This window comes from Pipistrellus hanaki (assembly GCF_964339955.1).
Source record: "Pipistrellus hanaki genome assembly, chromosome: 2".
NCBI lineage: Eukaryota > Metazoa > Chordata > Mammalia > Chiroptera > Vespertilionidae > Pipistrellus > Pipistrellus hanaki.
In genome coordinates, this window is record NC_140504.1 from 63,232,883 (window position 1) to 63,304,971 (window position 72,089).

The window sequence follows — 72,089 nt, forward strand, 5'->3', positions numbered from 1 at the left end:
AGAGAAGTGATTTTCCCAGAGTCCCATGGGGGTGAAACAAGCAAAGATAGGGCACTGTGTCTTTCTACTTCAATCACTCTACCCTGCGTGGGTAACCGCTGCTGAAGTAAAGAGCAAAGGAGTTAAGGCAACACCTGAAGTCCAGTAGCTGCAAGATACTGAGGTCATGAGAGGGAGATTGGATGTGGGTGCAGGGAGCACTTAGCAAGGTCTATAATATGTAGGTTCCTTCCAATTATGTTCTTCAAACCGCTTGGGGCTGTTCTAGATGGAACTGAAGTCTCCAGGGTCCAGCCGGCTGCAGGAGTCTGCTTCTCAGATTGCCGGAGACGTGAGCAGACAGCATCCTCGACTTGTTTCTGTTGTATTGTTCATTAACATCTCCACATACTACTGACAGAGCACTTAGAATGTGCCAGGCACTATGTTAAGTGCATTACATAAATTATCTCAGATCAGTTCCAAATACTATACCCACAGGTGTGTACTAATGTTCTCTTTTTACAGATTTTTTTTTAAACCTCATGCTCAGAAAAGTTACCTTGTACAAAGTCACAGAGCAATTAAGGAGTGGAGACAAACCTCACACAAATTTCTGACTATGCTCTGACCTGTTTCTCGCTTGGCACTAAGTTGCCAACATTGCTGTGAACTGTTTAATTAGTTGAAAATAATCTAAAGAACATTAACATTCCCCATGCTCTCACCTTCCAAACATTTCAAAAGACTATTCATTTTTATCTTGTTTTTCAAAAGAACTCAAAATTAGTGGGTACAAAAAGATGAAATAAAATTTCTCTCAGGCACTTTATAAAGTCAATACACAGTTTTGAAAACTGAAGTAATTAAATGATGGAAAAAAAGTGATATGTTATGGGTTCCTGAGACCACTGCCAAATCCAATAATCTGCTAAGACTCAGCATACAGTTGTATTTGCAGCTATGATTTATTGTAGGAAAAGGATCAAAACAACAATTAGGAAAGAGAAAAGGTACATAGGGTGAAGCTAAAAAAACAAAAAAAACAAAAACAAACACAAACAAACAAACAAAACAAAACAAGTGCAAGCTTCTAAGAATTCTCTCCTGCTATAGTGTTATGCATTCCCCAACAACAGATTCTGACAACACATCTGAAATGCTGCCTATCAGGGAAGTTCATTAGAGACTCAGTGCCAAGGTTTTTTTTATCAGAAGCTGGTCACATAGGCACCCTGTACTGAGCATGTAGCAAAATGCCAGACTCCCAAAAGGCACATGGGCATTCAGTATAAACCACATCATTTCCCAGTTTAGCCATGATAAAGTTATCTTATAAAAAATTATAAAAATCTTCCAAAATCTAAGTTCCCAGGTCTATCTGAAGGCCAACCTGGTCAGCAAGCCTTTTATGGGACAGCAGTGGTCAGGCCTGCTATGCTAACGCTATTCTGCACAGGTTAGAATGGTTGTGCCTTCTCATTTTATTTCCTCTCCATCCTTCTCTCCTTCCTTCTTTCCCTCCTTTTTTTTTTTTTTTAAATATATTTTATTGATTTTTTTTTTTTTTTTTTTTTTTTTACAGAGAAGAGAAGAGGGATAGAGAGCTAGAAACGTTGATGAGAGAGAAACATCGACCAGCTGCCTCTTGCACACCCCCTACCAGGGATGTGCCTACAACCAATGTACATGCCCTTGACTGGAATCAAACCTGGGACCTTTCAGTCTGCAGACCGATGTCTACCACTGAGCTAAACCGGTTCCAGCCCTCCTTCTTTTCATAGAACTGGAAATCAAGACTCCTGTGATGCATTTTAGCTAAAGCCGTAAGGGTGGTCAGTACTGTAAGTCCATTTTCATCTCCTGGTTAACTCATTGGCTTTCTTACAACTGCCCTGTCATTCTTCATTCTAAGAATCAAGCTCTGTGGGGTCTTAACCTCGTGCTTTCTTTCCTAATGGCCGCCTCCAGGCTGTGAGCAATCCTGTTGCAGAGCTTCTCACTCAGGTATGCCTTGTGCAGGAAGAACTAATTTGTCTCTGCCTGTGATGGTTCATCGGACTCACTGTGCACTCCACAAAGAGCTCTGAGGACTGAAGCTCTGCTCACGGAGGGAGTCCAGGTGCACATTTTCTCTTGCAGAGCCACGAGGCCTTACACAGGATCTCCAGGTGGCCGCTCTGAATTAGCCGTTTAAAACACATTCAAAGAAGGCAAGAAACATTGCCTCCAGTGTGCAGAGCATATGATATGAAGGGAACATGCAGACTAGAGTGCAAGGAAGAACCAGAAAGCAGTTTACAGAAAAAGAAAAAAAAGAGAGAGAGAGAGAGAGAGCCCAAAGGCAGTCTCAGTTTAGTGATCTCAGGTCACAGAACAGTCAGAGCTGAAATGGTGATAAAACCAAAAATCATGAGAGATGCAGGAGTGAGGGGAGATACCTTATGGCAAAAGATACTTTGAGGAGGCAATAAAAACATCCCAACATTTCCCAGTTCACAGATTTGTGCACAGGTGCAGTCCCTCAGCCTGGCCTGTGCTCTCTCCCAATCCGGGACTCCTCGTGGGGGCGAGGGGAGATTTAGCAGTTCCTCAGTGGCAGGCAGCCAGGGAGGAGCCCCAGCTGGAACCAGACCCAGCTCTGCTGCTGCATATCCCAGCCCCGCTGCACCTACCACTACTGCTGCGCTGCTGAGGAGGCAAAAGAAGCTCCCTCCGCAGCATCTGCACTTGCCAGCCATGAGCCCTGCTTCTGGCTGAGCGCACTCCTGCTGTGGCAGTACAATGACCACCAGAGGGCAGCTCCTGCATTGAGCATCTGCCCCCTGGTGGTCAGTGCACATAATAGTGACTGGTTGACCAGTTGTTCCAGATGTTCAGTTGTAATGGTCACTTAGGCTTTTATGTATATAGACTACAGGCCTGGTGCATGGATTTGTGCACATTCAAAGTAAATTAATTAGAAGGTGGCTGACAGGGCAGGACTGGGTGAGATGGGTTGGATACACCCTGGAGCCAACCTCCCAGAGTCCCCATCTGGGGTGGTGCTGGGACTCGAAGGGTGTCTGTGGAGTGAGCAGGGTCCCTACAACAGGTGGGGTCCCTAAGCCTGGCCTGTGGGGATCAGGCCAAAACCGTCAGTCCGATATCCCCTGAGAGGTTCTGGAGTGCAAAAGAGCACTCTGCAAAGTTGTGGTTGCTCAGTAGCTCCTGCATTGAGTGTCTGCCCCCTGGTGGTCATTGCGCATCATAGCTACCATACAGTTGGCCGGTTGCTTAGGCTTTTATATGTATAGACATATTTCACATGGTTGACCAGTCTGATTATTGTGTAGGAGGAATGAATGATAATTGAAGGTGGTATCTACATATAAACATGTTATCACTACCACCATCCCACACAGATACTAACCAATTATTAACCAGTTGTTTGAATTGAACATTTTTATAATTAGTCCATTTGCTTTGTGTGTTCCTACTCTATGGGTATTGAGAAAGAAGTCACAAGTGGCTTTTGTTTTTCATGAGAAATATTTGCTACTTAATCCATGAAAATCAAATCATTACCTTCAACACTGTCCCCTCACTCTCTCTTCTTTACCCCTCAGAATCTATTTCTACCCCTCTGATTCCTTTCTATCCTTCTCTTGAGTCCAAATCTCCTGCAGAACAGGTGACTTCTACTTCCTCCTCCTCTTCAATGCATTCTATTTCCTTAACTATTTGGAATAAATGACATATCTTCATTCACTTCTATAGCTCATGTCCTTGTTTGAACCATTCTGTTAGAAACATGGCTTGGAACCTACATGAAATCAGGCAAATGCCCACTGGATGGTATCATCCATCTAGGATGACTCTTTGGACATGTCATGATATGAAAACATAAGGGGTTCTTTTGTAATTTAAAATTGGTGGTGTCATAAGAAAGCAACTATGCAAAACCATGTTTAAAGATTTTCCTGTTGTATCACATGCTGGAATAGCATCCAGAGATAAAATGCTAGCAGCCAAGAGGGGGTATGAAAGGCGCTGAAGGTGGCTGAACTAGTTCCAAGGAAGGAGTCTGCAGAAATGAGGTGCCATATAACCACTATCCAATAGGAAGCATAAAAGGGGGACTCTAGCTGGTTGTTCCATAAAGCAGGCAGGCTTTCTCCTGTTCTTTGGTAGTGAGCTTACTGGGTTACAATGCTTCCTTTTTAGTACAGTTTTGAAGAAGAGAGACAGTAAAGAAGGGAAGAGCCAGTGTTTTGATGTATATACACAAAGGGAACTAGAGCTGTCTCATTCTGATAAGGAAGCTGCTAACTGAAGATAGCTACAGGGTCTTTTTAAACTCAGAGACAGAGTTAGCCCAAAAAGGACTAAAGCACTAAAGCACGCAGTTCATTGGAAAAGGCTTTGCCAATTGGGGCCAGGCATTCTGCACCTTCCCCAGAGTTTCTGAGGCTAAGGAAATAGGAGTCACTTTGCAATGCAGGATCAGATAACAAGTGACAAAAATTATTAATTATATCAACTTTGCATATAAGTACCAGGGCCTCCTCATAGAATATCTGATTACCAAATTTTGAAGATTTACATAATTTATAAATACTATGAAATAGCAAAATTTAAGCTGGCAGTGTGTTTATTTATATTCCCAATTGGAACTGACAAAATTCTAAGCCTAGCTGATTATCAGAGTCATTGGAAGATTTTAACATACAGATCCCTGGGCTAGAGATTGTTATCTAGTAGGTCTTATATCTTTGTTTTTAAAAATCCACACTATTGACTTTGGTGTTAAATTAGGTTTGAAATTCCCAGGCTTGAATATCACTACTAGTAATCTAAATTATCAGAATTTCAGGTATCCTATATAATAAAAAGGTAATATGCAAACTACCTGGAATGACCAGTCGCTATGACATGCACTGACCACCAGGGAGCAGACGCTCAACACAGGAGCTGCCCCTTGGTAGTCAGTGTGCTTCCACGGGGGAGCTCCGTTCAGCCAGAAACTGGCTCATGGCTCGCCAGCGCAGTGACAGTGGCAGGAGCCTCTCCCACTTCCACAGCTAAGGATGTCTGACTAACATCTGAGCCAACAGGTGGACATCCCTCGAGGGCTCCCAGACTGCAAGAGGGTGCATGCCGGGCTGAGGACCCCCCAAGTGCATGAATTTTCATGCACCAGGCCTCTAGTAGTTTATAACAGCATTTCTAATATATATATTAGAGATATTAAAATATAGATTCTAGTTAGTTCTACTGGGTTAGAAAGAGATTATACATTTCTAACAAGCTTTCAGGGGAAGCTGGCACTGCTGATCTGTAAATAGAATTTGAGGCAACTGCAATAGACTAACCCCCATAATCTCAGAGGATAAATGTTTACTTTTCACTCATAGAAAGCCCAACAAGAATTGGATGGCCCTCCTCTACCTCATAGCCATGTCATTTAGAAATGTTGGCTCCAATGTTACCAGAATAGCAGATGAATAAGATGGAAGTGGCACTATAGCTTTTAAAAGTCTCAATTTGGAAGCAACATATGACATTTGCCCAGCATATAGGCCCAATTTAACTGCAAAGGAGGCTGGGAAATGCAGAGGAGCACATGAAATTGGTGAGATTAGTGGCCTTTGCCTAAGGATTTAATATTGGACTGTAATAAACTAACAAATTTCAGTGTTTACTGGATAGATGCTTGATTTTATCTTTGTTAATTTTATTTGAATCTACACCAGAATAGAATCACACCTCTTTGATTTAGTTGGCTCCATAGAGTGATTATCTTATTAAAGATCCAAAGCTCGGGAAATGCCATGATAATATGTTCCATTATTGCATTGTGCATAAAATTATATTCTGTTTAATTATAGCATCTATATTCAGGAACATAGTTTTGCACAAAATAAAAAATAATAAAAGCAGCAAATTTCCAGTAAGTGACTCATGGGATAATTGTGGACTCATTAAAAGGTCTGTAAATACAGAGAGCAGGTAAGTGGCATCATCAAACGCAGCACGATTCTCCTCAACTGCTCTGTCCAGCCTGCATCCCTCCACTTCCTTGCATATGTACCTGCTTCCATCTTCTTTTGACAACCAGTACCCAAGATATCCTTTCTAGCTCTCTAGTCATTGGTAAGTAACTTAATTTTGAGTCTCAGTATCAGCATGTGTAATGTGGGAATTTAATAAACTGTGTCTCATAGGGTTGTTGTAATAATGAAACAGTCACTCAATAAATATTATCCACTTAGAAACAGAATATGAAGAAAATTAAAAAGAATTACAAGTAGAAAAAAAGTAAAATTGAGTGTATTTTTTTTTTTGTCGGGGGGAGGCATGCTCTGAATTTTATTAAGCCTTGGTTTCACAGGTTGATGTTTATAAGTATCCCATATAATAAAGAGCTAATATGCTAATTAGACTGAATAGCAGAACGACCATCCAGATAACCTTTTGGATGAAGCCGGGGCTGCAAGGGCTAGCCAAGGCAGTCAGGTCTGCTAGGGACAGGACCCCTTGCAAGAATTTCCTGCATTGGGCCTCTAGTGAATATTATAAATATAGGAAATGTGTAGACTGTTGTGAAATCTTTGTTTTTAATGATGAGTCAATAAGTTATTTTCTAAAAGTATAAAAACATATACAAAAAGGACTAACTTCTGGCTAGAATTAAGAGATTTCACTAATATGTAGACTCTAATGAACAAATAAGCAAAATAGAAATAGGCTCATAGAGAACAGACAGACAGCAACCAGAAGTGAGGGAGGTTGCAGGGCTGGGTGAAAAAGGTAAAAGAATAAGCAAAAAAACAAAAACAAAAACCCACACACACAACAACCCCAAAACAAGTGTAGACACAGACAACAATATGGTGATTACCACAGGGAAAAGGAGATAGTAGAGAGTAAAGAGGGGATAAATGTGGTAAACGGAGGCTTGACTTGGGGTGGTGAACACACAATACAACATACAGTTGATGTACTATAGAATTGTACATCTGAAACCTATATAATTTATTAACCAATGTCACCCCAATAAATTTAATTTAAAAAAGAGAAAATATCATTGCAACAAACCTCTCTTATGAAATCTTCAACCTGGAGATTAATGGATCCAGGAGAGCCTCACTGGTGAGTGAAAGATTAGTTCTAATGAAACAGACAGTCTCGCAGTGCCCCTTCTGTAGTATGATTCTATATTGAATACAACATTTTGATCATGGGTTCTCATTATTTTCTCCAAAGTTTAAGATTCTTTTTATACAAGCATAGTGCCTCTTCCTGTTTTATTTTCAAAAGCTTGTAATAACAGCTCTGCAGGAAGTTGATTATCAATATATACTTACTAGAGCCCTGGTGCAGGAATTCATGCCTCAGTGGTGTCCCTCAGACTGGTCTGTGCCCTCACAATCCAGGATCCTCGGGGGATGTCAGACTGCTGGTTTTGGCCCGAGGGATCCTACTGGTGCATGAATCCGTGCACCAGACCTCTAGTATGTATATAAGATCTTTGATTAATCACTGTCCCCACTCACCCCTTCCCTCTGAGATTCATCAGTCTGTTCCATGTTTCCATGCCTGTGGGTTGAGTATCTGCCTCCTGGTGGTCAGTGCACATCAGAGCTACTGGTCTAATGGTCTAACGGTTGAAAGGTCACTTAGGCTTTTATTAGTATATATAAAGATTAGTTATAATAAGCTATGTTACTTTGGATGAACATTCTATCTGATCTGTCTGTGATGGAGTTTTTAACTTTTGGGAGGTCATAGAACACTTTGAGAACCTTTCTTTCTTTCTTTCTTTCTTTATTTTTTTCTTTCTTTTCTTTTTCTTATTTATTTATTTATTTATTTATTTATTTATTTTTGGTATTTCATGTAATTCCATAGTCCATCAGAAGCAGAATAAGCAGAACATCCTAAATCACCACCTCATCAGGCCCTTTCCTTTCAGAGCATGCCTGACTCAGCAAGGAAAAAATATTAATATTAATTAAATTAAATTAAATTTTATTTAATATGCTTGTCACAGTTCCTCTATTAATAAGGTATTCTGAAACAAAAAAATGAACTATTTGAACTTGTATTAAAAGTGGAGTTAGCAGAAAGAAGAAGGAAGCCTTATACAGAGAGGCAAACGCAATTATGCCCAATCAAACCCAATTAAAGTCCCAGGCTGAGGTTTCCATTTCTAGCAGAAGCTTGGAATAAAATTGTGTTTGGCATGGTAGTGTTACTCTTAGTCTCGGGAGGAGAAAAGTTGGGAATCAGAAAGGAAAACATTGTTGGATTTGGAGTCAAATGATCAGAAAAAAATTCAAAACACCCAATTAAATTTGCATTTCAGATTAACAACAAATACATTTTTAGTAGAAGTATGTCCCAAATATTGTCTGAACATATTTATACAAAAACACCTGAAGTTAAATTTAACAGGGCATCCTCTATTTTTTATTTACATAATCTTGCAACCCCAATTTGGTGGCAAATATCTCGCAGAAAAGAAGAAAGAAATCCATGCAGCATCACCATCTCCAGTCATTTGTTATAAGAAACATTTTTAACAACTTCATTTTGCATTTTTATTTACCATGTCCCAAAGACATTACTTTTACTTCTAAATAATTGGGTCTTTCTGGTGGCAACCAGCAACTCCTCAGATTTTTTATATTTGTGGTAATGTCATTTGTAGGAAACGTAATATTCTCATCAGTTCTGTTTATCTCTTTTTTATCCTAATGAGTTGTTTATGAGGAGGAGTGGCTGTTGCTTCAGAGTTTTCCTCCTTGCTGGCATGTGCTGTGAGGGGAGACCAGCTGTCATCCTGTGGTGTCAGGTTGTGGGAAGAGTAGACAGTCCCCTCCCTGAAAAGAGAAAGGCCCCCAGAGGTCAGCAAAGGCTGACACCTGTTGAGTTTTGATAGTGTTCCAAAGTGAAGTCAAAAGGCCTTTCCTTGCTATTTATATAAGGAAAGGACAAAAGGGCCTTCAAATCTTGAGACAGCTGATCAAGCCTGAGCACAGTCACATCTTGGTTAAAGGGAACAGATGTAGCTTCTGAGGAGCTATGTATAGGATCATCCTGGGAGTTCTCCTCAAAATGATGGATGCGGAGCTTTGGCACATGTGTCAACTCTCCACGGGTCTTTGCATGGATGTCTCTCTGATGTTTGGTTTCCATATGAACCAAATAGTCTGGGTTTACTTTGCCCTAGTGTATTGGGCAACATGACCTTTTAGTGGTATTTCATTCTAAATTTGAATCGTATTGCTGAACTATTAATCCCTTTCCCTGACAGTGATGGTGGTCTTAGTAAAATGTTTTGAGAAAACAAACAAAGGTCAAAAAGCTCATGAGGGTCCAGTGGCCAAAATACTTTAGTAAAGTATTTGTGACATTGTTTAGTCTAATTTGGTCAATATCTGCTTGGTTGTCCCAGATATACCCTTAAGGCCAATATACCCTGAGTGGCCAGATTATTATGATCTCTGAATGCATAATAATCTGTCCACTCAGTGGATATCCTATATAATACCCTGTTTCCCCAAAAATAAGACAGGGTCTTATATTAATTTTTTCTCCCAAAGTTGCTCTAGGTCTTATTTTCAGGGGATGTCTTATCTTTCCACGCGCTAGGTCTTATTTTCGGAGCATGTCTTATTTTTGGGGAAACACGGTAAAAGACTAATATGCAAATTGTCCCCTTGACCAGGAGTTCAACCAGCAGGCAGGCCTGCCAACCGCCCATATCCCCTCCTCCTGGCCAGGCTGGCCAGACCCCACCCATGCATGAATTCATGCACTGGGTCCCTAATCTTACCTAATAAAAGAGTAATATGCAAATTGACCATACCTCTGCTACACCCACCAGCCACGCCCACCAGCCACTCAGAGCAAGTATGCAAATTAACCCCAACCAAGATGGCTATGGCCACAGAGAGCAGGAGGGAGGCTTGGGTTGCTCTGGCAATGGAAGAAGCCAAGCTTCCCACCTGCCCTAGCTGGCCTAAGCCTCCACTCAAGGATACAAAGTTTCAATTATAGAAGGTAAACAATCCAAACAGAAATGGTGGCAGCCAAAGAGTAAACAGAAGGCTTGGCTCTGCTCCAGGGTACAAAGTTTCAATTGTAGAAGTTAAATAAATTCCAGATACCAGGGCCTCTGCTTGGGTTGCCAGGGGGTGTGGCCAGCCTGCAAATCAGGCTCCTCGCCCAGGCTGCCCCATGCTTCAAAGGAATCCCCTCCCTGATCTGGGACACCCTTCAGGGCAAACCAGCTGGCCCCTATCCATGTACCAGGCCTCTATCCTAACTAATAAAAGAGTAATATATAGATTGATCATCACTCCAACACACAAGATGGTTGCCCCCATGTGGTCAAAGATCCTGCCCCTTATGTGGACACAAGATGGACACCACAAGATGGTCATCAGGGAAGGGCAGTTGGGAGGGACCAGGCCTGAAAGGGAGGACACTTGGGAGGCACCAGGCCTGCAAGGGAGGGCAGTTGGGGGTGATCAACCCTGCAGGGGAGGGCAATTAAGGGGGCCAGGCCAGCAGAGGAGGGAAGTTGGAGGCAAACAGGCTGGCAGGAGAGCAGTTAGACATCAATCAGGCTGGCATGGGAGTGGTTAGGGGGTGATCAGGCTGGCAGGAAGAAGTGGTTAGGGGCAATCAGGAAGGCAGGCAGGTGAGCAGTTGGGAGCCAGCAGTCCTGGGTTGTGAGAGGGATGTCCAACTGCATGTTTAGGCCTGATCCCATTGATGGGATCGGGCCTAAGCGGGCAGTCAGACATCCCTCCAGGGGTCCTAGATTGAAAAGGGTGCAGGCTGGGCTGAGGGACACCACCATCCCTCCCCCTGCCAATGCACGAATTTCGTGTACCAGGCCTCTAGTATGTATGTTTGTATGTATATTCCTAGTGGCCAGATTATTATGAGTTCAGAGATCATAATAATCTGGCCACTCAGTGTATATTGAAAGAAACATTTTTAGGCTTGAAAATGACTAGGACCTTCCCATTATTGAGACTCCTCAGGACATGAAGTTAGGGTCTCATCTGCTTCAAAGCAGAATCTGGTGGCAATATGATCAAGGTTTCCTCCTGCATTGAGCCTCACTGAAAGCTGAATTATACTCAATGTCTTCAATACATGTGGAAGAGCAATTGCATCATTCCGCTGCAGGAGGATCACATCATGGCCCTTCGTGAATGGCTTTTTAACCTTATTTCCCATTGTTCCCTGGCATATATTTGACATTACTACATGCCTTTGCACCATATTCTTCATCATTGTCACTGCATAGAAATTATACCTACTAGCACCATAAACATTTTCCCTGACCTTTTTATTAGAAAAATTCATTTTCTCTAGGCTCAGATTAAATATCACTTCTTTTTAGTGTATCCATGGGCCTTGGGTCCAGGCTGTAGTAACTCTGGCCATAAGATGGGCTGGTCTTAGGGACATATATTGTATGAGGCAGTATAGGTGGGTAGAAAACCAAAAGGGTTAAAAGGAACCCAAAATAATTTAAAGTTGGCATTGGAGAGATAGATAACACCACCATGTCAAATAACAAAAGAAGAACCGATTAACTTGTAAGATTGATAGCTAAGAGCAGATGGAATGAGTTTTGAGGGTTGACTGATTGTATGTGGTATATGGTTTAGAGCCAACAGGAGATGGCAAAGTCCTCCTCAACCAATCAAAATTTTTTGTTTCACATGTTGAGTCTGTCTTTCCTCTGATGTTGTCATCGTCTGGCTCAAGACTCTCCCCCCCCCCCAATATTGTCACGATATCTACCATAATTCAAGATATGTAGTAGATTTTCAGTGTTTGTTGATTTACTGCCAATGGATCTGCAATTTTTTTCAATGGGCAGTGTAGGTTTCTGACTTGTCCTTTAGGGATAGGTTTACTTTTTACCTGTGTCATCAGGCAGTAGCGATGACTAATGGCCAAGGATCATATGGCAATGGAAATGTTGGGAATACCATTTCACAGACTGTCATTAGGCCTTCTGCTCCAAGGGATAGCAATATGCTTTATCGTAAAAAATGTGGAATCAAATGTACCTCTTTTCCTGCCTTAGATAAGACTGATGTACTGGTACATAAAAAGCCAATTCCAAGGAAGTATGGGACACACACTAAATAGAACTGTGATTCCTGCTTCAACATAGGCAATAGGATGAAACCAAGTTCACTTAAAGACTAAAGGGATTATTGCTAGGATAAATATGTATAAAATTAATAGTAATGCTAAGTAAGGCGTGGTAAGTTGAAAATAAAGAGAACAAATTCTATAGCTTTGTTCTGGTGGGAGAAAGGAGGATGAGTTATGAGCTATGAGAAACACGATGTTTTATTGCCTCCATGAGCCATCCTCAACTCCTCTCAGGGATTTTTTCTAGTTTGTGAGAAGTGGCTCATCTGTCTGAATTTCAAATGAGGTACTAGGAAACAGAAGCATGGGGAAAATGATACTTCTAATAACACTCTTGAGAGCAGGCATCAATTGTTCAGGGACACATGTGGGGCAGGAAACAGCCTTTTTTTTAGTCCTTCCTTCGATTTCTTTTTGGCTGAGTCCTATGATAGCACCTGTTTCTTAATATGTCTCCTAGGTCTTGCTGTCTCCCATTGGGCCATTTAAAATATTCAGCTGAGACCTTTCTAATGTCTCCACCTCCCCTTGTTTAGGGGAATCTTCCTGGAAAACATACTATCAGCCATGTGCACATCTCTCATACCTAATCCCCACCCCCCGACATCTGGCTTGCTCTGGGGAAATTCAGTAACCAACTAGCCACATGCTATTTCTTTTCTATGAAGTTGAATCAGCAACATGTTTCTTACATAATTTACCACCTGTTTTCTAAAGGCCAAAGACAGCAAAATTCCAATTTAGTGAAATCAGGATTGCTCTTGATTTTTTGTACCTTAGGACTTGAAGTGTGTTCCTAAGGCTAGCAGCATTGGCGTCACCTGGGAGCTTGATGCAAAATCTCAGGTCCCACCCCAGGCATATTAAATAAGCATCTGTATTTTAACAAGATCCTCGGGCATGGTGTATGCAATTATTAAATTTTGAGAAGCTCTGATATAGGGTGAGCAACACATGGAGTATTAGCTTTGAAGGCAATGCACATTAATTTACAACAGCCAAGATATGGAAACAACCCAACAGATAGATAGATGGGTAAAAAAAAAAAAGTGATATATAAAATACAGTAAAATATTCAACTAAAAAAAAAAATCTTGCCATTTGTGATAAGATGGATGAACCAGTGGACTTTATTAAGTGAAATAAGTTAGTCACAAAAGGACAAATACTACATGATTTCATTTATATGAGATATTTCAAATAACCAAACTCACATAAGCAGAGAATATAATAGTGGTTACCAGGGACTGAGAAATGGGAAATGATTGTTCAATGGATATAAAGTTTCAGTTATGCTAGGTGAATAAGTTCTAGAAATCTGCTGTGTAACATAGTGCTTATAGTTAACAATATGGTATGATACACCTCAAATTTTGTTAAGAAGGTAGATCTCATGTTATGTTCCTAACACCCTCACACACAACAACAAAAAAGTGACATAAGGAAACTTTTGGAGGCATTAGATATGTCAATTACCTTTATTTTGGTGATGGCATCATGGGTGTTTGCATGTGTCCGACTCATCTCAGTATACACATTAAATATGTGCAGTTTTTGTATATCAATTATACTACCTAATAAAAGGGTAATATGCAAATTAACCATCACTCCATCACAAATATGGTGGCACCCAGTCTTCTTAGCCTCGCTGGAGTTCCCCAGTCCCAGGAGATCAGCCTATGAGAGGGGGCAGTGTGAGCAGCCTGGTGAGATGCTTGCTTTGTCACCACAGCAATGAGGCAAGCGTTCTACCCCGGAGAGCCTCTGGGCAGTGGGAGCAGAGCGGCCAGGCCCCACAGCGAGCTACTGGTGCAGGGATTTGTGTGCAAGGCTACTAGTACTTCAATAAAGCTGTTTAAAGAGAGAAAGAATCTACACTCAGATATTTTAAAATTATTCAGGTGAATAATGTCCCCATTCATTGGTGTTCCCATATGAGTTTTGGCTTGAACCCTCTTTCATCACATTATCATTATCATTAGCAAGTTAATATTAATAAAAGAAAAGAAAGCAAAGGGAAGTCAGGGGTTATAAGCATGGTTACCTGGGAAGCTTACCCAGGAAACTACAGCTTCACACCCAGGGAATTGCAGCATTTTCCCTCCCATGGGGATCAGCATCCTTCCCTTCCCCCATCTGGTATGGGATTGTTGAGGGGAGAAGGGGAAGATAGGCACATGTGCATGTGGAGGTTGGAGTGGTACAGGGGTGGGGCTTGCCTGTCAATCTAGCCTGAGGAACAATGGATTGGCTAGGGAGTGGACCCTACTGTAAGCATGTGAAATCTTGGAAGAGTGATTATTTAGTTTGAAGCTCCTGGTTAAAATTCCCTAGAAAAAGAGTTCCCTGGAGCTTTTTACTCTCTTGCTCCCTGACCCACATTCACCCTTGCATTTGCCCATTTTACTCCACGGCCATGTGACTACATGTAATGGACTGAAGCTGGGAACACAAGCTAAGCTACAGATGCTGGACTGGACTGGACTTTAATATGGAGCAAAAATTATGGGCAGTGGCCTTTATTCGGGCCTTGCTGATGACAAGATTGGGCTTCTTCCATGGTGGGAAAGACAGCGATGGGACCTTGCAAGGGAACCCCCTTAACTTTACATCATCAATGAAGCTTTCCATGAAACCCCATCTACCATTGGGAATCTCTGGAAATTCTTTTCCTCACAGCACCCTAAGAACTCTACTTCCACTGATAACAATTATGCTCATACCAGTAAAGATTCCCCTTCCCCTCCACAGCCTTTACACAATCCTGGAATCCAGCAATGATTGGTTGATTGCCTATTTACTTTCTCATTGCAGGGTCTCAATACATACGCTCTAAAGACAAACTTGGTCAGCAATCTTACTCACTGCTCATTAACTTAGCATTACAAATTGCCTTAGATGCTTTCTCTTTCTGTGGCAGTCATTCCGTGTTCTTGGGTTGCAGGCAGAGGGGAATATTTGAATTCTTCGTCAAGATAATTGGCACTTTCCCCATATACTTTCATTTGGAGGAAAAAGAATGAAGAGAATACCTTTTGGCCTATCCTGTCCTGGCTAGTACATGAACAAAAATTATCCTTTGAAGGGGAGATCTCCAGCTTTACGCACTCCCCACTGTGCCCCCAGGAGGCTGACTTCTAGGGATTATATTAGCTAGGCTTCCTTGCCTTCTACTTTCTAGGTGGATTTGGCCAATAAATGGCACACGAAGGACCCCAAAAGGATGAGAAGAAAAAGAGATCTGGGTGTTTATGTTCTCTATTCCCTACAGCACCTCCCTTTGCCCCCTTACGCCCTGAGGATAGAAATAGCTTTGTACTATTGCTATTCTCTAAATGTTTCACCATGCACTACAGGTTAACTTGATTCCTTCCGCACATGCCTTTGCAAATGGTGTCTTTATTAAAGTTTCTTCAGTTCTTCTTTGGGTAGTCCCGTCTGTGTCCTGCTGAGACCCTGACTAATTTTGTCATGGTGTTTTCTCTGATTTCTCAGCTTAGTTCAAAGAAGTACAATTTAGCACACTTATAGTTTCCTGTTACTTTCATTAGAACATCCCTCACATATCAACCTCTCTGGCCTCTTCTGCAAATGACTCAGTGCTCTGAGTCAGTGTTTCTCTAATGAGAATGACTACAAACTAACCACCTGAGAGATTTTGTTACAATGCAGATTCTGACTCAGAAGTCGCAGGTTGGGCCTGAAATCCTTAATTTCTAGAAAGCTCTCAGGTATTGCCAGTGCTCTGGTCCACAGACCACACTTTGGGGCTCTAATTTAAACCCTGAAGACCAAGAATTATAGAGGAGAGAAATGATTCTTAAAATGTAGTTAGTCCTAGACTAGCAGCATCAGCAACACCTGAGAACAAAGGTGTTAAAATGCAAATTCTGGGTTCCCATTTAAGACCTACTGAATCAGAAGATCTGGAGTTAGAACTTAGCAATATCTGTGTTAGCAAGCTCCCCTAAATTTGAGAACTATTGAAGTAGTTCTCAATAACTATTTTTGAGGCATCATTATGCAAATAACGCTCAGAATAAATCTACTCAATAGAGCAGCTATATTATTTTGGAAATTGACGTTAGCACATTGACAGAATTTTGAGTTTCTGCTAATGTCATACATAACATCATGAAAGAAAAAGAACATTACCAACCAGTTTTTTTTATTTATTTTTATTTATTACACAGAGAAGAGGAAGAGAGAGAGAGAGAGAGAGAAACATCAATGATGAGTGAGAATCATTAATTGGCTGCCTCCTGCATGGCCCCCTCAGGGGATCGAGTTTTCAACCTAGGTATGTGCCCTGACTGGTAATCAAACTGTTTTCTCCTGGTTCATAGGTCGTCACTCAACCACTGAGCCATGCTGACTGAAAACCAATCAATGTGTTTTGAAGATAATAAATTATCTAAAGTTATAGCTTATTTCAATTATACTTATACTAACAAACTTATATTTAACTGTGCTAAATGCTTTAAGAGAGACAAAAATAAGTCAGTTTTTGGAAGTTATAGTTTCACTAAGAGTTGGCTGGGTTTACTGCAGAGCTACTATCTAGGATTTAAACTATAAAATCAACACAAAACAATCAGAAGGCTCTAAAAAGGCAACTGAGAGATGAAATGTTTCCTAGACTTAAAGAAAGGTGGACAAGAATCACTTGATTCTTGATAAAGGAGAGCCATAGAGATAAACACTATTCAATTCTGTTGTCTGATTTATTTCTGCTGTGAAGCTGCTTTTGACACAAGTGCCTTTTGTATCAAGTGTTTGAATAACAGCATTGCTATGATTACACGCCCACCAAGCCAATTTCTGGCTTTTGCTATCCCCGTTGGTATATACTTAGAGGAAGAATATGCACTGATATGACCCGTTCACTGGACAGTTGATCTCAATCAAAATCAATATAATGGCATTCTGGAGTATAATTTATACTCTTGTGAGTTTAGACACTGAGTGGGCTTGATTGACTCTGGAACACTGATAAGATAGAATTTCTAGTAAATGAGGCTGCAATCACTGACTGGACCACAGCAAATTTTCTACTACAATGCTACCCATACAGTGACTGGGTGGATAACCAACCAGCCTCTGTAGGTGATATCCATTTCAATAATACCCCCTTTAATCATTTGAAAATTATAGGGATTCCTATAAAAGAGATATGTCTAAAAAGGTTCAAAGGAAAAATTGAACACATCACATACTATGAAACTGAATAAGATCAATAAAGCTTAAAGAATAGGTAGAAATTTCTATTAAAATATAATTCACATACCATAAAGTCCACCTTTTTATAGTACACAATTTAGCAACACTTTAAGCTGTACAACCATTTTTTAATTCCATTATTCAATTCCAGAACATTTTGATGACTCCTATAAAGAAACCCCATGCCCATTAAGAGTCACTCTTCAACTCTCCTCTCACCTGACAACCATTATCTACTTTCTGTCTCTCTTTATATGACTAATCAGGATATTTCATATATTGTAAATAGATCATGCAATATGTGATCTTGGATGTCTGGTTTATTTCATTTAGCATAATGCCTTTAAAATGTACCCACTCATAGCATATGATAGTACTTTATTGCTTTTTATGACTTAATCATATTCTATTAGATTGATATACCAGTTTATCTATTTATCAGTTGGTAGACATTAGAATTGTTTTTACTTTTGACTATTATGAATAATATACTCATGGCTAATATCATGCCTAATGGAGAAAGTACCCTCTGAGATCAAGAACAAAAGGAGGAGGTACACTCTTGCCACTTCTGTTCAACATTATACTAAGGAGTTAAAAACAAGTCATTTGACAGGAAAGCAAATAGAAAAAGATAGGAAGAAAAATCCAAATTAAAAAATAAATAAAACTATTACTTACCTTGATGACATGTTCCTCTATTTAGAAAACCTTAAAAATATATACAAAAAGAAAGAAAACAAACACACAACTAAGCCTGATCCAAGATGGCAGCAGAGTAAGTGGAAGTTACACTCACCTGCTCTCAGGATCAAACATGAATTACAACTAAAACCTAGGACAATCAATCTGAATACCTAACTGAAGACTAGGTGAACAGAAGTCTTATTACCAAGAATTTACAGAAGAAACCACATTGAGACTGACAGAAGGGACAGAGATACAAAAAGGTCTGGCCCACACCAATGGGCAGCAGTTGAGATTCCAGAGGGATATCTGAGGTGCAAAGGTTCACCCTGAGGAATGTGGGACTTCAAGTCTATTCCAGACTCCCCAGACCACAGCACTGGAGCCAGGAAGAGATGTCCATATAACATCTGGTTGTGATAACTAGTGGAAATTCTGTCCTCCAAGAAAATATGGGAGTCAGTTACAGATTAAGGGCCATCTTAAAGGATCAACATAAAACATCTCATTTGAAGCCACTAATAATTGGCTGGGCAGAGAGAGGATGGGGCACAGATAAGAGTTGTGTGAGTACAGACAGGGACTTATGGCCCTGGGGAGAAGGTTGAAGGGACAGCCACCAGTGTTTCTGCATTTAATCCCTCTCTGACATCATAGGCATCATCTATTTTTGGTGGAGTACTCCCCTCTTTATGGCATCAGCCTTGGGGAATGCAATAGTCCCACCCTCCAGACTTCTTATCACTCATCCTGTGGAGCTTATGGCCTTCAAAGAAGTCAGCTGCATGAGCCCTGAATTTAGCAGTCTTGGCAGATTCAGGAGGTACCAGTGATTAAGTTGTATGGTTCTGGGGTAGGGGTCTCTCCCCCAACTTTCTCATGAGCCTTATCAGGGAGTCCTCCTCACAAGAGATCCACTAGCACCACCCTCCAGATTCCTGGTGGCTCTGCCCGGTTGATCTCTGGCTATCCAAAAGGTCCAACAGATTTTGGGACAGACTGATTGTGTGGCTCTAGAATAAGGACCATTTTTCCCTCGCACATTCCAGTGGTGAAGATCCTTCCCTTCTTGGTCTGTTTGGGCCTGATAAATTATGCTGACCTTACCTTAACCATTCTTTGAGATATCACTCCATCACAAAAGTTAGTGGGTACCCAGTGGGTGGCAACTAGCCTTGAAATTTTTGCTGGGTGCCTCACACCAAGCACTGGCATCAAGTTTGAACCTGTATCAATCTGGTGAACACTTACCCCTGCCAGGTGACTCACTATGAACCTATATTTCATATAACTCAAGTGCCAGCAGAGTCTCTTTCAGTCATTGAGCTTATCAGGCAGCCAGCAGGTAGAGGCACAATAAGTCAGATCTCTGGGCCAGAGCTTTTTGCTGACCTTCCCCAGGCCTCAGTGCTGGTGGAAGTCAGTCTTGGTGACCACAAAGGTCCTTTCCACATACATTTTGGGTAAAATTATTTGAAGAGGCCCAGAAGAGGAAGCCACAAACTACCACTTAGCAGCTCCAAACAGGTTGCTCAGGGTCAGTAACATGCAGCACCTGACACTGAAATGCACCAGAGTCCTTCTCAAAGGACCCATAACAAATACTTCTAGTGGAGAGCTTCAGACAATATCATCAGAGTTTCAGACAACATACAGAAAAGCAGAACTTACAACCAAGACTTATCCAGTAAGGTTTATCATTTATTGAAGAAGAAATAGAGTTTCTGAGAGAAGAAAATGCTGAGTTCATTACCACAGAACCAGTATTATAAGAAATGTTAAATAGTCTTCTATAAGAAGAAAAAGAAAAGGAAAAGAAACATAGTTATAAAGAATAAAATAACAATAAATGCATGCCTATCAACAATCACTTCAAATGCAGATAGCTTAAATACTACAATCAAAAGACATAAGGTAGCTGAATGGATTAGAAAATAAGACCCATATATATGCTATTTACAAGAGACCCACTCAAAAAGAAAGACATACATAGATATTTTATGTAAAAGGAAATGGGGTAACAATACTTATTTGTGATAAAATATACATTAAAACAAGAGGCAAAAAGAATAATACATAATCATAAATACATCAATCCAAAAAGAAGATATAACTATTGAAATATTTATGTACCCAACATAGGAGCACCTAAATATATAAAGTAAATCTTGATGGGCATAAAGAAAGGGATCAATAGTAACACAGTCATCATTAGGGATTTTAACATCACATTGACATCAATGGATAGATCTTTCAGACATAAAATCAACAAGGAAACAGAGACCTTAAGCAACACACTAGATCAGATGGATTTAATTTATATCCTCAAAGCATTTTTACCCAAAGCAGAAAAGTTCTTTTTAGGTGCACATGGAACATTTTCTAAGATAGACAATATGTTAGAACACAATACATGTCACTATAAATTGAAGAAGATTGAAATCATATCAAGCATCTACTTTGACCATAATATCAATAGTATGAAATTAGTAATAAATCACTAGGGAAAAAACCTGAAAAACACACAAACACAGGAAGCTAAATAACATGTTACTAAACAATTAATGGATTAACAATGAGATCAAGCAAAAATATCAAATGATACCTTGACACAAATGACAATGCAAACAACAACCCTAAATATTTGTGATACAAGGAAAACATTCCTAAGAGGGAAATTCATAGCATTACAGGCCTATCTCAAGAAAAATAGCAAACAATCTAACCGGACACTTACAGGAACTAAACAAGAACAACAAGCAAAGCCCAAAGTGAACAGAAAAAAAGAAATAATGAAGTTCAGATCAGAAATAGACTGAGTCAAAAAAAAAAAAAATACAAAAGATCAGTGAAACCAGGAGTTGGCTCTTTGAAAAGATAAACAAGATTGCTTAATCTTTATCCAGACTCATCAAGAAAAAAAGCAAGAGGACCTAAATAAATTAAATCAGAAATGAAAGAGGAGAAGGAACAAATGACACCACAGGAATAGAGAAGATTATACAAAAATATTATGAACAACTATATACTAACAAATTGAATAATCTGGAAGAAATTGATAAATTCCTAGAAATATAAAATTTCTCAAAACTCAAGAAGAAACCTAAAATCTGAACAGATCAATTACAACTAATGAAACTGAACCAATAACCAAAAACACTTCCAAGAAACAAAAGTCCTGAACCGAGGCTTCACAAGTGACTTTTACCAAACTTTCAAAGAAAAACTAACAACTATCCTTTTCAATCTATTCTAAAATATTTAAGAGGAGGGAAACCTCCTAAATTCATTTTATAATGCCAGCGTTATGTTAACTCCAAAACCAGATGAAGACACTACAAATAGAGAAAATTATGGGCCATATTCCTGATAAACATAGATGTAAAAAATCATCAACCAAGTATTAGTAAAACTGAATTTAGAAATACATTTTTTTAAAAATCGTCCACCATGATCAGGTGGGATTTATTCTAGAGATGCAAGGTTGGTACAATATCTACAAATCAGTTAGCATACTACAATATAATACATCACATAAACCATATGATCATATCAATAGATGCAGAAAAAGTTGTTGACAAAATTCTGCAATCATTTATGATAAAAACAAACAAACAAACACTCAGCAAAGTGGGAATACAGGCATCATACCTCAACATAATAAAGACCATGTATGACCAACCCACAGCCAACATCATACTCAATGGGCAAATGCTAAAGTGTTTCTCTTCAAATCAGGAACAAGACAGGATGTCCACTTTCACAAATCTTATTCCACATAATATTGGAAGTCCTAGCCCCAGCAATCAGAGAAGAAGAAATAAAAGGCATCCAAATTGGAAAGGAAGAAATAAAACTGTCATTATTTGCAGATGAAATGATGATGATAATGTATATATAGAATCCTAGTTATTCCACCAAAAATAAAACTACTGGAGCTGATAAAAAAAAATTTAGTAAAGTAGCAGAATTCAAAATAAATATCTAGGAATTGGCTGCATTTTTATATACCAACTAGTGGCCTGGAGCATGAAATTCGTGCATGGAGGAAGGGGTGTCCCTCAGCCTGGCCTGCACCAGAGGGGAAGTGTCCCTCTCCAATCGGGCTCCTCGAAGGATGTCCTACTGCTAGTTTACAGGGAACAGGCCTAAACCGGCAGTCGGACATCCCTCTCACTATCTGGGACTGCTAGCTCCTAACCGCTCACTTGCCTGCCTGCTTGATTGCCTCTAACCACTCTGCTTCTCTGCCTGCTTGATCACCCCCAAATGCCTCCCCGTGCCAGTGTGCTCACTCCCAACTGCCCCGCCCCTGCTGGCCGGCTCACCCCCATCTTCCCCCACACTGGCCTGCTCACCTTCAACTGCCTCCTTGCTGGCCTGCTCACTCCAAACTGCCCCCCTACTATCCTGATCACCTGTAACTGATCCCCACTGATGGCCTGCTCGCCCCCAACTGGCCCTCCTGCTGGTCTGCTAAACCCCAACTGCCCCCACACCCCCCGCCAGCCTGATCACCCACAACTGCCATTCCATCCAGGCCTGATCACCCACAATGCCCTCTCCTCTTGGCCTCTAACCACCTCTAATTCAGCCCTGCCACCATGGCTTTGTTCAGAAGAACATCCGGAAGGTCTCCTTGAAGGTCTCCCAGTCTAATTAGCATATTACCCTTTTATTAGTATACATAGAGGCCTGGTGCATGGGTGGGGGCTGACTGGTTTTCCCTGAAGGGTGTTCTGGATCAGGGTAGAGTTTCCCTTGGGGAATGGGGCAGACTGGCTGAGGGGCCTGTGGTGGTTTGCAGGCCGGCCATTCCCCCACGGGGTGAGGGTCCTTACTGGGGGGCATGGCTAAGCTGGGTAAGGGACTGATGGCTGTTTACAAGCATGCCATGCCTCACTGCAGGGACCCTCACCCCATGAGGATGTGGCCAGCCTGGATGAGGGGCTGAGGTGCATTTTCAGGTTGGCCATGCCCCCCAGTTACCCAGGCTCCCAGCCCCTCCTTTTCTTTTTTTTCCCTCTAGCCCCTCCTTGAGTGGAGACCAGGACCAGCTGGAAGCTTGGTTTCCTCTGTAGCTGGGAGGAAATCCAAGCCTCCTACTTGCTCCAGCTCTTGGGCCGTTGCCATTTTTGTTGGGTTAATTTGCATATTCACTCCTGATTGGCTGGTGGGTGTAGAGGAGGGATGGTCAATTTGCATGTTTTTCTTTTATTAGTATAGATAAATGAACTATCAAAAAGAGAAACTAAGAAAACAGCTCGTTTATAATTGTATCAAAATATTAGCCCAGCCAGGTTGGCTCAGTGGTGAGCATCAGCCTATGAACTAGGAGGTCACAGATCTATTCCCACTCAGTGCACATGCCTGGGTTGTGGGCTTGACCCCAGTGTGGGGCATGCAGGAAGTGGCCAACCAATGATTCTCTCTCATTGTTAATGTTTCTCTCTCTCTCTCCCTTCCTTCCTCTCTGAAATCAATAAAAATATAATTTAAAAAAATTAAATACCCAGGAATAAATTTAACTAAGCAGGTAAAAGACCTATACTTAAAAAACTATAAAACACTGAAGAAAGAAATTAAAGAAGATACACATAAATGAAAGCATATACCATGCTAATGGAGAGGAAGAATTAATATTGTTAAAATGTCCATACTACCCAGAGCAATCTATAGACTCAATGCAATTTCTATCAAAATACCAATGACATATTCACAGAACTAGAAAAATAATCCAAAAATTTATATGGAATCACAAAAGAACCACCCAAAACCGCAGCAATATTGAGAAAGAAGGACAAAGTTGGAAGAGCCATGCTATCTGATATCAAACTATTCTACAAGGCCATAGTAATCAAAACAGCATGGTACTGACATATAAAGAGACATATTGATCAATGGAACAAAATAGAGAGCCCAGAAATAAATCTACTACTGTATAGTCAATTAATGTTTGAAAAAAAAAAGGCAAGAATATACAATGGGCTAAAGACATTCTATTCAATAAATTATGTTGGAAAAATTGGACAGATGCATGCAAAAAAATGAAACAACCACCTTTTTACACTATATATAAGCATAAACTCAAAATGAATTAAAATTTAAAGGTAAACTCTATACCATAAAAATCTTAGAAGAAAGCATAGGCAGTAAAATCTTGGACATTTATTTTATTAATTTTTATTTTCTGATATACCTTCTCAGGCAAGAGGAACAAAAGAAAAAAAAATAAGAAATTGGTATTACGTCAAACAAATGTTTTGCACAGCAAAGGAAACCATCAAGAAAATAAAAAGGCAACCCACTAAATGGGAGAAAATATTTACTCATGTACATCTAATAAGAGTTTAATTTCCAACTTTTATAAAGAACTAATACAACTCAACACTAAAAAAAAATCCAATAAAAAAATGGGCAGACGACTTGAATAGGCATTTCCCAAAGAAGACTTAGAGATAGACAATAGACATATGAGAAGATGCTTAAAGTCACTAATTATCAGAGAAATGCAAATTAAAACCACAATGAGATATCACTTCACACCTATCAGAATGTCTATCCTCAATAAGTCAACAAACTACAAGAGCTGGTGAGGATGTGGACCAAAGAGAACCCTCATACACTGTTGATGGGAATGCTGAGAGGTGCAGCCACTGTGCAAAGCAGTATGGAGTTTCCTCAAAAAATTAAAAATGGCACTGCCTTATGACCCTGGAAGTTTATGTGAAGAAACCAGAATACTGATTCAAAAGAATATCTGAACTGTTGCAGCACTATTTACAATAGGCAATATTTGGAAAGAGTTTCGAATGTCCATCAGCAGCTGATTGGGGAAAAAAAAAAAAAAAAAAAAAAAGCTGTTGTATGTTTACACAGTGTAATACTACTTGGACATAAAAAAAGAAAGAATTCTTACCTTTTGTAAAGTTTGGATGGACCTGAAGAGCATTATGCTAAGTGAAGAAAGCCAAAGAAATACAAATATCATATGATATCACTTACATGAGGAATCTATTGAACAAAATAAACTAACAAACAAAATTGAAATAGACTCATAGATAAAGAGAGACTGACAGATGTCAGATGCGAGGTGGGTTGGAAGACTGGGTGAATAGGTGAAGGACTAAGAAAAAAATACCTCATAGACACAGACAATAGTATGGTGATTACCAGAGGTAAAGGTGGGGCGGGGGACAAGTAGAGAGTATAAAGGGATGATAAATAGTGACAGAAGGAGACTAGACTTTGGGTGATAAACACATCAAAAAGCTACATAAATGATGTATTGTAAAATTGTACACTTGAAATCTATATAACCCTAATGAATTTAAGCCCAATAAATTCATTTAAAAAATAATAAAACTAATCAATGGGTTTAGCAGCACTGCAGATACAAGATCAATATACAAAAATCAATTTTATTCCTATTTTTGGGGAATAAATAATCAGAAATTAAAGTTAAGGAAACAGTTCCATTTGTAATAGCATAAAAAATAGTACAAGATTTGTACACTGAAAATTATAAAACATAAATGAAATATTGGGTCGGCAACTAAGTAATTGCGGATTTTTTAAAGAAAATCAAAGACAATTTTTTCATGGAACTAAATAACTTTATTCTGTAATGTATTGCCCATTTTGATCAATGACCTTTTGCCATCTTTCAGGCAGCATCATAATCCCACGTTCAAAAAACTTCTGGTTTTTATTAGCAAAAAACTGAATCAGGTACGATTTGACATCATCATCATTATTGAAATTTTTACCATTCAAGGAGTTTTGTAAAGATCGAAACAAAAAGTAATCAGATGTTGCAAGGTCAGGACTATATGGTGGATGTGGCAAAACATCCCAACCAAGCTCCATTAATTTTTGCCGAGTGACCAAAGATGTGTGTGGCCTTGCATTGTCATGATGGAATACAACACCTTTTCGATTTGTCAATTCGGGCCGCTTTTCTTCAACTGCATTGTTTAATTTCATTAGTTGTTCAATGTAGACATCAGAATTGATCGTTCGGTTGGGTGGTAAGAGTTCAAAGTAGACAATTTCTTTGTAATCCCACCAAACTGATAACAAAACCTTCTTTTGATGAATATCAGCTTTTGATGTTGTTTGAGTTGGTTCACCTGGCCTGCTCCACGATCTTTTCCGCTTGATATTGTTGTAAACAACCCATTTTTCATCGCCAGTTATCAGTCGTTTTAAAAATGGATCATTTTCATTACGTTTCTTTAGCAAATCGCAGCTGCTAATGCGTTGCGTTAACTGTGATTCTTTCAGTTCGTGAGGAACCCATGTATCGAGTTTTTGAACATAGCCAAGTTGTTTTAAGTGATTTTCAATGCATGTATGTGATACATGAAGCTTCTCTGCAATCTCACGTGTTGTACTGTGACAGTCTGAATTGATTATTGCTTTGATTAGGGCGTCATCAATTTCAACTGGACGACCAGAGCGTTTTTCATCTTTGAGTGAAAAATCACCAGAACGAAATTTGGCAAACCAATTTTGACACTGCCGTTCTTTTAAGGCTTCGTCACCATAAACAGCACATAACTTTTTATGAGCTTGCGATGCGTTTTCCCTTTGCGGAAATAAAAAAGCAAAATATGACGAAAATGTTCCTTTTGATTTTCCATTTTTCAACTAACGCCAAACGAAAACTACAAAACAGATCAAAAAACTTTTTTTTACTGATTAACAGCTGAATAGCCAACTATCAAATAACAAAATGTGTTTTACATTTGTACTACGTCTGCAAACTAAAAATTCAACTGAAGCCATATATGTGTGAAACCCGCAATTACTTAGCTGCCGACCCAATAAATCTTAAATAGCCTGAGTAAATAGAAACATCCTATGTTAATGGAAGGAAAGAATTACTGTTATAAAATCTCAAATTGATCCATAGTTTCAATGCAATTCCAAAATCATTGAATGGGGAAATAATAGTTTTTTCAACAAATCATGTTGGGAAAACTGATAGCCACATGCAGAAAAACAAAGTCACACTTCCATTCACACAATATACAAAAAATAACTCAAATAGGTCAAAAATGTAAATGTAAGTGTTGAAACTATAAAACTCTTAGAAGGAAACAAAGGTAAATCTTTGTGACCTTAGATTTGGCAACAGATTCATAAATATGATACCCAATACACAAGTGACAAAAAAATAAATCGGACTTCAACAAAATTAAAAACCTTTTTTGCTTTAAAGATACTATCACAAAAATTAAAAGGCAGTCCACATAATGGGAGAATTGTAATTCATATGTCTGGTAGGGAACTTGTATCTAAAATATATGAAGAACTCCTATGACTCAAAAATAAAATAAAAACTCAATTTAGAAAGGTGCAAATTACCTAAATAAATCTCCAAAGAAGATATACCAATGGCCAACAAGCTATGAAGAATGCTCACATCATTAGCCATTAGGGAAATTTAAAACAAAACCCCCGTGAAAATATAACTTCACACCCATTAATATAGCTATAGTAAAAAAGACAGAGAGTCCTGCCTAGTGTGGTTCAGTTGATTGAGTATTGTCCCATCATGCACTGAAAAGTCAGGGGTTCAATTCCCAGTCAGGACACATTCCTGGGTTGCAGGCTAGATCCCTGGCAGGAGGTTGACAAATAATGTTTCTCTCTCTCTCTCTTTCTTTCTCTCTCTCTCTCTCTCTCTCTCTCTCTCTCTCTCTCTCTCTCTCTCTCTCTCTCTTGTCTTTCTCTTTCTTCCCCTCTCCCTTTCTCTCTAAAATGAATTAAAAAAATATTTTAAAAACAGACAATAATTGTTGGTGAAGATGTGGAGAAATTGAAACCCTTATAATCTACTGGTCAGAATGTAAAATGGGTAGCTACTTTGGAAACAATCTGGCATTTCCTAAAGAAGTTAAACATATTGTTACCATATGACTCAGTATATCTTAGGTATATACCCAAGAAATTTGAAAACATATGTCCATACAATAACCTATACATAAATGTTTATAGCAGCATTATATAATATATAAAAGATGAAACAACCCAAATGCCTGTCAACTAATGAAGAGATAAAATATGGTGTATCCACATATTGGAATATTATTCAGTTGTAAAAACAAAGGACTGATATATGTAATGACATAAATGAACCCTATAAATCTAAATGAAAGAAGCCAGTTATAAGAGATGATATATTTTTGTTTCTATTTATATTAAATGCCTAAAATTGATCAATGTACAGATACTGAAAGTAATTGGTGGTTGCTTAGGAATGGGAGGGAGGCAGTGGAGATACTTGGGGGTAACAGCTAAAGAGTAAAAAATTGGTCTTGTGTGTTGTTGTTTTTTAATAAGGTGATGAAAAATATTTCAAGATTGATTGTAGGGATGGCTGCTCAACCCTGTGACTATACTAAAAATCATTTAATCATATACTTTCAACAGGTGATTTTTTTGTTAGTTTGGTTAGAAATTATATTTTTTTCTTTATTGATTAAGGTACTACGCATGTGTCCTTATTCCCTCAACCCTCCCCACCACTCATGCCCTCACCCCTCTGGTGTCTGTGTCCATTGGTTAAGCTTATATACATGCATACAAGTCATTTGGTTATGGTATGTGAATTATACATCAATAAATATATTGATATTTTTGTTTTGTCAAAAGAAAAGATGGAAAGAAACAAAGTTTTTAGCATTATTTAAGCCACCAGAACATACTTTGGCTGAGTTATTCCTATCTCGATACATTCAGTTATGTGAATTCGATAGCTTTCTCTTTTGTTTAAGTCAGTTTGAGTTGAGAATTTGATCACTTGCAACATGGATTCATATTCAATACATAAAGTAGCAGCAATTCATCTGGAAAAACTGAGTGAAGAAAGCAGTTAAGGGTGGGAAAGCCAAAGAATGATTATAACAATAGTCAAGAGGATGGTAAAGAGTGAAAAAGAATTGACAACACGAATGTTGAATCTAGAGGATGAACTAAATTTTGTTGAATGTGGGATGCAATGAAAAAGAAAAAAATCAAGTATCTAAGGAGAAAATTTTTGTGAACTGGAGGACCTCTACTGTATTTGGAACTCTTTTTTTTTTTTTTTTAAGTGGATTTATTGGGATGACATTGGTTCAAAAATCCATAGAGGTTTCAAGTATACAAGTTAATAAAACATCATCTGAACATTGCATCATGTGTCTATCATCCCGAGCAATGTCTCCTCCATCCTTAATTTCCCCGCCTTTGCCCAATTTCACCTAGCCTAGCCTCTACCCCATTTCCCTCTGGCTGTCACCAACGTGTTGTCTGTATCTATGTGTTATGTATACATGTTTTTTCACTAATCCCTTCATCTTCTTTCATCCAGTCCCCCCAACAACCTTCCATCTGACAGCTGTGTGTCATTCATCATCACTGTTTCATTTAATATCACATTAATCAACTAAGCTGTTGTAATAACCATTTGCTTTCAACAATGACTAATTTCTTGCTTACATTATAAGTAGATAGTGAGTCAGCTGCAGCTCTGTTGCATTTGTACCTCACTTAAGAACCCACACTGAAGGGGCAGGTCCTCTCTGGAAAAACATAGGGGCCAGAAAACTAGTAAACTTAATGCTTCCTAAAATATTTGTTCACTTATGTTGCATATCATGTCTCATATTCCTCTTGCCAAAATATGTCATATGGCTGACAAAACTCAAAGTCAATGAAGCAGGGACATACTATTCTCCACACAGAAGACACTGTAAATCATCTAGCAATGAGCAGAGATATATAACCTTCTCATGAAGAAGGAAGAAAAGAATAATTGTTAACAATAATAGAATTTCCAGCAGATGTTTTTCAGTCTTATCATGGTGTCTGGTGTATTATTGATAATTAATATTATTAATCAATAACAAATACGTGTGTGAATAAATGAAGAAAGAACATTTTGTGAAGACGGGAAAGAAAGAGAAGAATGATGAATTTATATTGATTTTGAAGAACCAAAAGAGGTAAGGATGGAGATTATTCAATCAATAGTTATAAGGTTGGAGAGACAAAGTGAGAGTGAGAATAAAAATGGAAGAGAAATATTAGAGGTAAGCTTTGGAATAGGTAAGATCACCAAGGAAGAATGTGTGCAATGAAGATAAATGGGTTATTAGATCTAGAAAGTGAATAGGAGCTAGGAAAAATCAGTCATGACATGCTCCGGGTATTGGAAAGTAAAGGTATTAATAATATCAAGATACTTTTGTAATTATTAAATAAAATCTCTTCTAAAACGCTAAATAGAATTATGTAACTTTTTCTACAGAGGTCTATTTCACACAGAAAAAATAAATTAATTGAAGCCCAAATGTAACAACAGCCTAATTAAGTTTAGTGGAGGATGAAGAAGAGATAGTTTGAAGGGGAAAGAGATTCAAAAAATTTGATTTAAAAATTAAGGCCCAGCAGCAAACAAAATCAATATGTTACAAGTTTGTAACACATAGTTTACAATAAACTTCAATTCTGTATTATAGCCAGTTGAGAGGAAATTAGAAAAAAAAAATGAGATAGAGAAGAGAGAAGAAGAAAATAGAGGCAGGCCTGAAAAATGTGAGGCTAAAAATAAAACAAAGCAAAACAAACAAAAAAAAAGAAAACAATTTCTTTGTCTAGAGCAGTGTTTCCCAAACTTCTCTCATGATGAGAATCACCTGGTGGAGTTGTTAAAACACAGATTCCTGAATCCCAACTAAGAAGTGCTAAACTAGAATTTTTGAGAACATATAGGTAAAATTGCATACCTAACTTAGTGCTCTGTATATAAAATCTGTCTTAGAGCACTAGTTAAGTATACAATTTTACCTATATGTTCCAAAAAATTCTAGTTTAGCACTTCTTAGTTGGGATTCAGGAATCTGTGTTTTAACAACTCCACCAGGTGATTCTCATCATGAGAGAAGGTTGGGAAACACTGGTCTAGAGGTTCTCAACACAACCTAAACATTAGAATCACTTGGGAAATTTCTTTAAATATACTCATGCCCAGGCCCATCCTCAGAGATTCTGAATTAATAGACTTAGAATGAGACCTGATATATATATATATTTTGTGTGTGTGTGTGTGTGTGTGTGTGTGTGTGTGTGTGTGTGTGTGTGTGTCTGTGTGTCTGTGTGTGTTTTAGAAATCCCAAACCTCCCAGGTGACCCCAATGTGCAATTTGGACTAACAACTACTATCTTAGAGATATAGATGAGAAGATAGAGAGGATATTGTAATGTAAATTAATTTTGTTCAATATCATGGTCCATTTGGGTTATAAGCTTCAAGACATTTTTAAGATGTAAATTAGCTAACTAACCAAGCATAGCTCAGCTGCTTTTTACTTTTTATACAATGAAATGCTTGAAGACTGTTTTAACACTAATTGTAAGACCCTAAGCAAATAACTTAGCATTTCTGAGTCTGTTTTTATATTTCAAATTGAAATAATTTAGGCAAGATGACTTCTAAGGTTATTATAACTGTGGTTTGAAGAGTATTAGAATGGGGGAGGTAGAGAAGGCAGTCAAAATCAGCTCTTTCACAGGCCTGTATGGAATGATCCACTGGGGATACTTAGTGCACAGTTTAAGCAAAAACAAAAAAGGAGTCAGATTAAAATAGAAAGTAAAAAAAAATGTGAGAAGATTGCAGAATAGGAGGTCCCAGATCTCATCCCCCAAGTGAAACACTGATTTAACAACCATTCACAGACAAAAATAACTTACTTGAATTCTGGGATCCCAGTGATAGGACAGCATCTTTGTAAACCTCAAAAACAAGAGAAGACTCATTGAAAAACCAAGAACCAATTCCTTTACTCACACCACCACATTCCCAACCTGGCACAGTCCAGAGCTGAGAGAGAGCCTGTCAACCCACAAATTCTTCTACAGGGGGAAGAGAAAATGATCCCATTCATAGACCCTGACACCAGTTTTATCCACCTATGAATCCCAGTATCAGACCTCCCAATGGACCCCACTACCAGACCTGCCCAAGAAAGAGGTGACTGTTTCTTCAATTGCACAGCCACCAACACAAGGCTACAAAGGATCACAAAGAATCATGAAAACATGACACCATCAAAGAGACAAAAATGCTCCAATCATTGACCCTAAGAAATGTATATCTACAAACTGCTTGATAAAGAATTCAAGGTAATCATCTCCAAGAAGCTCAGTGAGCTACAAGAGAATGCAGAATGGATACCATTGCCCCCCCCAAAAAAAAAGTCAGAAAAACATTATATGAACAAAATGAAAAATTCAACAAAGATAAAAGTTAGAAAGAAACAAATACTGCAGCTGAATAATTCAGTGACTGAACTGAAAAAAATAATGAAGAGTATCAATACCAGGTTTGATCAAGCAGAAGAATTAGTGCACTCAAAGACAGATCATTCAATAATATACAGAAAGAAAAAACAAAAAGAACAAAGAATTTAAAAACTAAAGAAAGCCTACAGGACTTATAGAACACATGCACTACTGGAGTCTTAAAAGGAGAAGAGAGAGAGAAAAGGACAGAAAGTTTATTTTAAAAAATAATGGCTTAAAACTTCCAAAATGAGGGACACTTCCATATTTGACTTTTAGTAATGGATAGATCATCTAGACAGAAAATTGATAAAGAAACAGCAACTTGAACAATACTATACCACATAAAATTTTTAAAGGGGCATTTCAGGGCCCATTTGTTTATTTTTTTCAGAAAGGCTTTTGTAAAAATACTTTTTATTGGTTTCAGAAAGGAAGAGAGACTTAGAAATATCAAAGATGAGAGAGAATCCTTGACTGACTGCTTCCTGCACAATCAAGGGATGGAGCCCACCATGAGTGAAAATTGAACCATGACCTCCTGGTTCATGGGTTGACACTCAGCCACTGAGCCACCATGGCTGGGCCTTACTACATAAATTTAATAGACATATACCAAACGTTCTGCCCAACGGTAGAAGAATATATATTCTTTTCAATAGCACAGTTAGCATTCTTCAGGATAGATCACATGCTAGGTCATAAACAAGTAAACAAATTTAAGAAAATTGAAATCCTTCCAAGTATCTTTTCTGACCATAATGTAATAAAACTAAAAATCAATAACAAAATAAAAACAGGAGAACTTATGAATGCATGGAAATTATACAATACATTCTTAAACAACTATTCTGGGGGGAGGTCAAAAAAATGAAAAGAGAAATTAGAAAAATATTTTGAGAAGAACAAAAACAAAAATGTATCAAATTCCAAAATATAAATATGTGCAGTTCATTGTATGCCAATTTTACACCAATAAACTTGTAGAAACTACTTTACAGTAGAAAATTTGAAAAAGAAACAGGATATTATATAAAAATATTCAGTGTATTATGTGTAAATGTGTTACATTTTATACATATTTATTATAAAGTAGAAATTAATGCCTAAGTGAAACCTGGCTTAACATTTCTGAAATGGCCAAAACTAGGAAAAATAGAAAACTACTCTTAGACGGAAAATAAATAACTCAAATAAGGCTGAATCCTCTCAATCTATACTTCAATATAGCCTTAACCTATAATTTCCATCTGTATATACCTGTGAAACTATTCTACTTTTATCAGAAGCTTTGTGGTTTTATGTTTTACATTTAGATTTATGATCCACTTGAAGTTACTTTTTAGGTATAGAAAAAAATGTGAAACATGGATCTTTTTGTAATCCAAAACTTTTCTCCATTAAATTACCTTGGCACCTTTTTCAATCTTCTTATGTAAGCTGAAGGACAGGTTTTTTATTTTTCTTCTTTATTTTAAATAGCTAAGCTTTAAGGGCAACGCATATTCTTCTGAATATAGACTTAGTAGCATCTTATAAGTGGGCTTGTTATTTTCTTTTTATGGATTTTATAGTAATTTATCCATTACTTTCTATGAATTTTGTAATGAGCATTTTGATTTCCCTATTTGTCCTTACAGTTATTTTAATGACTTAAGAGAACATTTTTCCTTAATTTTAATTTTCAATTTGGTGTTGTTATTAAGTTTTGGTAATCAAAAAATACAGCCTGTATTGGTTAAAAAACAACAACAACAACAAAAAAAAAACACATGGGATATAGCAAAAGCAGTACTAAGAGGGAAGTTCATAAAGACAAATGCCTACGTTAAGGACAAATATTATATGATACCACTTATATGAAGAATAAGACTGAGTCAAACTCACAGAAATAGATTATATAATGGGGGCTGTGGAGAGGCAAAAAATGGGTAGTTATTAGTCAAAGGGTACATAGTTTCAGTTATGTTGGATGAATACACCCTAGAGATCTACTGTGTACCATTTTGCCTACAAATTGAATATTGTATTATGTACTTAAATTTTTGCTAAAATGATAAATAAATGTTTTTATTACACAAAAATGATAATAAATAAAGAAGGTGCAGGAATCTTTTGTAAGTGATGGGTATGTTATGGCATAGATTTTGGTGATGGTTTTACATGTATATATCTATTTTCAAATTCATTAAGTTGTAAATATACAGCTTTCTGTATGCGATTATATCTCAATAAGGTGGTGTGTGTGTGTGTGTGTGTGTGTGTGTGTGTGTGTTTTAATCAAAAATGTGAATGAAAAAACCCTTTTGGTTTCAGCTTGCATGAAAGTTTTCTTACTTTGAAATACAATTTTTTAAGAATTAGGGTTTAAAAAAATAAATGTTAGAGAGTGAGTTCTATAACTTTTTTCCATGTTTATAGCATCTAAATTATTAATATGGATCTGCTTTTTCTATTATCCACAAATAATCTGAAGTACCTTTGAGGCTTGGGAAAAAATAGCAGAATGAGATAGTAAGGCTTATATAGAAAGTGAATTAGAACTATTTGCCTATTTTATCTAAAGTGCTGTGAGAGAGCTTCAGATTGTAAACCCTATTCACCTTTTTTAGGTATAGTAATGGAGAGGAAAGGTAAAAATAGTACTGAGGATGCAACATCCTCACCAGTCCCCACCAATGCTTTTGTACAGATGGTAGTCATGGGTTGGTCCTGGCATTGCAGCCTTTGGGCCAACCCTTGTCAAGCATAAGAAACACCAAAGGGATAGATGTCACAAAGTTCTCTTTACAAAAAAAAAAAAAAAAAAAAATGGCCTAGCTTGCTCCAGTAGACTCTAAGGAGAATTGGGCCTTTTAGTTGCGTTCCTTAGACCCACGGACCTTCCCATGTGAGCCTAGCTCAGAAGCCCCCTGGTGAATATTTTATATAATTATATAAAATATTTTTATTGGTTTTAGAGAGAGAATCAAGGAGAAGGATAGAGAGCTAAAAACATTGATGAAAAACAATTGGATGCCTCTTGTCTGCCCCCTACTGGGCATCAAACCTGCAACCCTGGCATGTTCTCTGACCAAGAATCAAACCAGGGACCTCTTGGTTCATGGGTCAATGGTCAAACACTGAGCAACACAGGCCAGGCTGCACTTTTAAGATGAAGAAGACTTATATATTATGGGAATGTTTATATTAATGAATTTAATTTGACTCCAATTTTCTTTAAAAACATTCCAATTCTCAGTAGCACTCTAGTTCAAGAAACAATCTGAATAAAACAAGACATGGTTTAAACGTCACATTTTATTGCTGTCCCTTACCTGTGCTGCTCAGTTTTTATAATAGTTACCTTTCATCAGATGTCAGACACAGCAGGCTAAGTGGTTCGCATGCATTTAATGCTCACAAAGCCCTAGGCAGTAAGAATTATTCTTTCTCCAATTTTTAGATACAAAAGTACAGGCTGAAAAAGTTCAAACAAATTGACCAAGATTGCTCAGCTAGTAAGTGGCAAAACCAAAATACAAACATGAAGTGCTTAACGCTCATTTCAACACTACAAAATATTGCCCCTAACAAATACATCTTTCTTAAAATAGGCCAATTTGCTAATTATAAAAGTTATATATTACCATTGTTGGGAATTGAGTCAAATCAGGAAAATAATAAAATCAGTGTTAACTTTCTTTAATTTTCATTACCACCCACATTAAACCTCAAGTAATATTTTTGATGTTTCTGTGGTATTTTTAAATCTTCTTAACAATTGCCTCACTTGGTTATCTCTCTTGCACTTTTCTCACATCATTGAGTTTTTTATGAGCAGTTTTAACTGGCTTGATAATAGTTGACCATAATTTATAAAATCGTTTCCTTCCTAACCATTGGGGTTTCTCCTTCTCTGCTGCTATAAATAATGCTAAGGTGATCATCTTATACATCTTTGTTCCATTTCTGATTATTCCCTTAGGACACAAAAGGAGTAGCCCATACATATCTCATTCCTAGAAACCACCTGCCCCACCTACAGGTGTCTTCTATACTTAATGTATTCAATCTGTGGAATCCTGCCTTCTTACTATAACTAATTGGTGCAGTGTTGTACACCAGACCTAACCTGGTCTATTTATTTTTGAACTGGAAGTTTTAACCAGATAGACATTGAAACTTGAGAGTTATTCCTAGCCACTTCACACGAGAGGGAGGTACCATAGACTCTTACTGATGAGACCCCCAATGTTTCTGTTCTTCTCAAAGCCTCAATGTTCAACCATTCCTGCATCCCCAGATTCACCAGTATTCTTTCAATTGATACCCTTGCTTGATGCACAATCTCTGGTTAGTTTCAATAACTTTCAAACAAAAGAAACTTAATTAGTATGAAATACACAGTAATATTTCTTAAAGAGGTATTACTTGTTAAAGCAAATTTAAGACCGGTCATGCATATTGTCTCACCATCCCCAGAAATGTCTAGAGTTTGCATTCCTATCAGTAAACACATGTGATGATACTATAATATTATATTTAAAATTTTTGCCAAATTTGAAGGCAGGTAATACCATTTCATTATTTACATTTGAATTTATATAATTACCAATTAAGGTTTAACTATTTTATGTACACTTATTATATTTATCAACATCTGTGCCTATACTTTGTCCTTTTATCTATTATGGTATACTTTGTCTTTTTATCTATTACGGTATAAAGGTTTTATTGTGATTTACAAAGATATTGTTATACTGAGAATGTTAACCTTGCTCAGAGAACTTCTCACATTTTGCTCTAATTATATAATTATGTGTCTGCCACTACTTTCCCACCACTGCCTTTCATATACCCTAAACTTCTGCCATATTAAACTTGACACATTCCTTGTAGTAGTCAGAATGTGCTAGTTTATGCTATGGGAACAAAAAAAATCCAATATTTCAGTTTCTCAGCCCACAATAAACTAAATATTTTTGTTGAACTTGTCAGAAGTGGGATGATTTTGCTAATTTTATTTTTATATATTTTTATTAATTTTAGAGAGGAGAGAAAAAGAAATAGAAGCATTAATGAATTGAGCCTGCAATCTGGGCATGTGTTCTGACCAGAAATTGAACCATGACCTTTTGGTTCATATGTGGATGCTCAACCACTGAGCCACATCAATTGGGCAGATTCTGCTCATTTTAAACACTCAGTGACCCAGGTTGATGGAAGTTCCACCTTGACTTATGCTTCCATGGACACTGTGGCGGGTCAGGGAATTGTGTGATCTGTGTGTTCTTTCTGTATGGAAATGATGTACATCCCTTCTGATCATATTTCATTGACGAAAGCAAGCCATGTGGCCATGACAAACTTCAAATGGGCAAGGAGGTACCGTCCTACTTTGTGCCTGCCAAGAGGTGAGAACTACAATATGTGTGGAGAACCCTACAAGGCCACACCCTGTACATTTTTGCTATACCTTACTCCTCCACTTCCTGAAAATGTCCTTCTGCTTCTCCACATGTTCAAATTCCACTGGCCCTTCAAAGACCTTCTCAAAGACCATGTTGCCCCTGAAGGCTTTTCTCATTTCCTCCAGATGGAGTAGATCTCACTCTTCTCCAAGTTTCCTTAAAATTTTAACTTAGGAGTCTCCTTTCTTTCTATTTTGTATAATTATAGTCAAATATAAACAATTTCCCTTCCTTTCACTGGGTCAAGAGCATCTTTCTTTAAAAATCTTAAATACGTTTTTATTGATTTTTAGACAGAGAAGGGGAGAGGAAGAGAGACATAGAAACTTCAGGGATGAGAGAGAATCATCAATCAGCTGCCTCCTGCACGTCCCTACTAGGGATCGAGCCACAGCCTGGGCTTGTGGAATTGAATCAGAACCTCCTGGTTCATGGGTAGATGCTCAGCCACTGAGCCACACCAGCCAGGTTGGATCCACAGCTTCTTAAGGGAAAGTTCTCTCTCTGATGAGTGTTCAAATACTTTAGTCTATGCCCTGGTATATTAGGCTCATAAAAAAAATGTGCCTTGAATGAAAAAATGAATACTAACATCCATTTTACTTACAACTCAATAATTATGTTAAAAGAATAACATTTGAAAACACGCTAAAGTTCAAATTAGCATGTTTCTTGACTTTCCTGAGACAAGAAATCAACTCAGTGATTTATTGAGGAACCTGGTGTTTGTGAGATGCTTAACAAAATGACTCCTTTTCTTCAGGTCCACAGGCAGATGGTTAGATCTCTAGAACATTTCAGAAAGGACTCTTTTATTGGAAGGTATATTACCAGTGTGATCTTGAGTTGGCCATGGTTTTAACAGTTTGCCATTCCTACTTTTAAATATAAATCATTGATAGTTTATCTTTATCCTTTTCCAATTATTTTGATATTTCTACACACACACACTATATATATATATATATATATATATATATATATATATATATATATATAAAACATAGTGTTATATATACATGTATAATAGGTATATAATATATATTTATATACATGTATATGTATTATGTATACACACACCTACATGGTATTCACAAACACACTCATATAGGGGGACTTTGCATTTAATGTTCTTCCAAATCTCCCTATGGCAGCAGGCTTCATCATTTCCTCGGATTTCAGCTTTCCCTGACTGCCCTGGCTAGAGTAGCTTCTGACCATCCCCTAACCCCTTCTATTTTATTCATCGCCCTTTTAAAATATTATTATTACCTGAAATTCTCTCATATACATGCCTATTTTGTTTAATTTTTACTGTTATTCTTACCACACTTATGTAAACCCCTTCCTACTAACATGCACTGTCTTAGAAACAGGTATTTTGTTTTTAAGTACTATATTGACAATAAGTAAATATTGCCTGGTAAAGAGCATGTGATAAAATAAGGTGTTCTTTTTGTTGTTGTTGTTTTGTTTTGTTTTTTTCCAGATCATTAAGTGAATAAATAAAAGATTTTTTTTCTAGGATGAGGGTGGAGTGTGCTGTCATTCATTTGTAATAAAAGCACAAAAGCAGAAGTAATTTCAGAGAAATGGTGAGATCATTTTTGAACATGTTGAGTCTGAAGTTCCTGTGTGATATTCAGATTAAGACATCACATAGGAATTTGGTTCCCTAGGTTGAAAGCATAGGTCAGTGAATATAGATGTGGAAGTCATTCCCTCACAGGCAACCATTGAAATTGGAAATGCTGAAAATCCTGGGTAGGGATCCTAGCATATAAACAGAGGGCAGAAAAAACAAACAAACAAAGAAACAACCCCCCCAAAAAAAACAAACAAAACAAAAAAAAAAAAACAGAGGGCAGATTCTGGATTCCCAGTTCTTTTTCTCTCTGATGTCTAGTCTCAACAGCCTCCATAGGCAGGAGTCCCAGAAACCTTCCACTCTTGCAATACAAATGGCCTTGCCTCTTTAATCTCATTGGTCCCCCTATCAACCAAAACAGCTTGAGAGTGTTGTCCCTGCATAGTTTATTTTTTCCCAGTCTGTGAGGCTCATGTTCATCCCTGATGTTACAGATGTAGGAGAATCAATACATCCCATGGGGCCTTACAGAAGCAGAGAGAGACCCCACTTGGTTACCCAAACATTTACTCCCAGCCCTTCTGGCAAAATTCCCAGGAAGAAAAGACAGGGATGTGTGAAGGGTGTTTTATTGGTGATGTGCAGCAGCAGCCAGCTGTCTCTCTAATGATTATTTGTGTTCATAGAGAGATCTGTTCAACAAAGGAATTCAAGCTCAGAAGAAACTCCTCTTCAGTAATACACACAACAGTCCCACATAGTGTTTTCAAAATTTGCTGTTTCTCTGCCCTGAGGCTGTTCGAAGCACAACATGCAATTCAAAGATTCTAAGAATAAATAAAAGTTAAATCCTGTTCTATAGTTAAGGACTCTGAGTCATAGAGACCTGCTTGGTGATCCCCGAAGATCACTTCTGGCACTAAAGATCACACCCCTGCTTCCTAATTCTCATTCCAGAGCTCTTTCCATATCCTAATGGGGTTCGGGTAACGGATCTCCCCCTTGCAGATTCTTGCTTCATGAACTTTGAAGAATAAAATTCATGGACTAAAAGGACTTGTTAGTAAAAGGGTGGGAATTTATTGGAAGCAAATATAAACTCCCACGTAGGGACAGGTTCCTGAGGGGGTAACCAACTAAGCCCCTTTTTCTAAGGTTTATAGAGGCTGTAGTTCTTTGTCTCTTCATGCTCCCTTCTAATTGGACCCTTTCCCTACTTTATGACCCTATGCTTTTCTAATGGGTCACTATTTTGCAGAATATCAGCTTCAAAATCCAAAACCTATGTGGTGGCCCCCTCTTTCTCTACCCCTTTCTTGCAACATTCGTCTATCGCCGGTGAAGATATGTTACTCTCTTTCCAGTATCTGTCAACACTTCTCTATGCTCTGTGAAAGTATGTTTCCTTCTTCCAGATACTCTGTTGACTTTTCTTTATCCTCTGTAAATATATGCCTTCCTTCCCCCTTATCCTGTGGCACCTTTCTATCCTCTGTGGGTGTGTGTCTTCTTCTCTACTTATCCAGTGGGAGTTCCCTATTCTCTGTCAATGTATGCCTCCTGGTGGTTCCAAGCCCTCACCTATGCATTCCTGCCCCATGGACCCTCTTCATTTCTAAGACTCCCTAAACCTGCCTGTTTTATCCCTAGAATTACTTTCAAGAAAAAATGGTTTCTTAGAAAATTGTAACTACTTTCTAACAGTTTTATTAACCTTAGTATATGAACCAACATAATAACACCATTCTAAGATTATCTGGTAAACTGAAACCACATGGAGGCTGAATTTACCCAAAACTAATTTCAGACTATGCTGCCTGTAAATTTCTCTACAACTTTTATACCCTCCTCATTGAACACTGAATGCCAAGGTTAGACAGACACCAACTATCCATGGTGCTTAAATTCCTTACTACAATTTGCTTATGAAGTGTTTATCCATTTCTGCATGGACACCCAAAGGATGTGAAATTCACTATCTCCTAGGCTAGTGCACTTAATTTTTAGGTACATCATTTGGAAATTCTTCACATGTTGGGTTGAAATGTGCCACAGTATATTTTTCCCTTATTAGCTTTAGGCCTGCACTCTGGAGCCACCCAGAATAAGTCTGAAAATGTGCTTTCATAAGAGGACCCTACAGATTTGATGAGATAATTTTATCTACCATTGAGTTGTCTCCTAATCCTATCTAATAGAAAAGTAATATGCAAATTAGCCATCACTTCATTATACCCATAATCCACACTCATAGGCCAATCAGGAGAAAGTATGTAAATTAACCCAGCCAAGATGGCTGCAGCCAGAGAGTGAGTAGGAAGGAGACTTGGGTTTCCCCAGCAATGGAGGAAGCCAAGCTTCTGCAGCCCTGGCCTGCCTTGGCCTTCACTTAAGGCTACAAAAGTTCAATTATAGACACTAAATAAATCCCAACAGAAATGGCTGCCACCAGCTTGGCTCTGCTCTAGGCTACAAAGTTTCAATTGTAGAAAATAAATAAATCCCAGATACCAGGGCCTCTGCTTGGGTCACTGGGGGGCATGGCTGGCCTGCAAACCACCACAGGCCCCTCTTTCAGGCCACCCCATGCCTCAAGGGAACCCCCCACCCTGATCCAGGACACCCTTCAGGGCAAACCAGCTGGCCCCCACCCATGCACCAGGCCTCTATCCTATTTAATAAAAGAGTAATATGCAGTTTGACCATCACTCCAACACACAGGATGCTGTCCCCATGTGGTCAAAGATTCTGCCCCCATGTGTATACAAGATGGCCAGCACAAAATGGCCAGCAGGGGAGGGCAGTTAGGAGGGACCAGGCCTGCAGGGGAGACAAACAGGCTGGCAGGGGAGCAGTTAGGCATCAATCAGGCTCATCGAGAGTGGTTAGGGGGTGATTAGGCTGTCATGCAGAAGCGGTTAGTGGCAATCAGGAAGGCAGGCAGGCGAGCAGTTGGGAGCCAGCAGTCCTCGATTTTAAGAGGGATGTCCCAGATTGGAGAGGGTGTAGGGTGGGCTGAGGGATACCCTCCTCTGTGCATGAATGTCATGCACTGGGCCTTTAGTCCAACATAAATTGATTCCTTCTGTCTGTCCAGATGTATTCCCAGTATTCCAGCTTCTGCTATTCAATCTGGGCCCTAAACAGATGCTGTCCCTCAACTGTGCTCTCCTCAGAGTGGAGGTTCTGTTAGTGCTGTCCTGAACCTCCTTGGCCTTTTTGGCTGGCATATCACACTGGGTTGATTCAGACTTAGTTTACAGCCAACCCTAACAGGATGTAAAAGTGTTTAAAATCCTACTGCTCATCCTTTATGCTGTTCCTCCTTTATGTTCTTCTTTAAAATCCTTTATGCTGTTCTTAGGCAGCTGGTCTCTTCATCCTAAGGGTAAGGCTTTGCATTTACCTCTGCTAAATTTCATCTCACTGAATTTGACCCATATTTTTAGTTTGCTATTTAGTGTTCTCATTGAAGCCATTAATAAAAAGTACAAAGAGAAGAGGGTCAAGAACATAGCCCTGTGGCAAGGGGGCTAGATCAACATTGATTCACTAATCCTTTGAGTCTCATTCAACCTGTTACTAAGTCACCCACCTATACTCTTACTGGCCCACAGTACTGCATCTTGCCTCACAGGTAACCCAGAAGACCTGTTAAACACCCTGCTGAAACCAACACCCACTCCATTCGCAGCCATTCTCAAACAGTTGGCTGGGTAACTGTATCTATTTACCAGCTATTTGTCAGCTTAAAAACCCATATCAAATACATACTTTTTAAATACCAAGATGATCCACAGTAACTTCACCTTTTGAATGAAATCCAGATAGCCTTAAATGTGCTCCCTATATATAAACACGCATAGGCACCACCACCTCAGGTTTTTGTCAGAATTGATTCTGCTTCAGGGTCCTGGGTATAGTTCACATTTAATTCAGCATCAGAAACCTGAGGGCTATGAGACATTTCCTCAGTTCTTTCTGAAACATTACTGACTTAGTGCAAGAAAAGATATCCTGGGATTTTAACACTTTCCAAGGGGTAGGAAGATGAATGACAAAATAGCTGTAGCTGCTCCTCAGAAAGCAATCTCGCCACCGCTCATCACAGGAAATGTCCCCAACTGCCTTCCCTGGGTCCCATGAAACAGTATTAAGGAGACATATTATTGCATAAGTCACCAGGAAAATTCCCAATTAACTCTACTGGAGATTATTTATGTAACTCTTTTAACTTCTTGGCTAAAGAAGTCAAGACACTAATGCCTCTGCCTCCATTAAATGCCCCTATTTCATCCAGTGCATCATCTTTAAACATGTGCTAAAATATTATGCAAGCAATGTTCCCCACTGGATAGTCCACTGTTCCAGATCCAGTTAGGACTTCCTAGAGGCAGAAGAGGGTCACCTCCAACCGTTACAACAATAGTAGATTTACAAAAGATCCCAGAAATTCCCAGATTCCTCCCTCTGTGTTTTACAAATGAGAAAATTCCCAGAGATATTGAGTACCTGCAAGGGTCACAGAGCTAGCTAAACTCAGAGCCAGGGCAAGAATTCAGATATGTCCACTCAGAGTCCATTATCCTCCCTACTGTTACAGAGAGGAGACATGGGGGACATTCTTTAGGGTGAGAGACCAACCTCTTCCTCTGCTGGAACTGGGGTTAATGGCCATGTGAGTCCCTGCTCTATCTTTCCTGGCTCACAGGTGACTGACAAATCAACATTTTATTGACTCAAGTGGGCCCTTGTATGGCACTAGATGAAAACAGGGGCAGGTTTTTTTTTGTGCAAAAATAGCCATTTCTATCTGTCTTGCCCAGCGTGTTCCACTAGCATAGCTCTTAGAATTTGTAGGTTGTCTCCAGTATGTTAGTTGCTTACAATTTTTTACTTTGTACTCTCACATAAAAAGGACCCCAAACCTTAGAAGTCTATTTTATTTTTTGAAAACAGGCCAGCACCACAAAGAGCCTTTTATTCTTTTTTTAGGAAACTGGAAAGTTGCCTTTAATCATTTTGCTATCAGAAAATTCACAAGCTTAGGGAATAGATAAGAGAAGAAGGAACCATTCAGTACTTCAACCAGATTAAAGGAGGGAGCGAGTCCCCAGGCCTGGCTCCAGGGAGAAACACCAAGTACAAACCCCTAAGCTCCCACAGCTTGAGGGTCCTCAAGGTCTCATGTGCTATAGTCAACCCAAAGGTATAAAAGTTTAGATAGACAAGAGCAACCTGTTTTTTTGTTTGTTTGTTTGTTTTATTGCATTGTTAAATAATTATTATTCTTTTTCTTTTTTTAACATATTATTGATTTTTTACAGAGAGGAAGAGAGAGGGAAAGCCAAGCCAATAATGTCAATTTTTGCAGAATAAGACTTGAACAATCATTGAATGCTGAAAATATGTCAGTGTACCTTACATATATTCAATATTTTACTCATTATAAAATCTGGAGAAAAATTAATCTGTTATCTCAAGGACACTGACTTGTGTCCATTTAGAGAGGAGCACTTCCTTCACTTCATGTTATGTATTCTCAAATGCAACAGCTGAGGACATCTTAGCACCTCAAGACAGAGGCAGTATGTTAGAGACAGATTAGTTCTTTATTCAAATCATATTGACCTATCTCTGGGCATACAGCTAGACTACATGTTCTATCTTGCCTTGCAATTAATTCAATATGGCCTTTAAGGCATTCTGGCCAATAAAATGTGGGTGATCCAAGTCACTTCCAGGCAGCTGACACCTGATACAGAAAATCCAGCAATAGACTGGGCGCCAAGGAGATGCCAGAGTCACAAAGAGTATGGAGCCTTTGTTCCTAAGTATTTGTCTACACAGGAGACCTGCCCTACCTCTGGTGTCATTTAAACTTTACATAAGGAAGAAACGAACTTGTCATGTGGTAGCCACTGATATTTTGAGGTTACTGGTTCTAGCAGTCAGCCTTCTCTGTCTGATACAGAAATTAGGACAAAAACTGGAATGCTCACTCAGTGAAAGCCTAAAATATGTAGTATTTTTTTTTTCATGGTCAAATAGCAGACAGTGAGGAAATAAACAAACACAGCTAGCAAAAGAGTTGGAAAACCTTGATATTCCCAGGCCAAGCACTTCATATAATATCATCTGCAATAACATGAGAAAAGGACTATATGCTTCTAAGCCTGAAGGTTTGAGGAAAGTGGTTGGAAGAAGGTAAATGAAAACAGGTTAATTACTCTGAAATGCCTTGAGCATAGGAGCTCAGGCAATGAAGGAATGTTTTTCATGCAGGGATTGAAGGAAATGAAAAAAGTCCAAAGATCAAAAGGCTTACAAACTTGGAAGAGCCAACTGCTGCTGGGCTCCAAATAATAAAAGATAAGACTGGAAAAGGTGAGGTACAAAGACCCACTAAGACATTTTGCTGACACCAGTGACTTTGTAGAAAAGATCAGAATAAGAGGGAGACCTTGGCATCCAAGGCTATTTGTTTCAGTGAACCTCAAGTTTACTGTCAAGAAGTTGAGAGAGAGATGCCAGGAGATGAAAGAGGAAAGAAGTCAGTCTTGAGAATTATGTCTAGGAAATAACTTGAAATGCGATTACTGATTAGAAGCAAATTCATCAGAAGCCTACTGAGTCTTTAAGAAAATTATATTGCCAGACTAGTTACTAGCTCGCTCTAATGAGGCTTCTGATTGTTTAAGGCTAACAACAATTTGGGGCTCCTAAATTTTCATGAGCAGGAAGTGGGCTGTGAAAGCTGTAAAGCTCCCAGGGAGAACATATTCCCCCAGGCCCACTTCAAATGTAACCATGGAGGGAAACAGAGAAAGAAGATACTTTCCATGTTGGATCAAGGGTCCTGGAGAATGAGAATCAGAACACAGCCTCTGGGTCTGACCAAGTCACTTCCACTGCGAGGGAAGCCCTTTCAGAAGGCCTGGCCAGGAGGATTTGGGAAGGATGGTGGACAAGTCTTTGTGTCTCCCATTCTGCCCTTTTCAAAAAAAAAAGTTTAAGTTGTACATTTCTTTTTTTTAATTTTTATTTTTTTATTGATTATGGTGTCACATAATTGTCCTTATTCCCCCATTCCCATCCCAAATCCCTCCCTAGATATGCCCTCGAAACCCCCGTTGTCCATGGCCACTGGCTAGGCCCATATGTATGCACACAAGTCCTTTAGTTGATCTCTTCCCCTTACCCCCATCCTCCCTTACTTTCCCTGTACATTTCTTGACCGTTGTCTTTTGAGGGGGTTGGGGGAGGTAGAGAGTGGGATCTGATGATGTATTTTTTTACTCCATAAAAATGAAGATCACCGGAGGCTTCAGATTCAAGCCTGATGAAGACTCTGTGTTGAGCAGAGATCTAAGACTTTGAGCTGGATGTAGGAACCTGCTGGGACTTACAGTTGTCTTTTTGGGTAGGGCAACAATGGGAAGTAAAAGTAAAACTAATACTTAGTGATCAGAAGAATAGACTGTAGCACAGACTATCTAGCCACAAAACCTATTTTGCTCCTGTGAATGCTACCAAACTCATTTCCCAAACTCTTTTGCATGTGTTCAACTTCTGGTGGTGAGGAATATGGGCAAAAGCCATGTGTCCACTTCTAGGCTTGGCCCATAAGTAGCTCAAGTGTGCCAAACTCACCCTTCTCCCTCATTTCCTAGCTGCAGGCAGAGGATGCAATAGAAGACACCAGGATTGGCAATTAAAAAATATGTGTATTTTGCCTATAGATGCAGGAGCTTCCGTCCCAGTCCATCTACCAACACTTGATGTGAGTATGATACACTGCTCTGTAAAGCCACTGAAATCTATGGGCTGTTTCTTCCAGCAATAAGCCTTCAACCACTGACAGAGATGGGCAGGGTGTCAATCACTCACACTTAGGGTATCTTTCCTTGAAGGAAAATCCTGACAGTTCATTAGCTCTCAGAGGAACAAACTTTTGAAGTAAACATCTATTGTTGCTTTTCTTTCTGGGTATCAAGCACTGAATCACAGAACAGGCAAAAAAGAAGACCTGATTTTTAAATCCAAGATCTGTCACAGGGTCTCTGCTTGTTTTGGGTTAAGTTTTGAACTACTCTAAACTAGTTAAGTAACTGTAAACGTACAGAGTCATTGAGGCAGAAATGAGGAAAAAATCTGCCTAAGCACAGTTTCTGGCACATGGTAGATGTTCAGTTTTCTTTCCTCCTTCTATAATAATAAAAACGCTGGTTATGAAGCTGTTATAATGTCCAAAGTAGTCTCGTTTTTGTGTGTCTATATCTAGAACTACATACAAAAAGCAAGTGTACTGCTTGTCTGGTCCTGCGTGGTGCATGCACTAAAAGGGAAAGTTAAACAGAAGCAGGTCAGTCTCTATTTTTTTCCATGTAGTATTTGCTGAAATGGCCTCCCATCTACTCAACAGTCACAAACTCGGGGACAGTAATGGTTTCCGTGCCTTCTTTTGGGTGACCTGGGACCAGTGGTTCAGGAATCTAAGTGTAAGCCATTTACCCAATAGAGCATTGAAACTGGAGTTTCTCATCATTGTTCACCCCTCAGCAAGCCCTAATGTAGAGGGCACCTTCTGGAGTGTGGGGTACCCACAGCAGGAGAAGATTCATTCATGAGCTGACAGTTTGAATTATTATTCAGAGACACCACTTCTACCTGGTCAATGGCCCAGAGCCCACATGTCTAACAGATAGATCTCCACGAGTAAGCCCATTTAGGAGAAATGCATCCTCTCCTCTCTTGCTGCCTCTGTGCTTTTAGTTGTGGTAATCTTACTGTGGTATCATTGTCAATAAGAAGAGAAGGCTTTTTAAGTCTTGACCTTTTGGTATTTTATTTTCTATCTTGGTTTTCTTATCCTTTCCTAATCCAAATCATCTTCCAGCTAAACATTTTCGTACCATAAAAGTTAGTAGCATTAGCTGAGGCAAAGTTTAGGAGAATGTAACAGATCCAATTAAATTTAATAGTTCAACCTTCAGGATATATGATGGAACTCTCCTGTACACACACACACACACACACACACACACACACACACACCTCACATTTTAAATCTATTTTGACCCCACCTCCATCCTTGACAGACTTTCAACTTACAAGTGATCCAATTCACATTTTCAAATAATTTAAAGTGTTCTTATGACTTTGCCTAAAACAATTCTTGTTCAAGTGTCTCAAAAGCAATTGCAATGTGTGATGGTTTTTGGATCTATTTGTGCATTTTGTAGACAAGTGTTTAATTTGCAGTGTTCAACAGTGCCTCCAAGAAGTGAATAAAGAACAAAAGTGTGCTCTGTAAACACCTGGAAAGTTACAAATTAGTTTTTTCAGGGGTTATCTGTCACACATTCTTTAATTCTATTTTATTACCAAACTGCACTGGCCAGCCTCTTTCTACAGTCTTTTACTGCCTCGGCTTTCTGAGCTATCTGTCACACATTCTTTAAAAGAAAGTAGGAACAACACCTTAACTGGGCAGAGGAGAGGTCTGTGTATATATTGTAGAATCAGCATCAGTGACCCTCCAATCATTGTTAGTGCAAAAAGATGCTTTGTATAATATTATGTGACTTTCAGAAGAGTCAATAAAAATGTAGACCATGCTTTAGCCCTTACAGAGATGACAATGAGATATTAGCGTGGTCACCAGTGACATAACCCTTAAAAGTAAACCCCTGACCTAAGTTTGGAGGAGGGGCTGTCCCATGACAGGACTGCTCTCTGTTTGATTGGACCCAGCCCAGAATCAAGGCTGCTTTCTGCAAACTCTCCCTTAGCAGCTGTCTGACCATAATTAATGTTCATGCTAACACAAATCAGCACCCCTCTGTTTCCTCCTACTATGTGCTGGTTCTTGGAACAGGCTGTTGCCCTAGGCTGTTCAAGCATGTAAAGTAATTTCCCATACCTGGCAACACTCACATACTAACACACAGGACTATTCCCTCACTTTACCCTGTATAATTCTTTGGCACCTGCCAAAAGGTGCAGAGATCCATTTCATCTTCTAGCCACCCAAGACAGGCCTCCCTCATCCGTAAGTTTCCCTAAATAAACTATTTTATTACCAAACTGCACTGGCCAGCCTCTTTCTACAGTCTTTTACTGCCTCGGCTTTCTGAGCTAAATTTGCAGTCTCAGGGCTTTTAGTGTGTACTAACACTAAGAGTTGGCAAAATTATATGTATTTGAAAGCTGACACTAAATAAGCAGAACTTAATTGAGAGAAGTAACTTTTTCTCCAAGTATGTACCAAAAAAGTCCTCATACATAAGGTGGGAGAATGTCTTTTTCCATATTTAAAGATGGAAACTCAAATATTTCCATGGCTTTTCCAGTCAGTCTTAGGTAATAATTCAACATTCACGCTAATTTCCCAAACCTAATCCTGACGCTGTACTCAAAATGTTTACTAGTAAGCCTACACCTGTTCCAAATGAGACTTAAAGTTAAATGTTCTTCCCAACTGCAAGCAGGGATCTGGAGAAGGGAAGCATGGTCCTTCCTCTCTCTTTTCCTGATCTATACTTTCATCTCTCCTTCTTCTCTTACTAACTGTGGTTTCTGATTCCTCCATGGTCAATTCTGAGAGAGGAAGGGGAGAAAAAAGAATGTGCTGTTTGAACTGGTGCTGTAGAAGGCGCGTTCATGGTTTCTGAACCTCACCTGTTCTCCAGAAGGAATTTTTTTGACTCCCCCAGGGACTACCGCATCACCAGTGTTGATGATTTCTCACCTGTAGTTCCCATACAGTAGGTAATTCATTATTCCAGATCAATTACTTACTCTTTAAAAAAACAAAACAAAACAATTTTGTTAATTTCAAAGAGGAAGAGAGAGAGAGAAAGAGGGATAGAAATATCAATGATGAGAGAGAATCATTGATCAGCTTCCTCATGACATGCCCCCTACTGTGGATCAAGCCCACAACTGGGGCATGTGCCCTTGACTACAATTAAACCCTGGACCCTTGAGTCTACAGGTCAGTGCTCTATCTACTGAGCCAAAGCAGCTAGGGCTACTTACTTACTCTTTATACAGTCCCTAAGAATCCAGAAATTTGTGAACTTCTATTTGTCCCTTCAGCTCTTCAATAAACAGGGCCTATAAAGAGCCCATGCTGGCTCTCTTTTGAATATGGCTCACTTCAGGCCACAGTAAATATCCACTCCTTGTCCTCACAAGCTCTGGGAGTGTAGGCTTATCCTAAAGCAACCACCTTTGCTTGAACTCATCTGCCAGGATCTAAACTGTCCATCTCTCTCTCTTTCAATTGTTTCGGGTAGGAGTCAGACACAAGTCCATTCCCCTTTAATTGCAAGGATACACATCAAATTCTCCCAGTCATCCTCTTGAAACCCTTGTTTGCATGGCTGGAGAGGAAAGAGAATCAGCCTTTCACCTCGCCTATGTCATAAGGGCAGGACCCACAGTACAAATATTTTTAAAGAAATCTCCTCAGAAGTCCTACACTACTGCACTTTACACTTTCACTGTGGACAAGGGGTTTAAAACTTGTAAAACTGTGTTTTTGAAGTTATTTTTGAAAGTCTAATTGGTCTAGAATCTTATTTTGTAATGTCATACCCCTTATATCTTAATGCTTGTATGGGGAATTTAAATTTAAAATCGTCATGTACTTACTATTGAAAGTTTGGCTCCCACAAGGATCACATGATGAAGAAAACAAAAGTCACTGATAATTTCACTTCCTACAGAAGTATAACAACTGTCAGCATTTGGGGAAATACATGTTCAGTCTTTTCCTTTTGCTTAGAAACACATTTAAAAGTATGTACTTTTAGAAAATGGGATTCCACTGCATATACCATTTGTAAACCATTCTTTTCTTTTATATTTTGAACAACTTACAAAAACAATAAATATATTTCTATATATTTTTAGGTGGTTGTTCTACATAACATCTTTGGGCATACCACTGTTGATTCAACAAATTATTTACTGTTAAGCTGTGTTTAAATGATTCCATTACATAAAAAACACTCTCACAAGCACCTATGTGTTCGGAGTGAAATATAAATAATAAAATAAATAATAAAATTAGAATTATAAATCACAGTAAAAATAAAAGACAAAATATAAACCCTTAGCTGTAGTATTTCAAGCTGCAATCAGCAATCACTAAGTTCACATTAGTGTGACTTTGGGAGCTAAGAGTATATTTTGATTAAATGTCACATGGCGAGAAGCCAAAGCCCACCAAATGGAATCCAGGGATGAAAAACAAATTTTATCCATTTTCTCATTTTTTTTCCCTAGAGCCAGCTCTTATTCTCACCCTGTGCTTAAAAATGTTACAAACACTACTGATCCTATTCAGACTTATTTCCTGGATACAGCTCCCCTTCCCTGTCTCCACTATCATTACTTTAATTCATGTTGTCACCATTTTTAACCTAACTTGCTATAATCTCCTCCGTGTCCCTCTTCATCTATCATCCCCATTGACATCAGAATTGACTCCCTTAAGACACAGAAATTCCCTCCCCCTGTCCCTCATTTCAGTTCCATGCTGGCTTTCAGATGGCTAAAGAATGCAGTTCATAGCAGTTCAAGGAGCTTCAGTGACTTCCAGCCTCTGTTTCCAGACTTTCTCCGGCCTTTCCCATGGTCCCTACCCTGAACTTTATGCTTTAGCCACACTCCATTTCCACTGGTCTCTAGCAACACTGAGTTTTTCTAACAGTTCCTGTACATATACTACTTCCTCTATCTGGAGTGTCCTAGCCTTATTCATTTCCCTTCAGACTAGATACTCTCTTTTTCCCTGAAATGTCTCGGTGGCCATTGCTCCCTCTTCTGGTAATTCACAGCACAGGTTTCTCCATTTCCTAATTGCCTTGATCTCTTGGCATTATTGTTTACCAATCTGCTGGTCTCCTTGGACTGAGAGCCGCTGGAGGGCAGGGGCTTGGTTTTTTTTGACACCTCACACCATTCAATGTGCATAATATGCTCAATAAATCAGACGGTCAATTAGATACCTGTTGGACACCAGTTAAATACTTCTCAACTCACAACATAATATAGAAATCACTTTTCCTTTCTCCCCATCTTTTATAGCTGAAAAAGTAAAGCCAAGGGGAGGGGAAGTCACAGCCTCAAGATGGGGCAAAGGAGCCTCATACTCGGGATGTTGGGAGTGCGATTCTGCTCTCCAGTTTACCAAACACTGCAGGTCCCCTGGACCCCAGCGGGGGACATTCCAGAAAACCCACCCAACTTCCAGATTAAAATTGAAGCAAGAAAACTTAAAAGTATATTCCCCCACCCCATGCTGGTTGTGTACAATAGTAACATATATGATATGTCTAAAATGCAAGCCCAGCTATGCATTTCTAGGCTGCAAGGAACTCAAGTAAACATTGTTTTTAAAGTATGCAGTAAATTATAGATTTAAATGAGAATAAAAAGACAGAAAACAGCACGCGAAACACTTCATTACCTTTTACATTTCTGTGAAGCCTAGGGTAGAGGCAGGTATTGAATAACAAGAATGAAAAGTGGCTTGTGAAAAGGTCTTTAGCACTTCTCGCCTGACATTTTTAAAGGGGCTTATTAATGCAAAAACCCTGAGGCTTTCACCATGTGCACACAGAAAGTGAATTTCAGAGGCATAGACAGACAGGAGAGGAAGTCTGCCCCATTGATTGAGATGTTCAATGGAAGAGGGTGAAAGAGGCTGCAGCTTCTATCCCTTCAGTGTCCCTTTATCCACTCCCATTCATCACCACCTTCTCAAAAGTCAGGCTGAAAAACGTGTTTTCAGTCCTTCACCAAACTCTGCAGGCTGCTAGTGCTTCTCTCGGGCACCATTACAAGCTGCTGGACAACGTTCTCCACCTCACTGCTAATGGAGTTACACTATGATAATTGTCCCTGCTCCCCAGGCTGAAGTGAGTGGTCAACCTAGCCCTCTGGTGTTCTGACAGTGCATAAGAACCCCAATACAGCCCTAACCGGTTTGGATCAGTGGGTAGAGCCTCAGCCTGTGTACTGAAGGGTCCCAGGATCTATTCTGATCAAGTGCATGTACCTTGGTTGTGGGCACATCTCTAGTAGGGGGTGTGCAGGAGGCAGCTGATTGATGTTTCTCTTTCATCGATGTTTCTAACTCTCCCTCTCCCTTCCTCTCTGTAAAAAAATCAATAAAATATATTTAATAAAAGCACACACACAATACAGAGGACAGTGGGTCTCACTTCTTTTCTAACCCACTGGGAAACAAGAGTGTCTGCTCTCTGAGAGAATTCTGCCTACTACCAGCCAAAGTAAGATGCAAGGGACTGCGTTCCAGCATTATTCCTACTGGCCCTGTTTCCTGTTTTATCATGCCCCATCTCAACATGCTGTGACATGAAGAGATGTACTCATGGTCTCCACAGTGCATATTCGAAGCCATGAACCAGTCTGTTCCTCACATTCTTGGATTCGGGCAATCAGAGATTGAACCAGAGCTGTCAAAAACTTACTTATTCTTAGAATGTGCTGCTTAAACACTTTCTGGGACTACCACACTCTTTTATTCTGGACAACTACTAAAATGTTCCTCCCCTATTCTCATAGCCCTATTCATTCTAACCTCATCCTCTTAGCATTTGACCCTCATAATGCTGCCATGTAATAGGCCCACAGAGACATCAATCACAGTCCTTCCAATCACTGCCCACACCAACCCAGACTAAGCCTCCCTCATTGAATTTGTGGAAAAAAGAAAACTAGGTAGAGGTAATCTCTACATTTTAAACTCTCTATTCATACAAGAACAATTCAAATATTAGTAAAATTTCTGTTGATACTTTAGGGGGGCAAGTAAAGACTATGACCATTTGTTTGGGAGAAACTGTATTTATTTTCTACAACACTGACACTTGTTTTTCATGCCTGAGCTTTTGAAAGCACTCCAAGTTTGGAGAGCAAGATTGACCTTGGTTAAAATCATCCTCATCTACCCCTTTACTCCTAACCACATTGCAGAGCCCAGGAGTTCTGGAGTTCAGTGGTAATCAGAAGATTAACTCATAAAAAATCCCCCATACCCATTCCTACCATTTTACAAAATTAGAAACTAAAAAGGATGAGATTTGTCCAAGTTAGAAGTAGAGGCTATTTTTTTCATCTAAGACTTCTAAGGTTTTGTGACTTACATTTAATTCTTTAATCCATTTTGAGGTTATTCTTGTGTATGTGTAAGTTGGTGGTCTCATTTCTTTTCCTTGCATGCATCTATCCAATTTTTTCAATGCCATTAATTGAAAATACTGTCTTTACCCCATTGTATGTTTTTGCCTCCTTTGTCAAATATTAATTGACTATAAAAACATAGGTTTACTTCTCTGCTCTCTATTATATCCCATTGATCTATATGCCTGTTCTCATTCCAATATGATGCTGTTTTGATTACCATGGCCTTGTAGTATAATCTGATATCAGGCACTGTAATAACTCCAACTATATATTTTTTCTCATAGAAGAAAACATAAACAGTAAAAATTTAGATATTTCTCAAAGCAATATTTTTGCCAATATATCTCCTAAGCCTAAGGCAAAGGAAACAAAGAAAAAAAAAATAAACAAATGGGACTACATCAACCTAAAAAGCTTTGCACATTAATAAAATGAAAAGGGCCGAAACCGGTTTGGCTCAGTGGTAGAGCATCGGTCTGCGGACTGAAAGGTCCTGGGTTCGATTCTGGTCAAGGGCATGTACGTTGGCTGTGGGCACATCCCCGGTAGGGGTTGTGCAGGAAGCGACTGGTCGATGTTCCTCTCTCATTGACATTTCAGGCTCTCTATCTCTCTCCCTTCCTCTCTGTAAAAAATCAATAAAATATATTTTTTAAAATAAATAAATAAATAATAAATAAATAAATAAATAAATAAATAAATAAATAAAATGAAAAGGGAACCCCCTGAAAGGGAGAACATATTCACCAATAATACATATGACAAGAGGTTAATTTCCAAAATATATAAAGACGTTATATAACTCAACACAGAAAAGACAAACAAAAAAATTAAAAATGGGCAAAGGATCTTAACAAGGATTTTTCCAAAAAGGACATACTAATGGCCAACGGAAAAATGCTCAACATCAGTAATCATCAGAGAGATACAAATTAAAACCAAAATGAGATGTCATTTCAAGACTGTCAGAATGGGTACCATCAATAAATGGACAAATGAGTGTTGGCAGAGATGTGAAGAAAAGGGAACCTTCATGCACTATTGATGGGAATGAAGACTGGTACAGCCACTGTGAAAAAGAGTATGGGGATTTTTCAAAGAATTAAAAATGGAACTGTCTTTTGATTCAGGGATCCCAGTTCTGAGAAACCAAAGAAACCTAAAACACTAATTCAAAAGGATATACACACCCTTATGTTAATTGCAGCATCATATTCAGAGCAATGCTCTGGAAGCAGCTCAAGTGCCCATCAGTAGAAGATTGTATGCATTTACACAATGGAATACTACTCAGTCATAAAAAAGGACATCTCCCCTATTGTGACAGCATTGATGGACTTGGAGATTATTATGCTAAGTGAAATAAGCCAGTCAGAGAAAGACAAATACCATATGATCTTGCTTATTATATGTGGAATCTAATGAACAAAATAAACTGATGAACAAAACAGAAAACAGAGGCATGGATACATGGAATAGACTGACAGCTGTTAGAGGGAAGGGGGTAAGGAGGCTGGGTGAATAGGTGAAGGGATTAAGCAAAACTATATATATGTATATATAACAGACACAAATAAGTGTGGTGATAGGCAGGGGTAAAAGGGGTGGGGGTATGTTGAAATGGGCAAAATGGAGGATGAGTACAGAAAGAACTTTGCTTGGGGCAATGAGCGAGCACAAGACACAAGGTGCAGATGATGTTTTATTGAGTTGTACGCTTGAAAACTCATGGTTTTGTGAACCAATGTCATCCCAATAAATTAAATTTTTAAAAACAACAGAATATTTATTAAATCTTTTTTAAAACTCAGGATAGAAAAAAAGAGAAGTGGAGGTACTGTTTTTATTAGCTAATAAGGCCCCCAACTACTAAGACACTGTTCTTTTACCATTCCATGCAAAGATCATCTTAGGTGCTTGCACATTAAGGCAACATTGAATGCCCAACACAGGACTTTGTATTTAGGTAAGTAAAAAAAAAAAAAAAAAAAAAAAAAAAAAAAAAAAAAAAAAAATTAAAAAAAAAAGCCTGAGGCGATGTTTTTATTTATTGTTTTGCTTTTTCTTTTCCTGATCAAGAACTGAATATCTTCTGCCTAACACCTTAGAGGATTCTCTAACATCAGAGCAGAGATATTGTTAATAGTAATGCTATAACAGCAGTATTTAAATTTGGAATCTTGAAGCTCAAGGGCACATTGGAGCAGCTAGAAAGACTTAATTCCTAGGGTATGACCATATATTGAGCGTCTTCAGAGATGAGAGGATGAGTATAACATAAATTCTTCATTTTTAACAAATACAATGAAACTGGAACATGCAATTTAGTTTTCTGTTTTCATCTCAATCAGTCACTCCATAGGAAAATAGAAATTATTCTAACATGCAGCCACTACCCAAAATACTTTCAACCTTGTCCTTGGATATCGCTATGAAAACCTGTGCAGAATGCTTTTGAATGTCTTTGGTGTCAGTAGAGGCTTTTTTTTTCAAGGTAAATTTGGTTATTAGAAAGAGCCAAAGTCACACTTAGTTAATAAGAAGAAAGTAAATCAAATTATATAGTTGTTTTAACATTATATATTTATAATGTTAATATATAACTTTCTGAGTTGTTTTGAAGGCGTTTCTAAAAATGTCATTTCAAATATAATCTAAGGAATGGCAATGTCATTGTAATCTATATATATAAAAGCCTAAGCAACCGGCCAACCAGCCAGTGGCTATGATGTGCATTAACCACCAGAGGACAAGCGCTCAATGCAGAACCTGCTGAGCAATAGCAACTTTTCAGAGTGCCCTCTCACACTCCGGGACCCTTAAGGGGATATCTAAGAGCCAGTTTTGGCCTTACCCCCATAAGCCAGACCTAGGGACCCCACTTATCAGAGGGACCAACTCACTTCGCAGACATCCTTCGAACCCTGGCGCTGCCCCAGGTGTAGCCAGTGAAAGGTTGGCTCCATGGCATGTCTGGCCCTTCTTGTCCAGTCCCACCCCACCCCACCAGCCACCTTCTAATTAATTTTCTTTCAACGTGCATGAATTCATGCACTGGGCCTCTAGTAAGAATATAATCTTCCTAGGTGATTAAGCAGAGTCAATATTCATTCCTTCAAATAAGTTTTGGTTTTGTGATTCAAAGACCAGCCACAGCATGACACCTTTGCACAATGAAATACATGCTGTTATTTAAACAGATGTTTGAAAAAAAAAATTTAGCAGTTGAGGAAATTACTTTGCTAGAATTTTAAATGAGAAAAGCAGGATATATTCTACAACAAGAATTGTTACAACCACATAAAAAATATACATAGATAAAAATTGGAAAAAATAGATACCAAAAAAGTTGTGGACAAAAGGGGCCACATGCTAACCTGGCAGTCTTGCAAACTCAGAGATCTAAAGTAACCAGAAAGGATGGTCTGAAAGTAAACTTTAACTAAAAGCAGTTATAGTGGGTAGTTACGTTCTAGGCTGGTATCTTTTCTGACAAGTTCAACCTTTACATTAATTGAGCCTATCTGTCTTTTTGCATCTCTAATACATATCCTTGAAATGTCTGAGTAACTTGTAATTTCCCTTTTTCTGGACCCCTTGGGACACTACCTAATGTGCTGGGTGCCAGGACAGATACCACAAATTCCTTCATTACCATGTTAATTGTTCCTACACCTACCTTAGGTATTGTCCATCATTTTACTTTTTATCCAATCCCAGGGATTTCCCCACTTTGCTTCCTCCTATCACCAATGGATTTCATGTAACCCACCTAATCCCTTCCTTTGATTACAATATATAAATATAGTAACCCACCATTCTCAGGAGCATTATCTCAATTTGTTGAGGTTCATCTTCCAGGCATATGTCAACAGTTTGGCTCAAATAAACTCACAGAAATTCTTTACAGGTTTGAATGTTTTTATGTCAACAAAGTTAAAAGTGATAGTCTTTATGATAAGGAATTTTTGGACTGGAACCCTGATTCTTTGTCCACCAGAGTCAAAGAATGAATCCACAGATAGAAGATGGTAGAGCAAAGGTGGAAATTTATTAAAGAACAAGTACAGACTCCAGGTAGGGAGGGGGAAGAGTCCCACTAACTTCCTGTTTCTGTGATTTATAAAGGCTGCAATTCTTGTATCCTGATATCCCTCTGATTGGTCAATATTCCCTTTTGAATTGGTTACTATAGTGACTCCTGGGGCCCTCCTCCGTCACTGTCCTCCCATTCCTTCTGGGTTTTCTTCCTTCTTCTTTATTTTGTTAATATAGACCCTTTTTGGCTACTTCCAATTCCCTTGTCTCATGCAAATATACCTGTTGCTGTCCCCTTGTCTTATGGAGATGTAACTGCACCTGGCTTCCTTGTGTTATGGAGATGTACTTTCTCCCCATCTGTAGCCATGTTTTTTCCAGGTACTCCCTTCTAAAAATTCCCTAAACCTGCCTATATTCCCCTAAAATTCCTGTTTCATTTGGATGGTGAAAAGCAGGTAATTATATTTCTACATTTTAGTATTTTTTTTAATTTTCTAATGACAATATAATTTATATAATGGGAAAGGTTTTATTTTTCTTTTAAATCTCAATTATATGTAAGCATTTTCTCTTAACCAGTAAAAGAATTGCTTATATTGGCCTCCCAACTATGATAACTTCCCTGCATGATGCCTCCCCTATAACATGATGTAGTTGGGTACTGATATGGAATTTTTGGACTGGAACCCGGATTCTTTGTTCGCCGGAGTCAAAGCATGAATCCAAGGACAGAAGGTAGTATGGCAAAGGTGAAGATTTATTGAAGTAAAAGTATAGACTCCCACATGGGGAGTGGGAAAGGGTCCTACCGACTTCCTGTTTCCATGGTTTATAAAGGCTGTAGTTCCTGTGTCCCGATATTCCCTCTGATTGGCCACCACCCCCCTTTTTTATTTGCTCACAAAAGCAACTCCTGAACTCAAAGGTCAAACAGCACTTGGGACAAGTGATGCCCTCCTCCCTCATTGATCCTTTCTTTCTGGGCATTCTTCCTTATTTTATAAATATAGATCCTTTTGGCTACTTCCTGCTCCCTTGTCTTATGTAAATGCAATTGTTGCTGCTCCCTGCTTCCTTGTGTTATGGAAATATGCCTGTTGCTGCTTCCTGGTCTTATGGAAATGTAACTACACTTAGCTTCCTTGTGTTATGGAGAAGTACCTTCTCCCAGTTTATAGCCCTATGTGTTTGTTTATTTTTTCCTCCAGTTGACCACAATTCTAAAAAATTTCCTATACCTGCCTATATACCCCTAAAATTCCTGTTTCAGTACTATCACTCTGAGGGTTTTAGAAAAGACCAATATATGAAACAACTGCAAATGCTAAAATTAAAAGTTACAGCCGAAACCGATTTGGATCAGTGGATAGAGCGTTAGCCTGTGGACTGGAAGGTCCCAGGTTCGATTCAGGTCAAGGGCATGTACCTTGGTTGCGGGCACATCCCCAGTAGGGGATGTGCAAGAGGCAGCTGATCGATGATTCTCTCTCATGATGTTTCTAACTCTCTGTCCCTCTCTCTTCCTCTCTGTAAAAAATCAATAAAATATATATTTTTAAAAAGTTACAGAATAAAATAGTATAATTTTTAAAGGAATATCTTGAAATATTTTTTACTTGAATATCTTATAGCATAATTAGACTACATTTTGTAACACACATTTATTTTAGACCAATGTGACCATGTGTTGATTAAGAAGCTTAAACATAACCACACAGCAACAGAGCCAGGCCTGAAGACATGGCAGTTTTCAACTGAATAACCTGTTGGCACACTACTCGATTCATTCCGGCAGGCGGCATTTACCAGGTGCCAGAAAGCACTCACCACCCTATATACAGAAGCAAATGAGCAACTGTATCTTAACATATTTACGGTACAGTATTTTCCATGTTCACAAAATATGCTGATTTAAATGACCTCATTTGATTTTTCACATTAATTTTGTATTTATGTTACAACTTTAATTAGTGTTCATCACATTGAATTAGAAATAGTTTTAGAGCTAATTATTAATGCCTTGGGGGCAGGACTATGCCCTAATAGTTTTTACAATCAAAGTTTACCAAATTAAATTCCCATTATATAAATTAGGAAATTGAGATTTTTAGGATATAATTTGATTTGTTCATGGTCATAAAGCCAACAAATGGCCCTGGACATCTAATTTCTTCTCTATTCTATGCCTTTTTTTATGATAAACCCTGCACTTTGGAACTATAATACTTTTAGCTGTGGCTAACAAAAAATTAATTCAATACTCAAGTACCTAAATTCCCATTAAAGAGAAAATTTATAATTAAGCGAGTGATTATTTTTAAAAAACCTGTAATTATCATACAAATAACAAAGATTGATTAAATATATTTACAGCTAGGCAATTTTAGGCAAAAAGTGCTACCAATATGTAAATGATAATGAGCCAAGCCAGTTGAGTTTCTCCTCACTGGGAAAGATTAGCCTTGAGCTGTGACCTAACAGAAGTTCTCAAAATCCTAAAAGAAATCAATAGAGGTTGAAAGAGATAAATCATCCTTATGAGTGAAGTGCTAACAAAACTGTCTAGAGACCACTGTCTGAGAATAAGAAATGAGAACACAAAGGATTTAGGGAAGCATATTTTCTCAGAAAGAGAATTAAATACAGGCTCCCTGAATCCAGTGAGATATTGGCTCAAATGTTACACACTTCTTCCCAGTATAACCTGAAATGAAGCCCTCTACCTAGTAATGTACTGATAAATGTTTACAATCAGATATCTCAGGAAATATGTACATGTATACATGCACAATTGTTTGTCATAAATTTCATCAATATAAAAGATTTATTTCAGCCAATTTAGAATTAAAAATAACAAATGCATTATTCTTTATCATAAATGCTATAGAATCCATTGATTTCCTCAGAGTGCTTTCACTGATTTTCACTGTATATTTGTATCCATAGCCAACCTATGGTTGCAATTGAATGAATGTACTTTAGACTCATTGATGTCACTGAAGGTATAATTAGGAAGAGATGTGCAGCAGTGCACTGTGATACAGATGTAATAAAAGTAAATAGCTGCAAGAGCTCATAGAACAGCAAAAATGTAGTAAAATGAGGAGGTGAGGAGTCTTGAGTATTTCTACTTTTGTTTCTAATATGACATTTAATTTTAAGTCTATATAGTTTCATTTTTAATAATAGCTCTGTTTAACAACAGACTTGAAATTTACTGTGATTTTAAAATCAGTTGCTGGAATCAGCATGAGGTATCTTAAGCGCACTCCATCCTCTTCACTCTCTGTTCTTTTGCCTTGCTTTGCTTTATTTCTCTAAATGGCTTTCATCATCACCTAGCTTTAGCTATCTGTTTATTGCTTGTTTCTCCAAATTCAATGAGAAGAGAGATTTTGTCTGGCTTGATCACTACTGCCATGGCATTTGCCATGTGGCAGACAGGGGTGTGAAGAGCTCAGAGTCAATCCAAAGGGATATGGATAGCTGAGGTTAAGCAATGCATGCTCTTGTTATTGTGCTTGGTAAGCAGACTCTGACTGTAGGAATTCAGTAGAAAGTGTTCTTATCAATACCTCTGGAGGAAGGGGAAGTAAGAAAGTCTGGCTGAGGGAGAAGAGGAGCTATGGTACAGTCCCAACCAAGACTTCAGCTTATCCTACTGAGTTGGGGCAATAGGTGAGCCTTTATACTTTCACATCAGTTATTAGATACTAAAGGCATGGTGCACGAATTAGGGCATAGGTGGTGTCCAGCAGGCCCAGCCCAATTGGGGTGAGGGAAGGCAATCAGGATGGGGCCGGCCATGGGGAGGGGCCATAGGTGGGTAACAGGCCAGCCCTACCCCCTGATCGAACAACTGGTTGAACTCCAGGTGGAAGGGACAATTTGCATATTATCTAGCCTGTTATTATATAAGATGAGCTGCCCCAAAAGGGACCATGACCTAGAATGAGGCAATTCTCTTATGGATAGGAACTTGATGGCTGAGAAGCTATCTGCCAGCAGCACTCCCAGTGTCTGAGGAAATGTCCTATGCAAGGTTAGATTCAGGGCAAGGTTCTACTGCCAGAAGGAACTTGGAGTTCAGTAAAAAAACAAAGAGGGAGCCATCATCAGAGGAACTATGAGGAGGGAGTGTGTCTGGTGGGGATTGAGAGAATGACTGCAGCTTGGAAGGCATTCAAGTTCCAGGATTTTCTCCATGATCGTTGTTTGTTTGTTTTGGTGTTAGGAAACAGTGGAAAAATCAAAGTACAAATACACTGCCCACCTTTCTAACTACCTGGCACATTCCATAATTCTCTTACAGGCCCCTAACTGGTAGGTGCCACTCAGGATTCTTACAAAGCATATGTATTAAACGTATTTGTTGAATAACTATTATGTGTCAGGCCCTGTGCTAAATTCTAGAAATGCAAGGGTAAATGAGATAGACATAGCCCTTGCCTTATCAGAGTTTACATCTAGGACAGTGGTTCTGCACTGACTGCCCATTAATATCACCCGCAGAGCTACTGCAACATGCCAGTATTTGGAGCTTGTCACCAGAGATTCTGACACTTGTGGCATCAAAAGCAGCCCTGGCATCATTTTATGTATAGTCAGGGTTGAGAACCACTGTTTTGAGCCATTGAATAAAAAGAAAAGAGGTACACAAAAAGTGCTTCCAAATCCAAGATGAAAAATGTACACCCTGGACACAAGGAAACACAATTAAAGAAATAAAAATCTAAACAAAGTCCTGACCCAAAATTAAGATTTCACCTAGTCTTCTGTATCCAGTCTGACTAGATCAAGTCATTGACACCACATTACTGGAATGGAATCTTTCTGCTGATTGATCAAGATTACAAACTGTTCCCCTGGACTGTGTTTGACTTGCACTTATCAATAAACATCAGGGCAACCCAAACAGGATCCAAACCTCTCCTGCTGAATAATGGCAGCACCTTGGGCTTTGGGCTCCTGATCTTGCAGACACTAAGTCAACCTTTCTCCCTGAATTCCTGACACCAGTGCTCAGAAGCTGTATTTAATTAGTGTTTCAATTATCATTTAAATGTTTGCACATGAAGCTCACTAAATTCTGAGACAAGTGCTTGCATCATCAATGAAGGTTAGCAATTCAAGCCAAGGGCCTTAAAAAGTTGTTAAGTGGTGTAAATACTTTTCAGTTGCAGAAAGGGGCCTTATGAACAAGTGGCTAGCTCCTTTGATCATAATGAACTAAGATGTTTTTCATGCATCATGGCAGCAGCTTGGGTTCTAAATTGCAGTTGCCAGGAGCAGAGGTCATCTCCTACTTTTAGATTGGCTAAATTATAATTACCCTTGGGCTCACTAGAACAACTTTATTGCCTGCGATGGTTTTTTTAAATCATGTAAATAATAAAATCTGAATGGAGATGCTGTGGACTGGAGGAGTCAGCTTTACATCACTATCAGAAGGTAAAAGAGAAGTGGAGGATATCTGTAACCAGGTTGCCTGGTAATATTACCTTACTGTATCTATTTTTGTGCTTAAAGGGCAATAACATTGCCTGCGACCAAAATAAATGTGAGGGGAATAGAGGAAAGGGAGGAGAAAGGAAACCTGCCCACAGCACTCCATGAGGACTAAAATGACTTTAAATGCTATAAATGATTAACTGAACACATGTCGAGACCTCTACCATGTTTATGGAGGTAGAGCTGGATTTTCATTTAATTCTGAGTTTCTCTGCCTACAGGCCTTAATGATTTCTTGCTTAGTTTTCAATTCAGGTTCAGTAGGGAGAAGAGAATGTTTAGCAATCCACTTCAGAGTGAGATATAAAAGATTTCAGAAAGCTGAAGATCCTCAAACTAAGGAAGATTATCTGGAAAGCCCTCAAAATGAAATTCCCTTATTTTTAGACGGCTTCAGGCCCTGTCTTCAGAGTATCTGATTATTAGGGTGGGCAAAGGGACCACATAATGTGTTTCAATCCCTCTTGAGTTGTTTCTCCAAAATTAAGATTCACCCTTCTGTTTCCAAGACATATATCAACATCCAATACTTTAGAAATGTTTCTAGGATTCTTAAAAGGCTTAACTAGTCAGTTGTTGTTGTTGTTGCTCTTCCCCCTGCCCCCAAAGGAATTTATCTGATTTCTATTAGAGCTTTCTCCAAGGCCAGAGACCCAACATTCTTAATATTTTATGTTGTCTCAGCTCTTTACACTTCATCCTTTGGAAGACAGAGTTGGATAAGTTCATGAAGCTGGAAGCAATCTTATGAATCATTAAGGCCAATTTTCTTAATTTATGATACCACTAATGCTAAGGTATTTGTTGAATCTTCCAAGACCCAATACTCAATCAATAATTGAGAACTCCAGTTCTAGAGCCTTGTACACTGGTTTAGATATCAATACCAAAAGTCACTGCCTGTGGGACTTTCAGCAAGCTACTTAATCTCCCTGAGCCTCAATTTTCACAATTGTTAATACAGGAACAAGAATAGTGCTCTTCTGCCTGGCCAGTGTGGCTTGTGGTTAATCGTTGGCCTATGAAACAGGAGGTCACAGTTTGATTTCTTATCAGGGCACATGTTTGGATTGCAGGCTCCATCCCCAGTATGGGGCGTGTAGGAGGCAGCCAATCATTGATTCTCTCTCATCACTGATGTTTCATCTCTCCCTCTCCCTTCTTCTCTGAAATCAATAAAAATACATTAAAAAAAAAACAAAACAAAAAAGAACAGTAGTTGACTCTTGGAACTGTGGTAAGGATAAAATGAGATAATGCATAAAAAGCACTTAGCCCAGTATCTGACAGGGAGCACTTGATAAATGGTGACGGTTAAAACGATTCTGACTTCCAGTCTAACAGCCATTCCGTTGTCCACATTGAACAGCCTTTTCAGTTGTTAGAACTCTGTCATCAAAATTCTATACCTTCTTGCTCTACAAAGAAATGTTTCCTTTCCTCTGTATTATGCTAAGCAAAATAAGCCAGTCAGAGAAAGATAAATATCACATGATCTCACTCATTTGTGGAATATAATGAACAGCATAAGCTGATGAACAAAAATAGAACCAGAGTCATAGAAACATTGAACAGACTGTCCAACCTATGAGGGGAGGTGGGATGGGGGGTGGGGAGGGGGTAAGAGAGCAGCCAAAGGACTTGTATGCATATATATGAGCATAATCAATGGACACAAAAGGAGGGGGGTGTTGAGGGCATGTGCTGGGGGGTGAGGGAGGCCAGGGAGTGGTCAATGGGGGGGAAATGAGATTTATTTAATACTTTAACTAATAAAGAATTTAAATTTTTTAAAAAAGAGAGAGAAATGATTGTTCTTTCAAGGTGGCTCTTCCAAAATGTCTCAATAGGATAAAAATAAAGTGTGGGGGTCACTTCCTTAGGGGAGGCAAAACTTCCCATGCTATTTCTAGCTGCACTGCAGTAATGCTGTGTTGCTGTGTCTTTCTTTCTCCCTCTAGTTTCTTACCTATTTCCTTCTTAACTACACAGCCAGTTTGGACCTCTGCCTATAAGAACATCTATTTCATAAACTAATTATTCTCTCTGAAAAGGCAATTGGCACCTGGAACACAGAAAGGTCCTGCAACATACAGCAGGAAGGCCACTCTGCTTCCTTCTGAAAAAATGACATTGCTGTGCCAGAAGGTTATTCTCGGGATCATTCATTTAGAAACTGCAACAACATCTTCATAATAAAGAAGGCAAAACAAAACTCTAAGCCTACCATTGATTATGCTGTCAGAGAGAATGGCTTTTGGATTGGGTCAAGCATGAAAAGCAGTTAAGGTGGAACACTTTCAATTTTTTGATCTGCTTCATACAGAATGAGTTTTTCTCATCTGATCTGTGTCGCTGTGAGTAGCTGCCACCTCTGACTCACCGATCAGTGGGCTGGGTGGGAAGGCAGTGTACAGACCATCAGTGGGCTCAGCTGTCAGGAAGACATTCAAGGAAGCGTGGCGATTATGTTACTGTGAAAAATGTCAAAGGGAAGCTGCCCACACCATTGTCAATGCTCACATGTAAAGACAGAAATGTTCTGAGAAAAATCTTACTTCCTGTCATTTCAGAAGAAAAATTTTCACATAAAACTCAACCTGAACCTTTGAGATTCTTGTATCTTGGAGTCTAACTGCTTCCTCTCTAAGTGAGCTTTTAATTTCTATCGAGGTTGAATTGGAACTAAAAGAAACTACTGCTCGTTAGAATCTGCGTGCTCTCCCACCTTGAGCTTCTCACTTCTGCTCCATTTTCTAGTTGGTTATCTCATTCTGCTGACTTTCCTCTTGCATGTTTCTCAGATCAATCTGTTCTTTTCACTTCCACCATTACCATCATGATAAACATTTTTCAACATTCACATCTGAATTATTGCAACAGTCTCTGAGTTGGACTTCTTTGCAACCAATTCCTTTGTGACCCAAACCACCTTGTATTATGCTACAGAATTAATCAATCTTCCTTAGGTCATAAATTTTCATCATACCACTTGCCTGTTTGCAAATGCAAAATGGTTCTTATTTCATGCAGGTATTAATATCCCTCCATCCTAAAGATCTATAGCTCCATTTTTACTGCACATCATCTCAAGCATGTTATGAATTTGCCACCTTCCTTCTTATCTCCAGGCTATTTGTTGTTTTCTGATGCAAACTGACCATTCTTCATTTCCCATCTAAATATTATACTTTCTTCACTTCTGAGGCTCCTTCTGTGGGAAAGTAGCTTTACCCCTTCAGTATTCATCACTTCATCTTTGTCTTCAGTCACTTCTCAGGAATGTTTTCTAAAAGTTTCTCAACTTCTTTAGCATCCTATTTCATGGTGACTATACCTGCTTCCCCTCTAAGGTGCACAAGTTAGCCCAAAGTTCCTTTCTTTTTCTCCCACAACTTTGTTGTTGCCTAATCACAACCAACCTCCTGGAGTTGCATGAAACATTCACCAAAGGGGGATACTAGAAAAGCATAGAATATAGACCCCAAAGAAACTTCTGTTTTCAGCAATATTTTTAGATATACAGAACACCTAAAAATTCTGTCCATTATGTAAATAAAATGCTTGTTATTTAAAAAAAAAATAATCATGGCTAAACTGGTTAGATAGAGTTGCTCTTAGCGGTCAGAATAAAAAAAAAAAAAAAGAAAAGAAATCTCAACCCTAGAAATGGGACATCAGAATTTGTCATCCAGGAAAAGAAAATCAGCATTTGTCCTTTTTCAACTTTAATAGCCTAGAACTTGGCTTCAGTAGACCCTATGAAGACCACCCGAAGTGTGACCATTGTGGAAGTTCTGATAAGAGACCCCTGTATCACCCCACGCTTCTAGAAGCCACTGTGGGTAAACTAGGAAGCAGACTGCCTCACGGAGAGAGGTAGGAGCACACTGTCTGTACTGGCTGTAGCTCTGGGAAAAGGGGAAAAATGAGGACAATTCCTCTGAAATCTTGACCACAATTCTGCCCTCACAGAAATTTAGGGCTAGACTTAAATTGATTGTAAGACTCAAAAAAACCACATACTAAAAATTTAGTTTAAAACTGATGTTGGTAAACTACCACTCATGGCTTATTTCTGTCTGCCATCTGTTTTTGTATAGTCCATGAGGTAAAATGGTTTTTACATGTTTAAATGGTGAAAAGAATGTCAAAAGAAGATACTTTGTGACACATCAGACATATAGGAAATGTAAATATCAGTGTCCAAAAATGCTTCACTGAGGCATAGCCATGCTTGTTTGTGTACGTGTTGTCTATAGGTCACTTCACACAACAACAGCAGAGTAGAATGACTGTGACAGAGACTGTACTAGCAGAGCCCACAAAGCCTCAAATATTTATTCTCTGCCCCTTTTACAGAAAATGTTTGCTGACCCCTGGTTTAAAGTGATATCTAGTTGGCAGAAGTTTCTGGTGAGAAAACTTGAAACACAAACCTCAAGGAATTCCACAGATAAAGTTCTAGGAAAAATAAAAGCTCATCACTTTTTTTTTTTTTTAAGCGGGGGGGGGGGGGGGGGCACTAACACTCAAGAAATAAGATAGAGTGGGTGACAATAAAAAATGACTAAGTAGAGAATCTGATCTACAGAGAATGTAGATACCCAATTATCAGACACAGAATATAAAATATGCCTTATCATATTTACCTAAGTCCATCTGGAAGTCTCTATCCAGTCCTACTCTGTATGTATGTGTGTGTTCACACAACTATTTCTTGTTTGCTGTCTGCTTCCGTTATAGAGGGTGATTATTGCTAGTTTTTGTTTTTTTTCTACATGCATTATAAATGCCATCTCTTTCACAGAGCAGCTATTTAGGGCTCAATTTTAAATGCTGTTTAAAAATCGATCCTGGGGGCATGTTAGTGCCTAGATACAATTCCAACACCAGCATTTCATCTACTCAGAATTTTTTAAAATATATTTTATTGATTTTTTTACAGAGAGTAAGGGAGAAAGATAGAAAGTTAGAAACATTGATGAGAGAGAAACATCGGTCAGCTGCCTCTTACACCCCCCCCCCCCCCCGCCCCCATGGGGATGTGCCCGCAACAAGGTACATGCCCTTGACCCGAATCAAACCTGGGACCCTTTAGTCCACAGGCTGACTCTCTATCCACTGAGCCAAACCGGTTTCGGCTCTACTCAGAATTTGACTGTTGGTAATCAAGTTGGGAAATTCTAGTCCACTGGAGTACTTAATACTAAGAAGTACTAGAATTGGCAGGGATTTCTAACCAGGACAAGTTCACAAGTTGTTTTCAACTAGGAATCACGGAAGTGGGAAATCTTAGATTTACTCGACCTTCAAATAGGTCAGCCTCTTGCAGATCAGGCCATGTTAACTGATGCTGTGGGTGATGCTCTTCCCCCAGGTCACTGAAGACTCAAATCCAATGTCACTTCCTAAGAAAGGCCTTTCTGAGCACTTTTTAAACAACCTCTACCTGCACATATTTTCTTTCACACAATCCTGTTTCATTACCTTCAAGGCACTTTACATTACCTGAATATTGTTTGTTCATGTATTCATTGTCTATGGCTCCCTCACAAAATATAACTTGCATAATAAAGTATGGCTATCTTGTCACACATACACATTAATCTGTATACAGAGTACTGGTATTTGTAGGATCTAGAAGACTGCAGGACCCACAGGTACAATTAGCATTTGACTAATTAAAGATATCCTGCCTGAAAAGATGAAAGTAGATCCATCTTTTTTTTGAGACTAGTTAGAAATTATAGTGTGTTGTTTTATTTTGGTTTCATCTCTCTGTAAAAGCCAGTGACCTCTTGCTTTACTTCCATCTCTGCCTAACATTTTGGGAAGGCTCTGGCACACCTGAATCAAGAATTCATTTATTTTGGGCACTGAAAAACCAGAGAGAAGAGTGTAAGCTTCCAGATTCAACTGCTCTTGAACAGTAAACCCTATCCTTTCAATGTGCACTCTATCCAGTCAGGGGATCAGAAAAAACAACAAACTTGCCACTCCCCAGATCTTGGGACACCATGAGCTACACTTACAAATGGAAATGAACAAACCACCCTGCCTCTCTCATGGGGAGTGTGATGAGCTCCCTTCCTCAATGGTGCTAGCATTCACCAGTGTGTGCCCTGGAGCTTCTGTCCTTATGGCAATTAAACTGGGATCTTGGTGCTTATTTCTCTCTATCACAACAGAGATGCATATACAATTGTAATTTGATTATCACACAGCTACTAATGCTGTGTAACTATCTATCCCAAAAAGTATGGTGTAAACCATGACCACTTTATTGTATGCATGAATTAGTAAGGGCAACAGCAGCCAGCTATTAGCTGGATTAGCTCCTCTCTGCTCCGTCAAGTCTGGCACCTGCTCTGAGAAGATTCGGATACTGAGGATGACTTGATGGCTGGGGCTGGAATCATCTGGAGGTTCCTTCATTCATGTATCTGGTGCCTGATTGCCAACCAGAGTACAGAACAGGCGGTCTGTCTATGTGACTTGCTGTCCTCACAGGATAGGGCCTCAGGACAGTCAGACTTTTAACTAGTACATGGAGGCTCGGGGCTCCAAAGTAATGCCACAGTGAATAAGGCAGACTAGGATCCCAACTCAGAGGTCATGGAGAGTCATCACTACCATACTCTACTGGTCAGAGCTGTCCCTCCACAGTCAGGGGAGGAGACGTAGATTTCAGCTCTCAGTGTCAAAAAAATTGTAGGCCAATTTAAAAACAAACAAACAAAAAACTGCTATAGTCTCCTTTCCTCTAAAATCCACTCTTCTCAACATAGTCTAGTACAGCTAGCACTAAGGTTAAAATTGTTTTTCTATTACTTACAATCCATGTGAGTTTAGTTAATGTATCTTTTGTTACTTCATCTGCATACAGACTGTTATTTCATCTGCATAATAGAGAGGTTGTACTTGATGTTCTTTCCATTCCTTCCTTCCAGCCTCTGTATTCCATGCTTTTATGATTGTATTTCATCCAAAAATTCATATCCACCTGGAATTCCAGAATGTGCTTTTATTTAGAAATATTTTTTTAATAGATAGTAGTTAAGGATCTCAAGGTTAAATCATCCTACATTTAGGATGAAACCTAAATGCAACAACGGGTGGGTGTTCTTATAAGAAGATGAGAGAACACCAGGGGACACAGAGAATGAGGCCATGTGAAGACAGAGACAGAGGTTGGAGTTATGCTACCACAAGCTAAGATGTCCCTAGAGCCACTAACAACTGAAAGAGACAAGGAAGGATTCTCCCTGAGAGCCCTCAAAGGAAGCAAGGCCCTGCTGACATTCCAGTCTCAGATTTCTAGCCTCCAAATGGTCTGACAATAAATATAAGTTGTTTTAAGCGACCAAGTTTGCAATAATTTATTATGACAGTTGTAGGAAACGCATACATCTACCTTCTTCTATCTCTTTCTTCCTTCAATTAAGCCTCAGTTACCAAAGGTAAAAAGCCCCTGACTCCCGCCCCTTCTGGCCTGTCCCACAGCCATGAGTGGCTTCATGAGCACAGCGACAGGAAATTATATTAGAGAAGAGAGGCCTGGGGGACCCTGCACATCATCTGAAGTCTCAGGGCACATAAGTCACCTTTTATGTGTTTTGCTGCTGTTGTTTACTTTGGGCATGACAAGAAGTGAGGCTGAGGAAGATGAGGAAGCCCTGGTGTGTGGAAGATGCATACATGCTCTAATGCAGGAGGGAAAGGTGGCACCGAGGGAGGACAGGACAGTGTGTAAGACATGTCCTCTGTAAACGCCTACTCCTTGAGAAGAAAAATCCAGCAGCAAGGGTGAAAGGCTGTTGCCCATATTCTCAAGACATGGGATAAAGAAAGGGTAGACTATGTAGAAT